This window comes from Protomyctophum parallelum (genome assembly GCF_964188405.1).
Source record: "Protomyctophum parallelum genome assembly, chromosome: 4".
In the NCBI taxonomy this organism is placed as follows: domain Eukaryota; kingdom Metazoa; phylum Chordata; class Actinopteri; order Myctophiformes; family Myctophidae; genus Protomyctophum; species Protomyctophum parallelum.
Window position 1 is genome coordinate 55,081,743 of NC_139700.1, and position 72,089 is coordinate 55,153,831.

The 72,089-nt window shown below is 38.9% G+C and overlaps 1 protein-coding gene and 1 long non-coding RNA gene across 3 annotated transcripts; both read left to right on the forward strand.

Annotated features, from left to right (window-relative positions):
- Positions 1 to 5,580: 5,580 nt before the first annotated feature.
- Positions 5,581 to 12,551, forward strand: LOC310857283 (uncharacterized protein; the record flags this gene model as incomplete). Its single annotated transcript, XM_083762895.1, has 2 exons — positions 5,581 to 6,420; positions 12,013 to 12,551. Exons 1-2 carry the CDS (start codon positions 6,114 to 6,116, stop codon positions 12,549 to 12,551), a joined length of 846 nt encoding a protein of 281 aa, XP_083619021.1. The 5' UTR covers positions 5,581 to 6,113.
- Positions 12,552 to 23,438: 10,887 nt separating this feature from the next.
- LOC310857569 lies at positions 23,439 to 28,290 on the forward strand. Of its 2 annotated transcripts, none has more exons than XR_014569150.1 (3): positions 23,439 to 23,558; positions 24,337 to 24,459; positions 28,153 to 28,290. It is a non-coding gene; the product is annotated as an uncharacterized lncRNA (long non-coding RNA). The 2 variants fall into 2 exon arrangements; XR_014569151.1 differs by lacking the exon at positions 28,153 to 28,290 and adding an exon at positions 27,547 to 27,594.
- The last annotated feature ends 43,799 nt before the right edge of the window (positions 28,291 to 72,089 follow it).

The following is a 72,089-nucleotide window of genomic DNA, read 5'->3' on the forward strand; positions in this document are numbered from 1 at the left end:
CTAGTAGGGATCCAGTCACTGAAGACTCTATAGTCACTCCAATATGCTTAAAAGACTATAACAAGTTACTATAACAAATCTACAGTAGGGTATTGAGATCCCTTTCCAAAAGCTATCCACATGTAGATAGACATCTAAAACCTTTAAAGCAGTGGTTCTCAAAGTGGGGTCCACACCAAACAAATCACATCACAATCACTTTATCCATATTTTATAGTTTAATCATCTCTTCTGGTGGTCCCTGGCACCAAATATTTTCAGATGGGGGGTCCAAATCAATTTGTGGGTCCGTGACATGATAATGTTGGAGAGCCACTGCTTTAAAAGACACACAGACACAAGGCAACGGTGTCCTACGTGGTCTTTCATTCAGATGGCTCAGAAAGAGGGAGAAACTTTCCAGAACCTGTGAAGTTCTGCAATTATTATTATTATTTTCATTGTAACCAGAACCATTCCTAAAAGGAGAGAGACATCATAAAAAAAACATTTTTTTAAAGGTGAAAGCAGCCCAAATGATTGGACGTTTTCGCTATTTTAGAAGTTTGAAGCGATAAGTTCTGAGCTCTGGGTCTCCAGTTCCCAGGACTCAGGAGTATAGATGGTCTCCTGAGTAAGGTCCAACCGAGGTCCTGATAACCTTATCTGAAACCGAGCCTTGGCGTATATGGAAACGCATTTGGAACCTGTGAAATACTGTGCATTACAGTACACGGCAAGTACAAAACACGCATAACTGCAGGAAAACTGCAGTCTGTTTGCTGGATTATTTGGAAACACCTTGGTAATCAGTTCTAATCAGTTCTCTGGTGTTTGGAGGATGGCTGCTCTGGAAATCACTTACACCAGTGGTACTCAACCAGTGGTCCTTGAGGGGGTTCCAGGTGGTCCCCAGCTAAATGATAGAGAGTTGGTACTTAACCAAATGGACCCTTATAGATCTTTAACTCTTGAGAGTGTAACATTTTACTCAAGAGTTAAATTATTGTTAAACATCCACAATACTTAAGTTAATTTACAAGAAGTCTACACAATTAGAGAATGTAGAATAATTGTTATTTTGATAAAGGTTTACCTGTTTGTCTCTCCTATGGTACGGTACCATTCATCAATACAGCATGGACATGTGGACATAATCTTTTCGGTGTGCAAGGCTAAATCTCACCAAATGGTGGTTCGTGGCTCAAATGCAGAATAAAGAATGGGCCTTGTTGTGAATAGGATGGAAAAACCACTGGCTTACACGAAAGAAACCAAGGAGTATATTTTTTAAAAGAGGTCACAGTAAATGTTCTAATCCTTCCTGCACACTGGGAGGGCAAACTGCAGCTGTAAGTTGTTATCACACTGCAGCTGTAAGTTATCAAAGTTATCAAACTGCGGCCGAAAGTTATCAATCTTTCATCTGCAGTTTGCCTCCCAGTGTGCAGGAAGAGAAGGGTTCTATCAAGAACGCAGTGAGAATGTCAGTGATACGACTTCTGTTCCATTGTGTGTTGCGAGCTGTCGGGTTATTGTGCAGCCTGCCTGCCTGATGTCAGAGTAACCATAGATATTTAAAAAATAGATGCCTCATTGGCCGCTGCATTTCGTTGAACGCTACGTCACGCTGCCACTCAAGTGATTACTGGCCAATCACAGCGCATCTTTTCCGGGACTTATCAGACCCGAACATGCGCTCTGTGACGCACGCTCATGCTTCCGCGGGGCTTCGCAAGGAATCTCTAGAATAGTTTTGCCCTCCCTTGAGCACATACGCTCCAGAGGCCAAAGGGCCGTCTACCTTTATATGTCTGAGTGTAACGTACACTGATAACTACTACTTTGGCTCATGACATCACACGGTTGTTTTAAGGAAACATGTTTTTCTTTGTTTTAATGATTTAATGGACATGTTTGAAGCATCTTTACAGGTTTTCTCTTTTTTTTTTATGGGATTATGTTTTTGTGTTGGTGCTGAATATTGTTCTTTTTTGTTTTTTATTGCAATACTTAAAATCATTGCAATAAAACATAAAGTTTGCCCATGGAAGAATTTGTGACACAGCTTCTGTTATTTATTTTTCTTTTGCTCCATCTTTCAAGTCTTTCAAGTACAATGCGTTTGATATAAGTAACCAAAATATACTGTGCACTCATCACCTAGGTTATGGATGACTTCATGTTGTGAATGTAATGTACTGACAGGTAAAGGTTGAGGCTTCTGCACAGCACATTGTGTAGCATGTCACTGTGCTATTACATTTAGATACTAAGCACAGACATGTTAGTTTAAGGTTTGTTGGAATTAATTAGGACAAGAAAATCTAAAATAATCTGCCATAATTGTTATCTTCTCTCTCTCTCTCTCTCTCTCTCTCTCTCTCCACAAAAAAGGGACTCCTGCACATCCAAAAAAAAACTGGGAGGTATATTAAAATACCATACAGGAGAGTAAATGTGCACGGCAGACAGACGACGAGATGATGTTCCTTGATGTTTATTTCAGAGTACACAGCACAGCATATAGGCCTTACGCCGTCGGGGAGAATGACCCAGTTACATTGAATGTAACTGGGTTCTGGCTCCAAAACTGTGGAATGCACTTCCCATTGCAGTCAGAACTGCAGCATCACTCCCAATCTTCCGCCGTAGCCTGAAAACCCACCTTTTCAGACTCCATCATGGCCCATAGCACTTACCCTAACCCCTTAGATAGCATTTCTGTTGACTTAGATAGCATTTGACACAGACTTATAGCATGTTATGTAGACAGCACTATAATTGTATTGTATATAGTCATAGCACGCCATAGTACATATGTATAGCATAGTAGTAAATATGTATAGTTTATATGTATAGTGTATGTATAGTTTCATTATATAGATATTCCACTGTTACTTTCTTAGCTTACGCATGTTTCATGATAAATGCTTTTATGTGATGTATTCCCATGCTTTTGTTCTTGCTTAAATGTAAGTCGCTCTGGATTAAGAGCGTCTGTTAAATGCCTACATTGTAAATTGTAATTCTATTTTTACATAAATTGCAGCAGGAACAGACAGCAAACCGTAAACAAACCATCGACACCCCAACTTTGAATAACAAAGACAGCTGGCCTTGGAGATGAACTGACTTAGCACAGAAATGTAGTCTTTCTTGACATAGAATATTGCAAATATGGACTAAAATGGATACCACAATATCAACCCCTTCCACAGGCAACTCATGACGCACTCCTACCACCACCCCCCCCCCCAGTCCACTTTATAAAGTCCATGCACTCCAGTGTATAGCATTTATCCATTTAGATAACTTTTTAATTACTTATCTTTACACAGAAACATTACTTATTTTTACATTTTTACATAATGTGTCTTATAGCATCGTTTAAATGCTTAGTTTATAGTTTAATGTGCAAATTAATATTTTTTTCAATATTCTAGACTAGGGTAGGCCTACTCTTATTTTGAAGAGATCTAAATTTAATAGCTTAGATTTGCCAGAAAAACAGTGCCTGTTTTCAGCGTAATCGGAGACAGCTGTTGATCCTCATCTAGAGACAAGACATTTTCCACATCCTATAAGTTCTAAGTATATTTAACAGCGTAACGTTTATCACCCTGTAGTATCTGTTATGGTCAGAATGCCATCCGTCGAGGGAATATAGGACAATTCAGACAGCCCAGCAAGGTTTAACATGAGTACTTTATTGTAAGATATATTTGAACATCGTTACATGGCAGAAGGGGAGAGGAAGGGGACTTGTACCCAATCCCAATTCCTTTTTTAACCCTACCCCTCAGCCCTTGCCCCTTCCCCTTGTCCCTACATAAGGAGTGTCAAGGGGTAGGGAGATAAATCATCCCCCTAGGAATTGGAACGTCCCTAAATATTGAACGTCCCTTGTAGATATTGATATACAACCTGTTCTCAGAAAATAGCTGATCTGCAAGCTCACTACAGGCCAGTGGTCCCCAAACTTTGATGGCATTTCTGTCTAGGACCCCCAATTTATATTGTAAAATCAATGTTAATTAACTCTGAGAGTGTACAAACTATCATTTAGCCCATAACCCACTTTGGAAACTACTTTCCATTTGATTTAAGCTGTAGAGATGGAACGTAAATATAACATTGCTGTGGTTATGATGAAATAAATATATTGTAATTTTGTCTCATGTTGGTAGCCCACCATGCAGAATGTAATTCAGCTAGATATAGCTCATTCTGACACCTGCTCAGTTGTACCTGATTCATTGATTATTATTGTATTAACAGTTTGTATAGCATGGGTACAGATATATATACAGGGTTAGAAAAAGGAAAAACTATTTACAGTATAGAAAGAAGGGGCTGTGGCCACTGTTCATTGTTTTTAATATCATTAAGAACAGAGTCATTTTCTATCAATGAAAATGCCATCGTGATTCATCTCCATCCAATGTACAGTCTGCACAGCAGCTTGCAGTCTGTTCCGTAGCTGGTTTGCCTGGGGGGAAAACAACACCATTGCTAATTAGTTATGTAAGTTTTGCAACTTGTGGGGATTAGCTTAACATTGGTCATGATAAAACCATAGCTATCACTGCAGCGAGTAGCCAGCGTTATGCAGCGACATTGTTATGTAGGCACAGTAGGCTATTTCACGGCTTCTAAGAGCTCCAAAACAGCAGCATGTTGACATATCGTGGTCTGGGGGGTCGGTCTGCTAGTAGCCCTAGAACGGCTCTTGTTGTTGAAAAAGTGGAGATAATTCACTAAATACGCGTTTTGTGCCAGAACTTTCACATGGATATAAAACTAGAGGACCATTTTTCACTCCACGTCTTTGGAATAATTTAATGGGTGAGTACAAACGGAGCATTTATCACATTTATGCCGCACATGTTAAAGTTCTACCACAAATCAAGGAGCGTGTTCTATGGCTCTGTATGTGAAATACTGTACATACTGTAGGCCTATGTAACAACAAGAGCCGTTCTAGGGCTAGTCTGCTAGTTAAACTGCAGAATGTTGACATATCGTGGTCTGGGGGGTCGGACTGCTAGTTAAACTGCAGAATGTTGACATATCGTGGTCTGGGGGGTCGGACTGCTAGTTAATCTGCAGAATGTTGACATATCGTGGTCTGGGGGGTCGGACTGCTAGTTAAACTGCAGAATGTTGACATATCGTGGTCTGGGGGGTCGTCGGACTGATGCCTGCTAATAAGCTAGCTTGCATCCGAGTTGTATCACCGGCGCACCGGCGATAAATAAAAAGGAATAAAGCGCCGATGCGGCGCCAAATGAATGGGTAACGTTGTATGAATGCAACGCCGTATCATATCGTTAGTTCACGTGAGGTAACGTTAACCTCTGCTAGAGGTTGCGATATTTTTGGCGATGCAGATTGTTAATACATTAAAATAATATTGGTTATTATAATATTTTTCCATAATAAAGGACATAAAAGGCTTCTTACATCGTCCGCCTTTCAGCACTCAGTGATGTTGCTCCGTTTGAAGTCCCGTCGAGATATCCCTTCAAACGAAGGGGATTCTACCCCTCGATCCAAAGACAATTGAGATAACCCTTCCCCCTCACGTGAACGCGCATAAGCAAGGGCTAAGGGCCAGGACGAAGGGGGAAATTGGGATTCAGCCTTGGAGAGATCATGGAGGAGGAGGGAGGAATGGGGTAAGCGAGGGGAGAAGAGGAGTGCAGTTCTTTCCTTTGTCTGTGAATTACATTTACATGATACGGCCGGGTCTTAACAACTGAAGCCATCTCGGTCTCGGGACTCCAGCGGTGTTTTCTCCTTCATTCAGCCCAGCTTCGAGTTCCATTTGTCGGCGTTGAAGCCAAGGAAACAGCGGCAGTTTGGAAGAGAGTCTCTTTGGTGTAAATGTCTCCGAAAGGGGGTAAAACGAGTCAAATGGAGGACATTTTACACACTAGCCTATACGTTATAAGTATATATTTAATACACATTCGGTTATTCGGTGCCACTGAAACGTGACGACCCGAAATCAACTCTTGGCACTCCAGCGGTATTTCCTCCTTCATTCAGCCCAGCATCGAGTTCAATTTGTCGGCGTTGAACCCAAGGAAACAGCGGTAGTTTGGAAGAGAGTCTCTTTGGTTTTGTAAATGTCTCCTAAAGGAGGTAAAACGAGTCAAATGGAGTCTGTACGGCTGAAGATACATGAACATATGACGTCAGTGGTGGGAGAGGACATATTGTGTGTTTTGGACAAACAGCAGCGTGGTGCTGATGTTTGTTGTGTGAAGCTTGATGATCATTTCAGAGTGTTTGTGTTGGAGCGCCTCCGTGTGGCCGCGGGGTGGATGTGCAGCCTCTTCCAGAGAGAGATGGAGACACTAGAAACTCAGCTGGAGAAACAAAACAAACTGCTGGACATTGATTTTGATATGGACATCGATCAATACACTGCAGGTATGTGTTAGACACAACAGGTACACACACACACACACACACACACACACGCGACTTACAGTAAGCAAGCACAAAACATGGTAGGCGTGTTTCCCGGTGGAAACAAAATCCCCTTTCGGCCAATTATGCAACGCATTAGAGCTATGGATAATGGTGTGTGTGTGTGTGTGTGTGTGTGTGTGTGTGTGTGTGTGTGTGTGTGTGTGTGTGTGTGTGTGTGTGTGTGTGTGTGTGTGTGTGTGTGTGCACACACAATGCAGGTTAGTAAACTCTGAACAACACTAGCTCTGCTACAGGTAGCGTTAAGCTGGCTGAACTACATTTCCCAGTGGCTTAAGTTGTTTGTTGCCCAGCCTGAAGGCTCATACATAGTCTGGATTTACGGTGGTGGGGTGACCACCGAACTACAACATGACGTCACACAGGTGGTCACCTCACCACCGAAAATCCAGACTATGAATAGGCCTTTCCGGTGGTCACCTCACCACCGAAAATCCAGACTATAAATAGGCCTTGATGGAGGGGAAAGGAACTGGTTGGAATAACGTGTTCCTTCCACGTGCTACGTCCCACCGGGGAAACCCCCTCTCATGTGAAAAGAAGCAGCTTGGACTGTAGCACCCAGGATTACATTAGGGACTGATCGTTATTTATCCACCAGGGGGGGGGGGGTGCAGATGTGATTTAATTTTTTTATTTTTCCTCACCCCCCCCCCAGCCTCCAAATATTTTTTCGGGACCCCCCCTCAGGGACTGGAAGAATATATATGACCCCCCCCCCCCCCAACACCATAGACTATATTAATTTTATATTCACACCAACAGTATAGCAGCATAAAGTAAACGCTGATCGTTTATTAGGCGGCAGCCGTCTGGGGTTCATTTGGTTCCATATCTGTCATTACATTATGGTCAACACTCAACACTGATATGCCATTGCATTCTTCCAACTAAATATTTAAATATGCTCCAAAATAGCATTATGCAGACCTACAAGCTCACAACAACACGCTGATGACGCGACGCAAATTTGTGATCTTAGATTGGCTATTTTTGAGGTGAGCCTCGTGCGTAAAGTAATTCTAGCTAAGCTGCCAAGGCAGTGGGCACCCCTCGCCTCTGTGCCCAAGCCCAGGATGATGAAAATGAATGAATGCTAAATAAATACATGTATGTCACGCAGTCGCATACCATAATACTACAGCGTCATACTCCACAGAGAAAAGTACAATTTGCGCAACACCATGCGTGGCATCAACTGCCTGCTCGGCTCATTTAGCCAGCCAGGCACCACCGAATAGTTTAACTCTTTATAGTCTATTACAGGGGTCCTCAACTAGAAATGACGAAGGTCCACAATTTGTTTTTAATAAGACCGAGGTCCGGTCCCATGCGCGGCGTCCTTCGGAGAGCGGGTCTCTATGCCCGTTTAGTATGGTCAAGCCAAGCTTATACAAATCAGATCCCCTTCCACCCAAACAATAATGGGGTGCAGAGTGCAGGCCCGGAGTGGAACTCCAAATCAGGCCGGGAGTTATACGCCCTGGTAGGCCACACTGCGCGCGCGCATAGCGCGCGCCAGAATTTTGGAGGCCCTTGGGGGACATTTTGGGGCAATTTCACATGAGAAATGTACCATCTGATGTTTTGGGTGGTCCGCAAAGAGGTGGTCCGCGGTCCGGTCGCGGACCGCGGTCCACCAGTTGAGTACCCCTGGTCTATTACAACCAGTACGCAGACAAGAGTAGGCTACATCATTGGCACCGGCCAAGTACTATTCTCTGACTCACACCAACATTGCAAGGGGCACAGTGCGCAAAGATGCACATCACGACCAGCCAGCCCTACCTTTTAAATCAATGAGCGTCTGTCTCGTCTGTGCTTTTCTCCGCCACCATGTCGACGATGCGTTGTCCAAAGACGGTAGCGTCTCTTCCATCAAAATATTCCATATACCATCAACATAAAGGCAAGGTGTTTCTGTGATGTTTTTCTACTTTCTATTTGGATGAACTTGACGTTCACAAGCAACTTGAGTCACCAACAGTAACTTGTAAGAAGCCTTCTAAGGTTATATCGTTACGTCATCCACGACATTATTATTATTATCATCTCAGTCTGACATTTTCCTGACTCGGTGAAGCGGCGCTGGGTGAAACCGAAACGTCCAGCAGCAGCGCTGGTGCTGCCAGTCTGCTTTCCACATCTTCCTCATCTCTGACACAGACAACACTCGCTCTTTTCAGTGCAAACACTGTGGTTCATAACTTCAATTTTTTTCCGCTTGCATTATTCTACTGGAAATGTCATGAGACATGAAGGCCGCAGAATCAATCTATCTCGCGCCACCTTGTTTTGACTTTGTTTTCACTGAGTCAGACCTTTGCTGGTAGAACAGATCTACAAGCTAACAACGCGCCACCAAGCAACGCGTTAGCTTAGCTTGTAGATCTGTTCTATTTGCATGCGCAGTTACGCACACATGGAAGATACCAAGTACACTCGCCACACAGGGTAAACTTTATATAGATAGGAGTAAAACACTATGAAAAACAAAATAATCTAAACATTTTTTTAAAATACAAAATTCAGCAAAATAAAGTTGTACAACCTCCCCCAAGCCAAAAGAAAAGAAAACATATCCCCCCCTCAGGCTCAAAAAATAGTTTAATGACCCCCCCCTTTTTTGCACCATACCAACCTTTGATAAATAACGATCAGTCCCTTAGATCAGTGGTTCCCAAACTGTTGTGCTAGGGTGCGCAACATGAAAAGGCTAATGGTGGTGCTATGGTTTTATTTTAAATATATAAAAATATTATGCCAATATATGGCAATTATGCAGAATATAGCTGCATATATAAGCCATATATTCAGGTTAATATATGTGGATACATGGGAAATGTATGTCCCTATATAACTTGTGCAATTTATATTTCCATGTGGGGGGTGCGTCAGCTAGGTCAGGAGGTAACAGGGGGTGCATGGCCAAAAAGGTTTGGGAACCGCTGCATTAGATAATTGACACTGGGTGAAAAAATGATTGAAAAATCATGGGATAAAAATAAAGTTGTTTTTTATATCTTACATAAGAGTAAAACTAGCAGATCTGCAAGCTGCGCTACGAGCTTGTAGATCTGCTATATTCGCCACAAAAACTGTCTGTGTGTGTTTTCTTTTTTGGTATCATTTTTATTTAAAGGGACACTTCACCCTTTTTGCAAAAAAATATATGTTAATGACATTTAGAAGCTTTAGATCACTTTCCTGGGGGTATTTATGTGTGTAATATGTGGTTTTAGTTATTTTAGATTGTAGCAGTGAGCCTGTTGTCTCTGATGTCATGGACACTGGTCTCACTACCTTCCTGGACTACAATTCCCATAATTCTTTGGTGCACTGCTCCTCCTTGTGGATAGGGGGAGAGCTGTCTTACTGAGACAACATGTAGTCCAGGAAGGAAGTGAGCCCAGTGTCCATGACATCAGAGACAACAGGCTCACTGCTACAATCTAAAATATCTAAAACCACATATTACACACATAAAGATCTCCAGGAAAGTGTTCTAAAGCTTCTAAACGTCATTAACATATTTGTTTTGCAAAAAGGGTGAAGTGTCCCTTTAACCTTTATTTAACCAGTAAATAATAATAATAATAATAAAACTTTATTTGTATAGCACCTTTCATGACATCAAATGCAGCTCAAAGTGCTTTACAGAACAATGGAAAATAAAAGCAAAGCATAAAAGAAAAGCAAGGCAACGACATTAAAAAACAAGCAGTAATGCAATACAGTGAGGACATGAATAACACAAAATATAAGATCACTTAAAGGCAATGTTGTAGAAGTGGGTCTTGAGCTGAGCTTTAAAAATGTCTACAGAGGCTGCCTGACGAAGGTACAGAGGGAGCTTGTTCCATGCCGATGGCCCGTAGAAGCAAAAAGCTGCTTCCCCGTATTTTTTAGTTGCCATTTTTTTAGGCAAAGCGAGCAGGCCAGCAGTGGAAGACCTTAGCGAGCGGTTTGGGACATATTTAGGCAAGCAGTCATGTAGGTAGGAAGGTGCGAGACCATTGAGGGCTTTATAGACAAGTAAAATAATTTTAAAATCAATCCTAAAAACAACCGGAAGCCAGTGCAGTGATGCCAAAACTGGAGTAATATGTTCTCTCATCTTAGTTCTAGTTAAAACTCTGGCTGCTGCATTTTGGACAAGTTGTAATCTGTCAGTTGTTTTCTTAGGCAGTCCTGAAAAAAGTGCATTGCAGTAATCAAGCCGAGAGAAAACAAAGGCGTGGATTAGCGTTTTTGCATCGTCCAAGGACACATAGGCTCTGATTCGTGCAATATTTCTAAGGTGAAAAAAGGCAATCTTGGTAACATGATTAATGTGTGAATTAAAATTCAATTCGGAATCAATAATAACCCCCAGGTTCTTTACTGTACTGTTACTGTCTACAGTCAGGTTGCCAAGTCTGCTTAATATTGATTCTTTCTGCTCACTAGAGCCGATCATGAGAACTTCTGTCTTGTCCTCATTTAGCTTGAGAAAGTTCTCACTCATCCAGCATTTGATGCTAGACAGACACATTAAAGACACATTGAGACTGCTTCTCTTTTACAAGTGGGAACTGGCCAAGAGGCCACATCATAATTATGCCACATTTTGGAACAGCAAATAAAACATCCATAATACACCTCAAAGTACCTTTGAAATAAATACAACAAATCACCAAAGTCCTAATCTTATAGTAGCAGGGAAAAATATACAAAATCTAAACCGAAATAATACATATATAGGCTCGAACATAGGCTAGTACATATCCAAACTTGTGCAGATGTTGGACTGTACATCTAAGATGATCCTTTTGAAACTTCTCAAGGCAACTTTCAAAGCCAATTTTATTCTGAAATGTCTGGCCAAAGAAGGCCAGACATTTTTTCACCCGCTCGGATTTGAATGCTGGTACTACACACCGTAGCCAAGCATTTCACCTGAGGTTGATACCGATTTGGACCAAGCTGTGTGTGTGCGTGTGTATGGGGTACCGTCCTAAAGTCGGCTCTTTGGTGCTACTGAAAATCTCTGACGAGCCAAAATCATTTCGGCACTACAGCGCCGAAACAGCGGTAAAATAGGAGTATGAATCGGCCCTTAGAGCTCCGAACATGTACGAATGTAATATATAAGGTTCCCCTGATGCCCCAAATGTTAGTCTGTAGTTTTCAATAAAGAGGTATTTTAATCCCGTTCGTGGCTGATTCTGTCTGAAGTTCCCAATGGTGGTAGTGAATTACGCACAATGTTAACAGGAAGTAAACGAGGGGGAAATGGCGCTTGTTCACAAACGGGATTAAAATACCTGTTCATGTTCAGATGAAGAAAAAAACAAAACAAGCGCGGACACACAGACAGACCCTCTTCTAGGCGATGGCTTGCCTATTCCAGGAGCCTCTACTTGTGTTTTTTAAACAATAGTCATCCTGACAAAATAAATGAGAATAAATGCCATGGCATCTAATGATAAAAAAGCATTTGAGTTGTTGAGCTGATGCTAACACCTTCTCTCCTCCTGTCTGTGTGTAAAGAGGTTTCATCTGAATATGAGAAGTGGAGATCCAGTCTGGTCCAGGAGGAACCACAACCTCCACAACATCAGAGGAGATCCAGTCTGGTCCAGGAGGAACCACAACCTCCACAACATCAGAGGAGATCCAGTCTGGTCCAGGAGGAACCACAACCTCCACAACATCAGAGGAGATCCAGTCTGGTCCAGGAGGAACCACAACCTCCACAACATCAGAGGAGATCCAGTCTGGTCCAGGAGGAACCACAACCTCCACAACATCAGAGGAGATCCAGTCTGGTCCAGGAGGAACCACAACCTCCACAACATCAGAAGAGATCCAGTCTGGTCCAGGAGGAACCACAACCTCCACAACATCAGAGGAGATCCAGTCTGGTCCAGGAGGAACTACAACCTCCACAACATCAGAGGAGATCCAGTCTGGTCCAGGAGGAACCACAACCTCCACACATTAACGAGAGACAGGAGGAGGAGGCCGATGTGTCATCATTGACCTTACTAGACTGGGAGATGAGCTGTGACACTCTCGCAGGTATATAACATCAACTACTGTATCACTTTATCTAACAAGCGACATGTTATGACCTGCTGCTTTCTGGCGAGTTCCTACGGCGCCGCACCGCAGGCGTGCATAAAGAACACCCTCTCGTGTAATATTGCTTTATTCAGCCATTGCTCAAGCCTGCTGTCGGCTGGTAATGTGTCAAAATCAAATGACTGACAGCTGTCACACACTTTGGTACAGACTCAGAGCACCCTGCCACCGCCATGTTCAAAATGCACACGTGTGTATGTGATAGCTCCGCCCCCAGAGGTTGTTGTATAATAAATATAGGGGGAGGTGCGTGGTGCGTGCGCTAATTATACGTCACACTTACGACACACATCAGTGTTTATTTCATTGACTGTCAAGGGTTCCAGCCTCCAGGAAGAAATCCTAAATTCAAAGGGAATACACCATTGCACATAGAAAACACACCAGGGGGTCTAATAAAGTACTGTCACCTCATAGACACATGAAAAACTGGAAAAATACAAATATTGTGGCATTCCATCTTTAAAGTATTTATTGTATTCCTTCATTCTAGAGCAGTGTGTGGAGTCCAGTCTGCAGGTGAAGATCAGTTCTCCAGCCACGACTGGTTCTATTAAACCTGAAGACCACCTTAAACAGGAACCTGAAGACCACCTTAAAAATGAACCTGAAGACCACCTTAAACATGAACCTGAAGACCACCTTAAACAGGAACCTAAACAGGAACCTGAAGACCGCCTTGAACAGGAACCTGAAGACCACCTTAAACAGGAACCTGACGACCACCTTAAACAGGAACCTGAAGACCACCTTAAACATGAACCTGAAGACCACCTTGAACAGGAACCTGAAGACCACCTTAAACAGGAACCTGAAGACCGCATGGATCCCAGTAAGTTTAAAGCACTCTATCTTTATTTATGTTATTGGTGAAAGTGGGTCGGTACTGAGGGTGTAAAGATGTCTTTATTGATGTTATTGGTGAAAGTGGGTCGGTACTGAGGGTGTAAAGATGTCTTTATTGATGTTATTGGTGAAAGTGGGTCGGTACTGAGGGTGTAAAGATGTCTTTATTTATGTTATTGGTGAAAGTGGGTCGGTACTGAGGGTGTAAAGATGTCCATTTATGTTATTGGTGAAAGTGGGTCGGTACTGAAGGTGTAAATATATGAACCAATATGAATCGATTATCGACTTAAGCATTAACAATGTGACTACATCGATGCATTGATCTAAATGTATTTTGAATGGGACGATGGTTTGGTTGTAAATGTATTAATGCGTTCACTGAAGCTTTGCCGTTAATTCTACTTCAGTATAGGGGTGCAACGGTTTTCGGTTTAAAACCGAACCGTTCGGTACGGCATGCACGGTTCAATGCGCTCTAATGAACCGCGCTATTTCGGTTTGCATTAATTAATTTCTTACAGCTGCGAATAATGTATTTCTCGGTCACACACCGGCCTACTTAGAAGTCTAGCACTCTATCGGTCACACACCGTCCTAAGAAGTCTAGCACTCTTTCGGTCACAGAAGTGTAGCCCACCCCCTATCCCCCCCACACACAGAGAGAGAGACGGCATGATGAGGAGAATCCAGCCCTCGTCTTTAAACATCTTCTTGAAAAGACCTCTCTGTGGAATAATTATTGATCGTCATACACAGAGACACACACACAGCGGAGTAACCTCGAATCAACAGGCTTCTAAGCACGCATCTTTTTAAGTTTGTTCAGATCTGCTTCTGCATCTGCACTCGCTGTTTGAGTGCTAAAAGGGAGAGAGAGAGCAAAAACAACTCGTTGTTTTTTCGGAGCAGGAGAAGAATATTCCGTCTGAAAAGTCCCAACAAAATACTCCTGTCCAATCCATGACTGTAGATAGAAACCCTTCTTCTAATAATATAAGCATAATATCGCATGCAGAGATCTTTATTGTAAACCTTTGTAAATGTTTCTGTGCGACACGGCACTCTGCTGTGAATTCCTCCCCTCTCTCCCCCACTCTCCTCTCCTCCCTGCATGTGCTGCGAGTCTGCACCACGTGTGAGCGCATAGGTGCATTATTTTTCCCTTGAACATAATATTGATGAGGCACATTAAAATAGCAATATAAGGTTTTTTTCCCCCCTTTAAAATAATGAAAAGGCAAAAATGCCTAATAAAATAGTATATGCTAAAAAAAGAAAATGCTATAAATAAACCTTTTTGGTGCAAGCCAGTCCCTGGACTTATGTGTGTGGGTATGAGCATGAAAGCAGCATGGTTGTTTTTCACCACCTGTACCTGTACCTGCAACCTAACACACGCACATATTAACTGTATATATGATGATTTTGTGTGTGCCAGGAGGCTACAGTACAGTACAGTAGAGGGTAAAGTAGAGGGACCGGCACACAGAACTCTGTCATTTCTCAGCCGTTTCGGACACGGGGCGGCCCGGCACCCTGGGCCCCACACAGGGTTGCACCACTCACTTCACAAATGTGTGATTTTTTTTATTTTACTGTACCGAAACCGAACCGAAACCGTGGCCCCCATACCGAGGTTCGAACCGAACCGTGGGCTAACTGAACCGTTGCACCCCTACTTCAGTATACTATTAACTATCCCCGGCCGGGTCATACCAAAGACTATAAAAATGGGACCCAGTGCCGCCCTGCTTGGCACTCGGCATCAAGGGTTGGATTGGGGGTGAGTCCCTGCGATATACTAGCGTCATGTCCAGGGGGTGTACTTGTACATCACGCTACAGAAACAGGAGATAGGCTCCTGCCCATAGGCCTCATGGCTCGGCAAGGCTTACTTAGTATTAACTTTTACTTTCTAAATAATAATGACCATAGACATAAAGGCTAGATGGAATAAATAATAATGACCATAGACATATAATAATAATAATAATATCTCAAACTTATATAGCGCTTTTCTGAGTACCCAAATATGCTTTACATGGGGGGCAGGGGTAACAACAAAAATGAAAACAACTTTATTAGGAAAAAGAAATGAACACTAAGAGCTAAAAACATTAAAACAGTGAAAAGGGTTAGCTGGGGAAAGCAATTTGTTGAAGAGGTGTGTTTTGAGGCCGGTTTTGAAGGTTTGGACGGTGGGGGCATCTCTGAGTGTTTTGTTTTAGGGAGGGCATTCCACAGGGTTGGGGCATCAAAGGCGACGGAGTTTGGTCTTGGGGACGTCAAGGATGTTTGCATCACCAGACCTGAGGGAGTGGGAGGGGACATGACATTTGAGGAGGTCACAGAGGTATGGGGGAGCCAGGTTGTCAAGTGCTTTGTTGTTGGTCAGGAGTGTTTTGAAATGGATTATTTGTTTGACCGGGAGCCAGTGAAGGTCACGGAGGACTGGTGTAATATGGTCTCTGGAACGGGTACCGGTGAGAAAAAAGGCATCGTTCACCAGTCGGCCATCTTGATACAGTGAACTTTTCTGGTATGTTCTATCATAGCTGGTAATCAGCCCAAACAAAAATAATCTTAACTCACTGAAATCTTGACAGATTTACAAACGGGTTGGTTTATTACAAACGTCATCAACATGGCTATGATTCAGGATGCTTATCTGCTTAAATCCTTTTCATATGAAAGTCCATTATAAGTATGCATCATCATCTGACGTTTATAACAAACCAAACTGTTTAAAAATAAGTTGAAAATTGAGCAAGTTATGGTTATTAAAAATGTACATGCTACACAGACACAATGCTGTGAGTGGGCGAGTTACCTTTAGGACGATGGCCGCCATGCGGCGACGTCACTTTCCATTGGCCAGCAGTGGGGGTGAGTCATCTAGCCTTTCTATAACGTCACTCTCCATTGGCCAGCAGCGGGGGGCGAGGCATCTAGCCTTTCTATAACGTCACGCTCCATTGGCCAGCAGTGGGGGCGATCTACCCTCCACATCTAGCCTTTCTCTGACTACCTCTCATTCAGCTCGTCTCACATCTTCTATGAGAGCGCTGCAATGTAAACAAACAACGGCCACACTATTTACAGCACAGAGCGCAGTCAGTTCACCGTCATATGTCAATGTTCTATGTTTCAATCTGTTGATACTTCTTACAGCCACTACTCTGTGGTACAAGATTCAAACCTTTTATAGAGTCTCTTTGTATTCTTTTCTTCCTAGACTTTCTGCACGTCCCTGTGTGTAAAGAGGAGGCTCCACCTAAAGAGGAGAGGAGCTGCAGTCTGGTCCAGGAGGAACCACAACCTCCACACATTAAAGAGGAACAGGAGGAGCTACTTCAAAGACCAGAAGAAGCTGGTGGGTCAACGTTGACATTACTAGCAGTGAATAGTGAAGATGATGATGAAAACAGAGAGACAGAGCCTGTAGCCGGCACCTCAACTGAACACATTACTAAGAAGGGTAGTCTAAAAGCACACATGAGGACTCATACAGGCGAAAAGCCATTTCCTTGTAAGGTATGTGGTACAGGCTTTATTCGGACGAGTCATCTAAAAAAACACATGATGACGACTCATACAGGTGAAAAGCCCTTCTCTTGTACAGTATGTGGTAAAGGCTTTACTCGGACAGAAAAACTAAAAGTACACAAGAGGACTCATACAGGCGAAAAACCCTATACTTGTACAGTTTGTGGTAAAGGCTTTACCTCGTCGACTAATATAAAAGAACACATGAGGACTCATACAGGCGAAAAACCCTATACTTGTACACTTTGTGGTAAAGGCTTTACTCAGCCAGGTAGTCTAAAAGGACACATGAGGACTCATACGGGTGAAAAGCCCTATACTTGTACAGTTTGTGGTAAAGGCTTTACCTTGACGGGTCATCTAAAAGGACACATGAGGACTCATACAGGTGAAAAGCCCTTCTCTTGTACAGTATGTGGTAAAGGCTTTACTACGACGCGTGATCTAAAAGTACACATGAGGACTCATACAGGTGAAAAGCCCTTCTCTTGTACAGTATGTGGTAAAGGCTTTACTAATACGGGTCATCTAAAAGTACACATGAGGACTCATACGGGCGAAAAACCCTATACTTGTACAGTTTGTGGTAAAGGCTTTACTCTGGCGACTAAACTAAAAGTACACATGATGACTCATACAGGCGAAAAACCCTATACTTGTACAGTTTGTGGCTTTACCTCGGCGACTAATCTAAAAGAACACATGAGGACTCATACAGGCGAAAAACCCTATACTTGTACAGTTTGTGGTAAAGGCTTTTCTAAGACGGGTAATCTAAAAGGACACATGAGGACTCATACAGGCGAAAAACCCTATATTTGTATAGTTTGTGGTAAAGGCTTTACTACGACGCGTCCTCTAAAACGACACATGAGGACTCATACAGGCGAAAAGCCATTTCCTCATACAGGTGAAAAGCCCTTCTCTTGTACAGTATGTGGTAAAGGCTTTACTAATACGGGTGATCTAAAAGTACACATGAGGACTCATACAGGCGAAAAACCCTATACTTGTACAGTATGTGGTAAAGGCTTTTCTAAGACGGGTAATCTAAAAGTACACATGAGGAGTCATACAGGTGAAAAGCCCTTCTCTTGTACAGTATGTGGTAAAGGCTTTACTCAGACTGGTCATCTAAAAAAACACATGATGACTCATACAGGTGAAAAGCCCTAATCTTGTACAGTATGTGGTAAAGGCTTTACTGAGAAGGGTAGTCTAAAAGTACACATGAGGACTCATACAGGGGAAAGCCTTTAGTTTAAGACATGATCAGTCAGTCTATTCCAGGATGACAATGATTCAAAAGCAGAGGAATTACATTATCTGACAAACATGACTGAATAAAACACACGTTAATAGTTTCTTGTGATGTATTTTTGTTTTATCTTGTGTATGGATCTTATTTTCTATTCAACATTGTGGAATTTCATGTTCATTTCATCTTGCATTATTCCCTCCAGCTCATAGGTTACTGGTAGTACAATATGAGCATCAGTGTGTGTGTCCACATTGGTCAGGATTTTAACAAGTCATGTTCATGCAATAAATATTATGTTCATTGATATGCAGTAAATTATGGTGCATTAAAGTGCTGACAAGCTGCTGGGTTTGTGTAGCTGTTCACTGTGTTGTTTACATTGTTACATTATCATAGTACATAATATGGTAGATTTCATTGTTACATTATCATAGTACATAATATGGTCGATTCCAGAGACGGTTGAGTTCGTTTTCTATTACTTTGATTGTTTATAGTCTACAGAGATTAGTGTCTTTATTGAGATTTTTTCTGAATTTAACGGGTTAAATAACTAAATGACGTTTAGAAGATTTAGAACACTTTCCTGGGGGTCTTTATGTGTGCATATTACACACAAGTGTCCCTTTAAAGAAATCCTTTTATACCTGGGTTAGGGTGATGGAAATATTGATGTTTTAGCTTTCTTGGTTTAATAAAGGTTTCAACACTACACTGTGTTTTTTATCATTACAGAAATGGTATCAAAGATGTGTTGTTTTTACCCCATAACTACTGTGAACAATACAGTCAATTTACAGCCTGTATACCATGTGCTTAAGCTGTTACTACAGGTTACATGAGTAAGTATTCATTTTACACTCTTTTTACACATTTTATGAATATTCATATTATTAGAGTGGTGGTGGTTGTTGTTTTTGTTACCGCTTGGAGCCATGACTAGCGGTGACTGTTGGTCCAGTCAGCATCGGGGGAAATCTGAACAAGCGCATGCACGCGTGCACACACACAGTGTGAGCTTGTAGATCTATTATTTTTGAAAACTGCTGAAGGTTCTAATAAGTTGATTAATTATTATATCTACACCTGAATGAAGATAACAATGTGAACCACTTCCTTTTTTAGATGATGCAAAAACTCACTTAAGCTCACTTAATTGAATTAACTATTTTATTTTAAAATACATATCCTCTCTCACACTTATGCCAGTGATCACCCACCCCTGTGCCAGTGACCACCCTCCCCTGTGCCAGTGATCACCCTAGGTCTCATTAAGTTTAGACTAGTGGTTTTCAACCCTGTTCATTATCAAGGTATTCAGCATTTGAGCCACAGACCACCATTTGACGACATTAAGCCTCTCAGACACAAAACTAAAGAATACTTTGCTTGTTGTTGGATATGATTCTGTCCACAATCCCATGCTGTATTGATGTGTACCAAAGGAGCGATAACAGGAACATGATCAAAATAACAATTACCGGTATATTAAAATATTGTAACTCTTCAGAGCATAAACTGAACCAGGGACCACCTGGAACCCCCTCACGGACCACTGGTGGTCCCTGGACCACCTGGAACCCCCTCAAGGACCACTGGTGGTCTCTGGACCAGAGGAAGAAGCCCTGGTCAGTGATAATAGTCTGGCCAGGCTAATTCTATTGCACAATATCTAATTGATTTAATTTCATCCATAATTTAACGGTTAACCTTTTTAATCACTAATATAAATATACTGCATATCCTGACATCTATGACATTCATTTCCAATGCCCCCAATCCAGGTTCAGACAGACAGTCAGTGGGGAAGATGGCTGAGGAGATGTTGGTGACAATAGGAGGCTCCAGGTGTTGTGGGTTGTAGGCTACTAACTAGTGGAATAGTGTTTATTTTATTGTATTATTATTTTTGTAGGCCTACAAGATATCAAACTAATCTCAACTAGATTATAGTCACGACTGTACCGTTTTATTTTTTACCCCATTTTGGGCGGAAACCCCTTTTGGTGTTCGCATCATTTTATGCTTTAGCTATTGAAAAATAACAGATCTACAAGCTCATAGCGCGGCGCCGAGTGGCGCGCTACGAGCTTGTAGGTCTGGTATTTTTGAAAAATCGAAGAATGACTGACATGGAAACATAGCTTTTTCAGAAAACTGTCAGGATTTAGAAGACATTTATAGAATCGTTCCCAGGTCAAAAGGGGTTCAATTACGGATATTATAAATGGAACAATATTGCCCACTCCGCCCCGGCACTCCCTACCTATCATCTGTCAGTAAACAATAATATGGCAGCGAACAACACGGCAGCATGTGATCCGATAGGACGACCCTGCAGCTTAACGGGAAAGCATGAAGCAAAAGAGTCAGAACGGTTCCTACGGTGTCTAAGGGGTCGATTCCCAGCAAGAAGGTTAGTCAAGAGAACCTCTTGTCTCTGCTGGCTAGCAGTAAGTTGTACCAGTAGTGCAGTACGAGAGTGGAGGCAGTGTCCCCCTGTTTGGAGGAGGGGGGAGGCGGGCTGGCCTTCATATCAGAAGTGGGTCCCTCGTTGGAAGAAGATGGGGTAGGTACTAGGTGCTTGATTTTAAGGTCCTTGGGTTAACTTTCCTAGATGGTCTGTTGTGTTGTTAACAATTAAACAGATTAAAAGGATATCAAACATATCAAGATGCGCGCGGCAAAGAAGCCTAAAACATATCACTTCCATGCAGAGTGGGAAGATTATATTTTCACAATGTCGCATTCCAACTTCGTTTGCCTTATATGCAAAGTCAGCGTCTTTGCAAAGAAAGGAAACGTGGAGAGGCAGTTCACATCTCGTCATAAAAACATTTCATGGCTTATTGATGAGAAAGTAAGAGACTCTGTGTTACCTGTTGTTTCATGGCTTATTGGTGGTGTGCTCTTTAAACGAGATAAGGGTTTATTATTCCTATAAATTTAAAATAAAGAATGTCAATCATCAATCACTATCAGTGTATTCAGTAACATTGTTTAACATTCATGTTATTCCTGAAGCTAGTCGAAGGCAGGGGAGGCATACTTTGGTTAGACATGGGTTACGGTTAGGTTTAGGTGTGCTGCCTCGTGGGAGGGGGTGAGCCATTCATTCATCCTTACATCATGTATTCAATAACAGTTACAAACCTCCTCCACCAGGTGGCAGCAGAGAGACAGCGGCGCATGCTCGGTGTGACATTGTCACACATCGACTTCCGGTTCGTGACACGTCGGTTGAACCGGAAGTCGATGCGTGTTGTGTGTTTTCAGATTTGCAAGAAGAAAATGCCTCCGTTAGTCCGTTGGCAAGTAGGCTAAGGCAGGGCTGCCATATTTCAGAAAATGTCAAGAGTGAGACTCTAGTGTCTTAATGTGTTCGACGCCGTCCAAAGGGCGGCGGCGAAAGAAATTGGCTTTTTTTAATGTCGATTTGGGCCGTTTTAACGTTGATATTTAACCTTAACACTGATGTCTTCACCTCCATGCCAGCTGCTCTCCCTGCACTGACAGCCTCCTCATGCTTAAAGTAGAAATGAAAAAGATATCCATCTATCTATCTATCTATGCTCCTCAGACCCAGCCAGCAAGCCACACACATAGTACTCAGACCCAGCCAGCCAGCCAGCCACACACATAGTGCTCAGACCCAGCCAGCCAGCACGCCACACACATAGTGCTCAGACCCAGCCAGCCAGCAAGCCACACACATAGTGCTCAGACCCAGCCAGCCAGCAAGCCACACACATAGTGCTCAGACCCAGCCAGCCAGCAAGCCACACACATAGTGCTCAGACCCAGCCAGCCAGCAAGCCACACACATAGTGCTCAGACCCAGCCAGCCAGCAAGCCACACACATAGTGCTCAGACCCAGCCAGCCACACACATAGCTCCGTAAGGGAGTGGTTGCACCACTCAAAAAATCTTCAAAAAACTGAAGAGGCTACTGGAGATTGGAGAACCTGATTTGGACATGATCTGATGCAGGACAATGTCACTATGACAGAAAGAGAAGATGGGTCTGGCCACATTCATTCACCCGGCCATAATCTCAGTGGAAATTGGGGAATATGTCAGAAAACTGGAATGTGGGAAAATTCCTTATTTTTACATTTTCTTAGTTCAAACACATCTGTGGGCTCTCTCTCTCTATGAACAGAAACAAGTTGCGATGCGGCCCCTCCCCCTTCACTTCACTTCACACACACACACATTTTTGGTCCACTGTTTACCCTCCTGCATATATCAGCGCTGCATGCAGATCGGCTATTTTACCGTTCGTGCGTTATTACGCGGCGGAGCCGCAGAGAAAATTGTTATTTATCATTATAATGCGTGTGAAATGGCATGTGTGGCGTGGTGCGTGGTAAAGGGTTAAATTGCGTGACTGTCACACTCAAAGGGTGAGACATGGCAGCTCTGGCGGCTAAGGCTTTAGGAGGAGCTCGGCTAGAAAGAAATGAATTATGAATAGTTATTAGTTTCTTACTTTGTTAGAGAGACAGTTCTAACCATATAGCGAATAGCGATGTCTTTAATCATGTATTTTGATGAAGTTCAGGTCAGCCTCTAATCGTATTGTGTATATATATATTTTTTTACCGGTTATTTTGAGCAGCTGCCTTCCTGACTGCAATATATGAACATGGTTTCAATGGTGCGAAATACGGATGTAGACCAGGTAAGATTGAGCCAAATTCAACTGCCCTGCTTAGGACGATAATATGCTTGGTCAACACAACACACACGATCACCTGTCTAACAAACCCTTCTCTTCTACAGAGAGATGCGGATAATGCTGTGGTTATTGCAGTGACTTACACACGCAGTCTGGTCAAACCAAAATATTCAGAGCAGCAGTGAACCTTTTGGAAGGGGTGCTGCCTTCCCTCTCATTCAAGTGAGCCTGTTTTTCTGTTTCAGAACCTGTTTTGCCACCTTTACAGACAGTGAATGCATCATCTTAAACCAAAGTAACCCATGCATTGCTGTGTGACTGATGAATGTTGACGATAGCTCATGCATTTTTCAGTTTAATCTGAGAGTTTGCATTTGATAAGCATGCGTTTATTATAATTACGCTACGTGATTTCGACACCACTATATGTACACTAGACTGAGAAAGGCTGAATTCATATTTCTTTCCAACTTTCTTTCCGAAGGCAATACAGAATGTAAATAAGAAACTGCTGGACAAGAATCCTCAGGAAACACAGCTGTTTGATGTCATCATGCTTTCCAGTGACGGTGAGGAGAATCAATCACGGATCATTGCCAGCACCAAGCATTATGGTAGGCCAGAGTTCAGACCAGCCAGTTGTATAAAGAACTTTTAGCACGTCCATATCATGGGTGCGTACTGTACATTTACTCGTCAAAGAAAGAATGGCTGAATGCTGGATTATAAAGTTACCATAGGATTAGCCCTGAATCATGACGCAACTGCAGCCTGTTTTACGCAATCGCTACATTTACAGTCCAAACGTGTATATAAACATTCCGATTTAAAATATAAAGTCCTCGCCACATGTGCCACGGGTGTTAGACATTTGCTGGTACGGAGATTAGCATTGCTGCATCCCACGTTGTTTAATAAAAAGCATTTTTGTCCGAGCTCCCCGGCTACTTTTCTCAACCGGGGTTCGTTTGGGAAATCCACAGTTGCACACCGGGAGCGCACTCGCCTATTAGTCTGTATTGGCAGGGCGGTCAGCGTGCCTATATCGAACACACCGAGTGCCACCCTCCTCCCGACCGATAGGGGCGCGTAGTTGAAAGCCAATGGCAAAATAACAGCTCGGATAAAAATGCTTTTTATTAAACAACGCGGGATGCAGCAATGCTAATCGCTTTACCAGCAAATTTCTAACACCCGTGGCACATGTGGTGAGTACTTTATATTTGAAATCGGAATGTTTATATACACATTTGGACTGTAAATGTAGCGATCGCACAAAACAGGAGGCAGTTGCGCCATGACGCTCGTGAAGTACGAGCATCATGTGAACCATGGCTACCATAGGATGCGCTCAATGCGTTGCATAGTGTCCAACACATCTCTCACTCACAGGTCTTGAGATTGGCAGATTTTGTTTCTGCAGCAGAGAGGACACCATGGACACTCTGCTATCAAATGGGGTCGACCTGTTCCTGTCGACAGACACGGCGGATGTGTCGACGGCATTACAAAGAGGTGTGTATGGATGTGGTATTTATCCATAATGAAATGAAATTCATCAGTGGAGGACAGTACCAAAGTATGTTTACCCAAGTACTGTACATGTTTTGAGGGTCTGTATTTCACTTGAGTATTTGTATTTTTTTGGATACTACATTTCAAAGACATATTGTACTTTTGACATTTCTAGGAAGTGAATAAGTGGCAAAAGTGCATTATGAATTCATGGATTAAAGTTCTCAGTCGACATGCTGTCTTCTTTTGCCATGCAATGGAAATGGCAGATCTACAAGCTCACAATGTTGCTGCGTGTGTTGTGAGGCTATTTTTGCTTATTTGTTAGTATAGCGAGTATTTTAATTGGTCAACTAGCAATAGAATAGATGTTTAAAAGCATCTTCCATAAACGTTAATGGTCTCAGAAATGTCAAAAGCAATGGTTAAATCCTCGCTCTGTGATTTCTGTGTGTGGAACAGCAGCAATATGATAATGATAACATAATAACAATATGATGATGATATTGCATTACATTTTCAGTCATTAGATTAAATTTTTGCTTTATTCCATGTGAATGAACTGCTTTCAAATGTAGTGAAAATGGCAGAACTACAAGCTCACTTGAGTACTTTGTTATTAGTAGTGAATAGTGATTGATCTCTGAGCCGTGGGATTTAACCTCTTTTGGTGTTAGCATTATGTTATACTTTAGCTATTTAAAAATAGCAGATCTACAAGCTCATAGCGCGCCACTCGGTGACAAATAAACATAGCTTTTTCAGAAAACTGTCATTTTCAACCAGACATTTATAGAATCTGATCTCAGGTCAAAATGGGTTAAGCTCTCAAAGCTCTTTTCTACAATTGGTCTGATAATATGAGCCCAAAGCAGCCCCTGCCGCTCCAGTAGTGTGAAAGGTTATCATTTGTGTTTCCACTGCAGTGGAATGGATGCATAGGAACTTTATTGATCCCGAGGGAAACGGGAATAAAGACGTCCCTTTTGAAAACGACTGTGACTTCAAGCATACTAATTGTTGTAAACTCTTAAGTACTGGACCCTCGTCTGGTTTGACAGACAGGTAGTGTGTGCCGGCTGGGTGGTGTGTGGTTCTGACAGACAGGTGGTGTGTGGTTCTGACAGACAGGTAGTGTGTGGTTCTGACAGACAGGTAGTGTGTGGTTCTTCCGCCGTAGCCTGAAAACCCACCTTTTCGGACTCCATCATGGCCCATAGCACTTACCCTAACCCCTTAGATAGCATTTCTGTTGGCTTAGATAGCATTTGACACAGACTTATAGCATGTTATGTAGACAGCACTATAATTGTATTGTATATAGTTATAGCACGCCATAGTACATATGTATAGCATAGTAGTATAGATGTATAGTTTATATGTATAGTTTCATTATATAGATATCCCACTGTTACTTTCTTAGCTTACGCATGTTTCATGATATTGATAAATGCTTTTATGTGATGTATTCCCATGCTTTTGTTCTTGCTTAAATGTAAGTCGCTCTGGATTAAGAGCGTCTGCTAAATGCCTAAATTGTAAATTGTAAATTGACAGACAGGTAGTGTGTGGTTCTGACAGACAGGTAGTGTGTGGTTCTGACAGACAGGTAGTGTGTGGTTCTGACAGACAGGTAGTGTGTGGTTCTGGGTGGTGTGTGATGATCCGGTTGAAGTATTCCTTCGGTACGGCGACAGCGGCGGCGGGCCCAGGAGAGCAATAACACGACACACGAGACAGTATCACGCTAAAGGTTCACACAGTTTATTACACACAACAGGAACATGTAGAGAGCTGGATCAGCTGACGTGACCACAAGACATCAGACATAATAACGTGCCTATACTGCAGCAAAGCTGACCTTGCTGTCTGAGATGTCTCTCGTAGCCTAACTATAAACTATGCTACAGTTCAGGCAGTACACAATACATATCAAGTACACTGTGATCTCACGTACAAGTACACAGCCATGGGCGATCAGATTATAACACTAATGATGTTAGGGCTACCTCTACAGAAGTTAAAGGTATATTCAGTGATTTCACTCAAAAAACCTTAGGTTTCGTTTTTGGCTGTGGGACCCAGCCTTTCGTCCAATCAGGATAGAGAGTCAAAAACGAAACCTAAGGTTTTTTGACCCCCAGGGGTTAACTGGAGGACAGGGAGGAACTCCTTATATGGCCAGCACACTCTATAGTAGGGAGGATTATCACAACAAAACAAAAAAATAAGTGATATTTGAATTAAGTGAAATCACTGAATATACCTTTAACAGGCAGGCAATCTATAACTAATCATTTTAGAAGTGTCCTCAAAAGTTGCATGCTGTTGTCTGGAAGGTGTGTCATTCTGCACTGCAATTGACTGGACATCGCATAACGGGTGTGCCACAGGGGACACCCGTCATTATTTATTATAGGTCATTATTCGGCAACTTTGCAATTGCAAGGCTGTATTAGTCGGCACTCTAAACTGCCACATCTGATTAGATGTCAGGGCCAACACCCGTGGCACATGTGGCGAGTACTTTATATTTGAAATCGGAATGTTTATATACACGTTTGGACTGTAAATGTAGCGATCGCACAAAACAGGAGGCAGTTGTGCCATGACACTCGTGAGAACTCATGTTCTCCCGGGCCCGCCGCCACTGTCGCCGTACCAAAGGTATACTTCAACCGGATCATCACACACCACCCAGCCTGCACACACTACCTGTCTGTCAGAACCACACACTACCTGTCTGTCAGAACCACACACTACCTGTCTGTCAGAACCACACACTAGTGTGTGTGTGTGTGTGTGTGTGTGTGTGTGTGTGTGTGTGTGTGTGTGTGAATGTTGTGAATTTAATGCACAATCTATGTCAAGCGCCTTGGATAAAGACGCTATATAAATGCACCATTTACCATTTAATGCATTTATGCTCAATAATGCTCAATAAAATATATATTCTAAATTCATTCTAGGAGTTGTCTTAACCAAATTAAACAATCTCCAGGCAGCTAACGCACGCATTGTTAGCTTGAAGATCACTGCTTGAGTGTATATATTAAACCCAAGGCTCCATGTTGTCTGGTTGGATAGGCATGGTTTCTGCGTTGGTGTACCAGCACACAGCGGACCACTCCTCGGACCAACTCAGTGTATATATTAAACCCAAGGCTCCATGTTGTCTGGTTGGATAGGCATGGTTTCTGCGTTGGTGTACCAGCACACAGCGGACCACTCCTCGGACCAACTCAGTGTATATATTAAACCTAAGGCTCCATCTTGTCTGGTTGGATAGGCATGGTTTCTGCGTTGGTGTACCAGCACACAGCGGACCACTCCTCGGACCAACTCAGTGTATATATTAAACCTAAGGCTCCATCTTGTCTGGTTGGATAGGCATGGTTTCTGCGTTGGTGTACCAGCACACAGCGGACCACTCCTCGGACCAACTCAGTGTATATATTAAACCTAAGGCTCCATGTTGTCTGGTTGGATAGGCATGGTTTCTGCGTTGGTGTACCAGCACACAGCGGACCACTCCTCTGACCAACTCAGTGTATATATTAAACCTAAGGCTCCATGTTGTCTGGTTGGATAGGCATGGTTTCTGCGTTGGTGTACCAGCACACAGCGGACCACTCCTCGGACCAACTCAGTGTATATATTAAACCCAAGGCTCCATGTTGTCTGGTTGGATAGGCATGGTTTCTGCGTTGGTGTACCAGCACACAGCGGACCACTCCTCGGACCAACTCAGAGTGCTGCTCTCGGGGGATGCTGTTGGTTTCTCAGATGGAGACTCGCCCCCTCAACAAGGCTTTAGTGAGGCAACGCTCCATGACGTCAAAGCCCCCTCAACAAGGCTTTAGTGAGGCAACGCTCCATGACGTCAAAGCCCCCTCAACAAGGCTTTAGTGAGGCAACGCTCCATGACGTCAAAGCCCCCTCAACAAGGCTTTAGTGAGGCAACGCTCCATGACGTCAAAGCCCCCTCAACAAGGCTTTAGTGAGGCAACGCTCCATGACGTCAAAGCCCCCTCAACAAGGCTTTAGTGAGGCAACGCTCCATGACGTCAAAGCCCCCTCAACAAGGCTTTAGTGAGGCAACGCTCCATGACGTCAAAGCCCCCTCAACAAGGCTTTAGTGAGGCAACGCTCCATGACGTCAAAGCCCCCTCAACAAGGCTTTAGTGAGGCAACGCTCCATGACGTCAAAGCCCCCTCAACAAGGCTTTAGTGAGGCAACGCTCCATGACGTCAAAGCTGCCAGGGTGGGTACAGTATAGTTGTCCTAAAAAAGTACTCAAATGTTTTACTTACGTAAAAGTAGCAATACTGCAATGTAGAACTACTCTGTTACAAGTAAAAGTTCGGAATTCTAAATGTACTTTTTTTTAAATATATATACATATTTTTATCCCACGATTTTGTAACCCATTTTTCACCCCTGTGTCAATCATCTGATGTGATCCTGGGCTCTACACACCCTCCACCAACCTAGTCCCCATATATGGGGGACAAGGGGAGACCAACCTAGTCCCCATATATGGGGGACAAGGGGAGACCAACCTAGTCCCCATATATGGGGGACAAGGGGAGACCAACCTAGTCCCCATATATGGGGGACAAGGGGAGAGCAACCTAGTCCCCATATATGGGGGACAAGGGGAGACCAACCTAGTCCCCATATATGGGGGACAAGGGGAGACCAACCTAGTCCCCATATATGGGGGACAAGGGGAGACCAACCTAGTCCCCATATATGGGGGACAAGGGGAGACCAACCTAGTCCCCATATATGGGGGACAAGGGGAGACCAACCTAGTCCCCATATATGGGGGACAAGGGGAGACCAACCTAGTCCCCATACATGGGGGACAAGGGGAGACCAACCTAGTCCCCATATATGGGGGACAAGGGGAGAGCAACGGACTTGAACTCATGCTTCCTTCATGCCTGAGTGTCCAAGTTGCTCCTTTACACCTGACAGGGGGGACTTTCCCTGGTTGGACGTAGCGCGTGGAAGGAACACGTTATTCCAACCAGTTCCTTTCCCCTCCATTAGGCGCCCCGGCTGGCCAGGGAGAGGCAGTTTCTAAATGTACTTTTATACAAAATAATTTGTATAAAAATGTACTTGAAGTACTCATTATGCAGAATGTTCCATTTAAAGTTTTCAAATGTATGAAAATCTTTAAAAAATAGCTGATCCACAGACTTGTTTTGGACCTGAAATGTAGTGGAGTAGAAGTAAAAGTAATGGAAATTAAAAATACTCAAGTAAAGTACAAACACCTCAAAATTGTACTTATGTACAGTACTTAAGTAAATGTACTTGCACCACTTCCTATGTATTATATCAAAATGATTTATACTATTAAATCTGTGTTCTCAGGACAAAGTGACTGATGAATCAAAGTTCATGCCTTACTTCTATTGTCTTTCTGTATTGACACACTTAACAGGCAGAGTTCAGATTGATCAATATTTGGCTGGTTGAATGTGATCATTACAGTGGATCCGGAAAGTATTCACACTCCTTCACTTTTACCACATTTTGTTTTGTTACAGCCTCATTTCAAAATGGATTAAATTCGGCTTTTTCCTCATCAATCTACACACAATACCCCATAATGATAAAGTGAACCATTTTCAAATATTTTGTTAATTTAAAAATAAGAAACTGGAAAAACACATGTACATAAGTATTCACACTCTTGACTTAGTACCAAGTTGAGGCACCTTTGGCAGCAATTACAGCCTTAAGCCTATTTGGGAATGATGCTACAAGCTTGGCACACTTGAATTTGGGGTATTTTCCCCCTTCTTCTCTGCAGATCCTCTCAAGGTTAGACGGGGAGCGTCGCTGAACAGCTATTTTCAGGTCCTTCCAGAGATGCTCAATGGGGCTCAAAGTCTGGGCTCTGGCTGGGCCACTCAAGGACTTTCACAGAGTTGTCCTAAAACCAATCCTTCGTTATCTTAGCTGTGTGCTTGGAGTCGTTGTCCTGTTGGAAGGTGAATCGTTGGCGTTGGAGGTCCTGAGTGCTCTGGAGCAGGTTTTCATCCAGGATGTCTCTGTACACTGCTCCATTTATCTTTTCCTTTATCCTGACAAGTCTCCCAGTTCCTACCGTTGAAAAACATCCCCACAGCATGACGCTGCCACCACCATGCTTCACCGTAGGGATGGTATTTGCCAGGTGATGAGCGGTGCCTGGTTTCCTCCAGACCGAAGCCTCTCCTCAATAAAAGGCACATGACAGCAGGGTGTCACAGCACGCTTGGAGTTTGCCAGAAGGCACCTAAACGACTCTCAGACCATTATTAACGAGATTCCCTGGTCTGATGAAACCAAAATAGAGCTTTTTGGCCTGAATGCCAAACCTCTCGTCTCGAGGAAACCAGGCACCGCTCATCACAGTATCCTCAAGGACCCATCCCACCCAGGTAATCACCTGCTGCAACTCATGCCCTCAGGGAAGGTCATCAAGGCAAGGACGAACGGACTGAAAAACAGTTTCTACCCCAGAGCAGTCGTAGCTCTAAACACTGCCACTTGCCACTTTATGGACTAAAAGGACTTACTGTGCAATATGCCTTAAATGTTTATTTTTTATATAGAGTATTATGTATTTTGTTTTAAATGCACTGAGCTGGATTGCAAATCAATGTTGTTGTCTTGTACAATGACAATAAAGATATTCTGATACTGACCTGGCAAATACCATCCCTACGGTGAAGCATGGTGGTGGCAGCATCATGCTGTGGGGATGTTTTTCCAACGGCAGTAACTGGGAGGCTTGTCAGGATAGAGGGAAAGATGAATGGAGCCGTGTACAGAGACATCCTGGATGAAAACCTGCTCCAGAGCGCTCAGGACCTCCGACTTGGTCAACGATTCACCTTCCAACAGGACAACGACCCCAAGCACACAGCTAAGATAGTGAAGGATTTAGGACAACTCTGTGAAAGTCCTTGAGTGACCAGCCAGAGCCCAGACTTAAACCCCATGAGCATCTCTGGAAGGACCTGAAAATAGCTGTTCAGCGACGCTCCCCGTCTAACCCGACAGAGCTTGAGAGGATCTGCAGAGAATAAGGGGGAAAATACCCCAAATTCAAGTGTGCATCATTCCCAAAAAGGCTTAAGGCTGTAATTGCTGCCAAAGGTGCCTCAACTTAGTACTAAGTCAAGAGTGTGAATACTTATGTACATGTGTTTTTCCAGTTTCTTATTTTTAATAAATTAACAAAATATTCGAAAAAGCTTTTTTCACTTCATAATGGGGTATTGTGTGTAGATTGATGAGAAAAAAAAACTAATTTAATCCCTTTTGACATGAGGCTGTAACAAAGCAAAATGTGGTAAAAGTGAAGGAGTGTGAATACTTTCCGGATGCACTGTATGTGTGCCCAGTGTTTCCCCTAAAGCCAGAAGTGGATTGTGTGGGTGGGAGCTTTCAGATCCGTTTTATTTTTCTCGGACGCCTAGAAAAACATCATACTGTGGTGGCTGGTCATGATTTTGTGGTGACCCGCCTCCACACAATAATGCATATAGGGGAAGCACTGGTGCCATAAGATAATTAATGACTTCAAACCCATTCTGACCGGGCACTCATTTTGGTGTCGGCATCATGTTATGCTTTAGCTATTTAAAAATAGCAGATCTACAAGCTCATATCGCGCCACCGAGTGGCGCGATACGAGCTTGTAGGTCTGCTATTTTTGAAAAATCGAAGAGCGACTGACATTTTTAGAATCTGATCTCAGGTCAGAATGGGTTCATTAGACCAGTGTGTGTCCGGCGGAAACCTCGTATGAATCTGATCTCAGGTCAGAATGGGTTAATACAGTACAGTAGTTTCATATCGAGCTGTCATGGCATTTGTGGCATATTCCTCATGCCTCTGCCGCCAGTTAAACAAACCCTCTATCCCCTCTTCCTCACCAGGACTCCATTGTGAGGTTTGCCGCACTAATTGGCGAGATGAGGAAGAAGTTTGCTTTGCAAGACAGCCCTATAATCAGCACCAGTGTGCTCACCGAGTGGGGCTCCAGAGGCGTGTGTGCCAGGGCCCTGAGGACCCTGCGAGCCGGGGGTCTTATGGTGGAAGAAGCTTACTGTCTTGCCGGAGCCCCCACGGACCCCATCCTCTCCTTGCTCAAACCACAGTTTAACCACAGTTAAGTACCAGGTCTTATTCCCTAACTTGAGTAAACTAAAGACCTGGAGGCGTGATCAATGCCATTTGGCTATTCTGAGTGGCCAAAGAGCATTGATCACGCCTCCAGGTCTTTAGTTTACTCAAGTTAGGGAATAAGACCTGGTACTTAAGACACGCAAAATACAGCCCATAGTCTTCACCGACGGCCTGTAAAACAGCAGCCAGTACATCTACAGTAGCTGTTCTTGTTTTTTAATGCTCTTTTGCGTTGTCCTGAGACTATCCTATTGGCGTCATACTTGACACTCTGGGGTGTCAGTATACTGATGTAGTGGGTTTGTGATGGGGAAGAGCCTGTGTCTTTATTGTTTTGTTGTATGTTGTGCCCTGAGGAGCCCTTTGAAAACGAGTTGCTGCAACTCAAGGGAGTATCCTCTAGTGAAATGTCAAATAATACATATAGCCTTATCATCGCATAGCCTGCCTTAATCTGCCTTTGCAATGCAAATTGCCCCAGCCTCGCATCGATATTAGCATGGCTACGCCAGGCTAACGGCCTGCCTCAGCCCGTGTGATTTCTGGTATAGAGGGGCGAAAAGAGACTGTGGATCCTGTAGAGATATTTATGCTCATGCATAAATTGAGTGGCACAGTTCGTTTAACGTTGTTTAATCCAATCAGATTTTCTGTGTGGATGTATGGGCCTTTTTTTTTTGCCACTCAGGTTTTCCTGCATAACTTCCCGGTATGATGATGATGTCACACCGATCTGAACCCCCCCCCCCCCCCCCCCCCTGAATTCAACTAGTATGCTTTTATTTTTCGCAGAACAAAATAGGCTTTTTACTATAATGAGGTTAAAGAATATTCACCATTACGCTTATCACCTGTTAGTGTTCGAGTTTAAAAAGTGGAGTTCAGATACCCTGATCTATTTTTGTACAGTTTTGTACAAACTTGGTTTGTGTATTTTACTTTGTTAGACATGGTTGTGCATGGCTGCCAGTGCCACAATACTACTGAAATCCTCTCAAGAAAAGGCTATTAATGTGACCACCAAGAGCAGTTTGCACTCTGTCCACTAGGGAGCAGCATGTAGTCACTATTAGGCCATTCTATATCAAAACAACCTTCAGCCGGTTTAAATTTGCACAGTATGACATCCACACCTTCCCTTCATTTATAACTGGATTATTCAAAGTGAAGTTATATCAATATGGCTTGATAGCTTTCAGGTTATCTAGAGCGTAAATGTTTTATACTCTCTTTCAATTTGAAACAAACATTTAGGTGTTTTTGTCTCCACCAGGCCGAAGGCATGGGGAGAGAGTATGTTTTGCACTCCGTCCGTCCGTCCGTGTGTCCGTCCGTCCGTCCGTTAGAAGCTAATCTCGGCCACCGTTAACCCGGTCGATGCCACATTTTGCACACACACTCCCTGGATGCCAACGATGAACCTCTGCCCCAAAATTTCCAGAACGGCCTGTTATAGCGCCACCAGGAGGCCGCTTTGTGCAAAACAAGTTTTTGCACAGTACACCTACAGATTTTGTCCAAAAATCCCGCAAATCGTTACACAGTATCTCCATAGTCATGTGCTCAAGACGGATGTGTCTGATATTTCATATTCCATCCTAATTGGCTAACATTGGCTTTCAAATTTTGCAGGATTGGCCTGTTTTGAACAAAAAACCTCAAATCATGAACGCAGCGTGCAATTTCACGTGAAATCTTTCACGCACTTTCCTACTAGGCTGAGGAATATAGCCCACCCATTTCACATTGCCCTGTTATAGCGCCACCAACAGGTGGATTGTGCATGCGTGCCATCAACACGGATCTGCACCATTTCCCATATTCCATCCTGATTGGCAAAGATTGGAACAAACAAACAAAAAACATGTTTATATTACTCCTAAATATTCCTATCCTCCTGGTGGAGACCTGTGCCCAGAAGGGCACTTTTTCTAGTTTTAAATGAGATAAGTAGCAATACTGGAAATAAGTAAATGCAGTTACCCGATTGGTCATGCAGTAGTGTGCTGTGTGCCGGCAATCCGACCAGCTTTTTAAAATGAAATGCAATGACATTTTTGATGATTTTTTAATTAATTGTTAATAGGGTCTGATGAAGACCTACTATTAGGTCAACACATGTTGGTCATACTGTTTGTTGCCTTGCTCAAAATAAAATGGAGAATTATTTTCATTAAATATGGAGTGCATTGGAATTCTTTTCTACTGTCCACACACCACTTGGGAGTCAAGCACAGGCAGTTTTAATATATTATACACTTATACCTGATTCTCTGCTGGGATTTTCTAGCAGTTTGCATGAAGCGTTGTACACAGTATGGACCATTATTTGAAATCCCAGTTGAAGAGAAGTTTGTACGTAGACAAAATGAAGCCTCCATGACGAGCCAGTTAATATTGTAGAAGGCATGGCTTCATAAGAAAAGTAAAAAAAACTCTTCCTGTGCATCTTCCTCATGCACTTAATAGTGTGGATACTAATTGCCTCAAACATTATGGAACAACCGTCTTTTCTTTAAGAAGGGAGATGTAACACACTGCATGTATTTAAACCACCACAAGAAAATAATGCATGTGCGTGCGTGCGTGTGCACACAGCTGTGATGATCAACAGTGGATGATCCAATCACTTATCACTCTGACCAACGGACCAATGACGGACGGACTAGTTGAACAGGTGACTGGATCCAGTGGGCGGGGCTTTGGATTTAAATAGGAGCGGCCATGTTGTTTCCCAGCATGCAGTTTGATTTGCTGTTTCACTGCATGCTGTCTGTGAGCAGAGCTGTTTGTTCCAAGGTAAGAAGCGTTTGTTTGAGAAACACGGTTTTATCCTTTAACACTGTTATTGTTTAGACATTAGAGGATTTATAGGACTGTTTATTGTTTAAACATTAGAGGATTTATAGGACTGTTTATTGTGACACTAAATGGACAACAATGTCAGGAATGTTTGTCCTTTTAGGCCTCATTCACACATAAAGAACACATGTTCTGTTGCCCCTCCTGTGTTTGATGGCCGCCTAATGCTTTTCCAATGGGAGGCACATGGTTTGACCAAACACTTGTGTTTGATTGCCCCCCTCCATCAAACACAAATGTTTGGTCAAACCATGTGCCTCGATCACACCAAAAAAGCATTGTCTTGTCTGTGTTTAATCGCCGCCTCAATGCATTTCTAATGGGAGGCACATTTGTGTTTGATAGCTGTGTTCTGTCCCCCTCCCCTACATCAAACAAATGTTTGGTCAAACCATGTGACTCATTGGAAAAGCATTGAGATAGCCATCAAACAAAGGCAGAACGTATGTTTATGTGAAACATTTGTCTTGTCTGTTTTTAATCATGGCCACCCCAATGTATTTACACTGGGAGTCACATGGTTTGACCAAGTGTTTGTTTGCTGGAGGGGAGAACACAGCCATCAAAATGTTTGCTCAAACCTCGTGACTTCCATTGGAAAAGCTTTGAGGCGGCCATCAAACACAGACAAGACAGGTGTTTTTTAGGTGTGATCGAGGCCTGAGAGAAGGAAGCTAACAAACGCAAACAAACCATGGTTCCCACCATTGGTGAAAAGTAAATTGTTAACTTTACTGAAGTATAGTGTAAATAATATACTTTGGAAACGTTTAACTAGTTTGTAGTTTTGTAATATACTTACTAAACATACTAGCCTACATTGTTCATTTACCACTACAGCCATATTTTGGCCATTTGAAAATGGCTGAACTACAAGCTCACAATGCATTGTGAGCTTGTAGATCTATTTTCAAAAGTTTTTTTTCTGTTCAAAATGACCAAGTATGCAGATTGTCCCATTTGATATGTTTAAGTACATTTTGATGCCAAAACCTTTTTACTTTGACTCAAGTTATATAATGTAGATTTTGAATTTTAGATCCCCCCCCCCCAATATCTTAAAGGGATAATTCACTTCAAACTTTTTGTCATTGTATGATCTACTCAGGCTTATGTGAACACTACAGACAGTTTTTGTTACTTTATTCAGTAATTAGATATTCAATATTTTACTGCCCTGACCCCTTCCTATGCGAACTTCAAAATCCATTTTAACCATGAGATTCATCAAACGCTCATGGTGTCCTTCAAATACGTGAGTGGGCCGTGCCTTTTCATTTTGCCTACCGTTCTTATTTATCTTTTAATAATTCTTTTGAAAAATGCCCTCCAGAAGGAGGCCGGAACAGACTAAAGCATCAAAAATAAATAAGAATGGTAGGCTAAATGAAAAGCCACGGCCCTCTCACGTATTTGAAAGACTCCAGAAAAAAGGTTGGGTGTTTTCGATCAATCTATCATGGTTAAAATGGAGTTTGACGTTCTAATGGGTTTGTATAGGAAAGGGGTAATGAAGTGAAATATCCTTTTAATATTATATGAATTTTACAGTGTATGAAATCTGGATAAAGAGTAATGTTGTTTTTATGTATGTCTTACAGGTTTATCATGTGACTGGTGTCATGTGTGACCTTGGATGGGGTCATCAGGAGATGGCTGGTATTGGTAATGGAGTGTCTACTCGGCTGAGCTGAAACGTATAACGGTGTCAACGAACGCTCCCTGAGATTACGAGGCGTACGGTGCTCGGGACGTATTGTGCCATACAACCTACGTGGCTCTATTAATACCGGCTATCTTCAACCGAGCGACGGAAGGCCCCCCACGGTATGTACCTGGATTACATGTGGCTGTAGTAGAAACTAGGGCTGTGTCACCATTACATGTTAAGTTGACCATTCATTGTCATACATATGAATACAAAGTTTAAATTTCTTTATGGCTTTTAGGCTTCATAAACAAGCTACACAAGGCCGATATGACTAATTATATGCATTAATTACTTCTATACTTTGAAATACTAAAAACACATAACCTCAGTAAAGTGTTTCTCCCTTTTTTGGCAAAGTGTCCATGATGTCATGGACACTTCCTACCCAGACTACAATTCCCATAATGGAATGCAGTGCTTTGGTGCACTGCTCCTTGTGGATAGGGGGAGGGCTGTCTTACTGAGACAACATGTAGTCCAGGAAGGAAGTGAGCCCAGTGTCCATGACATCATGGAGCCCATGGACACCTTTGAAATACTACATATCTAAAAACGACGATTACCCACATACAAAATCCAGGAAAGTGTTTATTGTCGCCCAAACATCATTAAAATAAGCTCTGGTTGCAAAAGGGGTGAAGTCGCCCTTTAATGGGTTGAATCGTTAAAGCTGCTATAAGCAATATGTCAAATGTAATTACTTTATTTTTTGGTATTCAGCCAGCAATGGGTAAAACAATATTTTGTCTCTGACACATCTAGGGGCTACAATCTGCATTCAAATATTTTCCTAGCTTTGTCATTGGTTGTTTTGGCTGTCTACTTCCTGATAATCTACTTCCAGTCATTTTGACCGGGTGTTTTCTCTGACCAATGACAAAGCTTCTAGGAACATCTTTGACTGCAGATTGTGGCCCCTATATCTAAAGAGACTATATCATTTTGGGGAGTGTTTTACTCATTGCTGGCTGTCTGAATAAAATAAAAATCATCAGACATTATTGCTTATAGCAGCTTTAATCACAATTTGTGACAATATTATAGTAAAATATTGGTGACAGAGCCCTGTCAGTGACTGTTGTTAATACAGTAAAATATTGGTGACACAGCCCTGTCAGTGACTGTTGTTAATACAGTAAAATATTGGTGACACAGCCCTGTCAATGACTGTTGTTAATACAGTAAAATATTGGTGACACAGCCCTGTCAATGACTGTTGTTAATACAGTAAAATATTGGTGACACAGACCTGTCAGTGACTGTTAATACAGTAAAATATTGGTGACACAGCCCTGTCAATGACTGTTGTTAATACAGTAAAATATTGGTGACACAGCCCTGTCAATGACTGTTGTTAATACAGTAAAATAATGGTGACGCAGCTTTCAGTGACTGTTATGACTTCCAAAATGTCATCCTGTAGGCCGACAACTAAATGTTTTTTTCCCCATGTCATTTCAGAACGTGAAGCTGCCAAGGCGACGTCTGTATTGAAGGTACAAACTCTGCTGTTGCCACTGCTGGGTGCTGTTAGTGAAGGTTAGTAATGAACCTTTTGATTCCTGCTGCTTGTGTAAGTGGGCTACATGCTACAACTACATGCTACCATACTGTAGGTTGTCATTCGCACAGTGTATCGTTTCACGACAATTGTGTGCAATGCCACTCTACATCACATGCCACTATGGGATATGTGATTTATGTATTTAACATAATTTACGGGTAAAGCTTTCACGTCACATCACATTATGTATGTTCTGTTCTAGTGTTTCTGTTCTGTTTTCTGTGTCGAGTTATTAGAGTTTCTATTGTTTCCTTTCTCTTTCTCTTTTAATAAAAAAAAGTATTTTTTTGATTTCTCCTTGCCTATCTATTGCCCTAGTTCTTCACTAGTGGACTGTGTGTACAAATGTGATGTGACTCATTTCCCGTATCATTATGGTAGCATGTAGCCTGCTTAACACTGTTTACAGCCTTCTATGCTGTAGATCTGTCCAAACTAAAAGGAAGAAAATTATGGCAGATTTTTTTCCTTGGTTTGTTTTGTTTAGTGCTGATATTGAAGGTAAGTGGGCGTAGTTTATTATCTTTGGATGTCGGGCAGAAACCTTGTATCTCCATAGTTCAACCTTCTTTTGTAAATTTAATTTCCTTACTTGGTCATGCTACAGTGTCACACACTAAAGTAGCAAATGGCTGATCTACAAGCTCACGATGCAAAGATCATCCGTTATTGAATATGACCTATTATATGTTTTAATGTATCAAACTGTTTAAGTATAAACAAGAGCTTGCGACTAAATAATAACATTGGAACACAGATTATTATATAAATATCATCGGAACACAGGTCCAGATAAGTAACCGTTTTGGACATGCACGGTTTCTACCCGACCTTTCATCTTCTCTTCTATTCTTTGCTTTAATAAAGTTATTGGTTTTGTGGTCTCAGAGTTTTTAATCGCATTTTGCTTTATTTTTTAGAAGTAATTTCTTTCTTGCCTTTCTATCACTAGTTCTTCACTAGTGTATGTGGTGCGTGTGTCGGGTCGTGTCTCTCATACAGTTTCTAATCATTTGATTGGAGCTGTATCGTTTCACGTCATTTGCGTTGCGTCATTTGCCGGTAAAGCGCCATCACGTCAGTTCACATCAGATATGAACACAGGCCGGTATGTGATGTGCATTTATGTGATATTTTTATGTGATATTTCACAAATTGCGGATAGCTCGTCGCACGCCATAAACTTTGTTCATTGCTCTTGTGTTCTAATGTCATCCTCAGTGTTGTATGTATGTTGTGTTCTCATGTTCATAGTGTATTGCTGACATACTGGGGTCCAAAGAATGCTTCTGCCATTGCATAATTTGCACCTCGTATAATTTGTCAATCGTCCTCAAATGGCATAAATTGTATGTATATTTAAATTTGTGTTCTTTTGAAAACACTTTAAGATTTTAAAATAAATGTGGGACAACTGGCTAGAACTGGCCACGAAAACCTACGGCCAACTGCTTGGGCGGAGACGAAGAATCTTTTTGTTTTTTCATGCTCATAATGTGCTCTAAGTGAAAGTCCAGCAGCAAACTTCTAGGTCATGAGACTATTGTTGGTGCTATTTTATCAGATCTAATTTGTGAGTAAAGCTTCATCAAGTAAGCCCACATCACATATGAACACAGGCCCTGTATGTGATGTGTGTTTATGTCTCGTATCATTTCACATTGGTGAGTAAGGCTTCATCACATCATCCCCACATCACATGATGAACTTAGGGTTAGGGTAGGGTTAGGTATGTGATGTGGATTGATGTGACGTATGTCTTTTATAATGTGCGAGTGAAGCTTCATTGCATCAGTTCACATCACATTATGTGGTGTGTATTGATGTGATTTATTTATGCTGCCATTTGCAGCTAAAACTTCATTCATGCCGGTCAGTAGGCGAGGCATTGATGATGGGCCTATGACCCAAAGGTTTTCTGCTGCACTTTTCACTTTTAGCACTTTGCAGCACTTTATGAGCACGAAAAAATTAAATATTTTCTTAGTTTATGTCTGAGGAGTTTTCCTTAAGGTATTTGTGGAGTAAGTCTTCTGGATTTCAATTGTATAAAGACATAATCATGGCTATCATTTATAGTCTGCTATGATTCAAATTGTTTTGAATGTGATTGCTTTTGGACCTGTAAATTACAACAAAACCAATTAAGGCACTGGTGTGGTACTACTGGTTTACCAGAATGGGGTTCAACTCCCTGCGGTGCTCTGCTCAATTTGTTGTATTTACATGGTTCAGTTTCTGCTCATTGCGTTTCCTTTTCATAGATGATACAGTTGGGTTACAAGTCTATTTAGGGACCAAGCCCAAAGGGACTCTTGGTCCCTTTGTCTCTTCTCCTTCCACCAAAAGAATGGCAGTTCTGGCTGAACTGTTCTATTGGGTTTTTCGTGAAACAATGTGACCAAATTTGACTTTCATGTCATATGAAATCAGGGAATCATGGCTTCAAATTGATGTATTGGTTGTTCAGTTTGGCCCACCAGTTTTGTAGATGTGTCTTACAGAAAACGGCCAGTTGAGAAAAGGGGCTTGAAAGGATCACTTCTGTGGTCTCTAGCATTACACCTAGCTGTTTAAGCATTTATTTCATATTTACATTTCGATTTCAGCTCTGACACTTATTTCAGACATGCTCTAGTATGTGAAGAGTCTGCCTGTGCTATTGACTCATTGAAGTTACTCTTCTGGTGAAAAGCTGGAATTTGCGCAATGGCAGTCTCTCAGTCTGGTCACGTGTGTGAATATATATATATTTTGCTCCCGATTCCAATCATTTGACGATTGGCCCTGATTTCTGATCGGGACAACCTCTAGAGGGCAATGCCTAACGCTGAGGACGCAAAGCCCACAACCATTGGCCAATGGGTGGCCCTATTAACCTGACGCTGCCAGATGAGGGCGGTTTTGGGTAACCATGATCCCCAACACAGCACTCATCTGGGATCTCTCAGGGAGTTGAGCTGACAAAAATCCGTACCGAACCAATCAGCGTGAGCTAAGGGCGGGATATGTGCGAAACCGGATGTGAAGCTATATAGACACGTCAATATGATTGGTTGTGTTTGCACGCCCACACGGTGATGGACAGACGGTCCCATCCAATCATCTACCAAGTATCTTGAAAAAAAGGAACAGCCCCGTCATCGAATTTGCTTCCGCGATCCCAGATCCCAATAAGCTGTGAAACAAATTTGTGTAGCAAGCTTCTTGGATCTGGCAGCGTCAGGTTATGGCCCTATAGCACTCAACTGAAAATGCTAAACTTTTGCCAAATTCCAATACCGCAACTTTCTCACTCTCTCACTCCCCTCGCGCCCTCCACTCGATCCTTGGCTCCGCCCCAGCGAGGAGGAGAGCATTCGATGCGAGGACAGAGTGGGTTTGCCTCTAGAATCTGAATGTCCTACGCTGTCATTTCAAAGGACAGAGTGGATTTGCCTCTAGAATCTGAATCAATTCAAAGGGCTTTATTGGCATGGGAAAACATACGTTTACATTGCCAAAGCAAAAGTGGTGGAACGGTGTCACACAGCTGGAACTCCAAACCCAGAGCCGTACAGTGACTACAGCCTACTCATTTTGTGTATGCCTGTATCTGTATGGTAACATGTGCAAGGCTATTTATTCCTGAAATAGTGAAGCTAGTATAGCTAGTATCGAATTTCAAGCAGTGTTTTCTGTGCCACACGTGCAGGAGGAGGACTTATGTCACTGGGAAGGAAAAGAACATGTACACGTGATGCGGAAATCCGCCGTGAGGAGACAAACACCATCGAGCCTGCACCTGATGTACACTCGCTCTATGCGCTCTAAAACACCACCGAGCCTTCACCTGATGTACACTCGCTCTATGCGCTCTAAAACACCACCGAGCCTTCACCTGATGTACACTCGCTCTATGCGCTCTAAAACACCACCGAGCCTTCACCTGATGTACACTCGCTCTATGCGCTCTAAAACACCACCGAGCCTTCACCTGATGTACACTCGCTCTATGCGCTCTAAAACACCACCGAGCCTTCACCTGATGTACACTCGCTCTATGCGCTCTAAAACACCTGCTATTTTGAATTGTATCTCTCCTCCCGGGATCTTTGATCAAAATGCTGAAACATTTCTACACATGAACTTTGGCCCTATGCCGATACACCAGAAAAAAGTGTCATGAAAAAAAGACTTACTGTAATATTTGTGGGTTTACTATACAGGTCCATCCCATGTAATGAATATTTTGTAGAGGCTTTTTCTTCCGTAATATAATTAATAGGGCTGTCAAAGTTAACGCACTATTAACTAGTTAACTCACAATCCTTTTAACGGCACTATTTTTTTTTAACGCACGATTAACGCACTGAAGTTTGACAGAATGGTTGAGAGACGCATGGCAATTTTACACTGAAGAGTTGAATAATTGTTAAACAGCTGTATTACTTAAGTTAATTTAAGTCTACACAATTAGAAAACTTATGAAGGTCTTATGAAGGTCATTTATACTGGTCAAGGTCATTTGTACTTGTCAAGGTCATGTATACTGGTCAAGGTCATTTACTAGTCTTATTGAAGGTCATTTATACTGCTCAAGGTCATTGATATTGGTCAAGGTCATTAAGTGGCACGCTATAGTGCGCGATTCTTCATCATTGTTTAGGATTTGAAAAAAGGTTACATCGCAGAAAAGCGAAAGGCTAAAGTCCATGGTCACGGAGGGCATACTATAGTATGTTTTTCACGATTTCGGAGGATTTGAATGCCCTCTCGGAGGGCATAAAAAAATGTGTGGTGCTATAGGCCTACAGGCCGTTCTGGAAAATTTGGGGCAGAGGTTCATCGTTGGCATCCAGGGAGTGTGTGTGCAAAATTTGGCATCGACCGGGTTAATGGTGCTGGAGATTAGCTGTTAACACATTGAGTGCTAAGGCTTGAAATTCTTCTCAGGATTGGTTGTGCTAAGCGATTAACATTGGACCTTTGAACTTTTTAGGGGCCCACAGCGAGGGGCCTCTTATAGCACATCGCACATCGCATAAATCCGAAAGCCAAACTAGTCCACTTCAATTTAAAAAAAAATAAATGATTCTACCATCTTCCATTCTGGAGATATTGACCTTTTTCTAACACCTGCTTTTCGCTGCACGCTGCTCTTTTGAAAAAACAGCAGAGATATGGAAGGTTGAAGTTGACAGACATTGACAGACAGATATAAAAATGAACACAAATAATATCATATACATACTACACACTGAATGAAAGCCATGAATGTCTACTTTTAGGAGGAAAACAAATACACATGGTCCCATGTATAGTTTGTCAGTAATTGGCTATTGAATGCAGCTTGCGCCCACCAGAGAGGATTTCAGAAAATGCATGGACCTGAAGAACTATTATTCACAAAATAAGGCCTATAGCGACATGTACATACTATATACCGTATGAAACAGAAGACTCTCTGCTTTCATAAGAAAAATACTTCTACTGTAATAATAATAAAAATCACACCCCTGTGAAGTGAGCAGTGCAATGTTGCACTGCTCACTTCACAACATTGCACTGCTCACTTCACAGGGGTCTCTCTGAAAAAGAGAATAAGATCTGAACTGCATCCTTCATTCAGTGTGTAGTATGTATATGATAATTTATTTATGTTTATCTGCCTGTCAATCTCTGTGACTTTAAACCTTTATAACTCGCTATGATAACTTCATGAGGATGATGATTATGCCACATATCTGATCATTGTCTCAGTAGACAAAATCAACTTGATCAGTTATAGGCTACCAGTGTAGGCTACCGTAACCTTCCACAGATCGTTTCGTTTCAGAACGATAGCATAACGGTGACTTGAGAGGTTGACATGTCTGGACATGTTCGGGCAAATAACCACAGGAGCGATAAGCGAGACACAATAATCCCGGCTGGCTGTGATTTCGACAAAATGACAGACAACTCGATGGCTTCCGCAGTTTAGGATGAGCTATCTGTATTCGTTATCCATTACAAACGGGTCGATTACGTCCCAGATAGTCGCCTTCATTGCGGTCTTATCACTGCAATTGGCTGGCGAAGGCGCTATGGCGATTATGGTGATCAACTGCCGAGAATCTTTTTTCCGAGAATGAGAGAGATGCAAACTGCAAAGCGATCGCAACTCGCAGTGGGGGGGGGGGGGGGGGGGGGGTTCCACGGCTGTGATATCTGCTAGTATACTGCTTCTTTGTCCAAACATGGCTGGTGAAGACGCGACGGCGAAAAAAAGACAGTTGATCATATCTATACTGCTTCTCCTATGGCGGTCCTTCGAGAATACGTCATTCGTTTCGCGTATACCTGTCCTAGTGCGTGAAATGGCGATCGACCTTTGAAAATTATTCTTGGTTTATATACGGGTTTATTTTCCGAGAAAGAGAGGACGAGGCGGCGGACCGGCGAGTTGCCGTTGGAATGGAGGCACACACAGCTAGTGGATCTGTGTGGAATCTGTGGACGATGAGTGAGTGGGGGGGGGGATGATCGGAGAGAGGAAAAGCCCCTCCCTGCATTGCTACCTCGGGAGAAACCATGTAGAAACAGGAGGGGAGGGGGAATCGAGTGTATTCACACACACTAGAGTATGGGTAACTCCATTTTAGATCCCCTGACATCTGCGTTGGTCTATGCCGTTGCCGGGCAGGCCGCCTCCAGACTCCAGTACGTCGTAATGGAGGCATTGGAGGGAGCTTGCCGGCCATAGACCAGACCTCTTTTCAGGAGGGGGGGGGGGCTTTAACTCCCGGATCACATACCGGACCTTCCTGGAGACGATCGGTGTTACTTTCTTTGTTGTCCTGGCGCATAGGAAGTTGATGTACAGTAAGCAATGAAAAAAACAATAAAACGCTTTAGTACGTTATGCGCAGACGGCGTTCAAGATTAATAAAGCGCTTTAAAGCGTTTTGCGCAGTCGATGTGTTAACAAACTGACTCGCACACACTCTCCCCATGGCTTTGGCCTGGTGCACAACCGTTATTAATTATTGCCTACAATGTAAATTGTGAAATTACTTTACTGTTGAAATGCAAAATTTACATTTCAACGAATGGACCTCGTACAACAAAACAAAAACTAAGGCACTGGTTGTGGTACTTCTGGTTTACCGGAATGGGGTTCGACTCCCTGCAGTGCTCTGCTCAATTTATTGTATTTACATGTTTCATTTTTATTTTCTGCTCATTCTGTTGCCTTTTCATAGATGATATACTATAGCACGCCGTTTATCATCATTTTTGAGGATTTGAAAAAATTTCAAAATTTCAAAAACAGGGGTTATAGCCCATCGTTTTTTGAAATTTTGAAAAAAAGAATTAACCTCGTTTTTCATCATTTTTGAACATGGGCTATATCCCCTACCGTACGGCATACTATAGCACGCCGTTTTTCATCATTTTTGAGGATTTGAAAAAAAAATCAAAATTTCAAAAAACATGGGTTATAGCCCATCGTTTTTTGAAATTTTGAAAAAAAGAATTAACCTCGTTTTTCATCATTTTTGAACATGGGCTATATCCCCTACCGTTCGGCATACTATAGCACGCCGTTTTTCATAATTTTTGAGGATTTGAAAAAAATTCAAAATTTCAAAAAACATGGGTTATAGCCCATCGTTTTTTGAAATTTTGAAAAAAAAAATTAACCTCTTTTTTCATCATTTTTGAACATGGGCTATAGCCCCTACCGTACGGCATACTATAGCACGCCGCTTTTCATCATTTTTGAGGATTTGAAAAAACTTTCAAAATTTCAAAAAACATGGGTTATAGCCCATCGTTTTTTGAAATTTTGAAAAAAAATGTAACCTCGTTTTTCATAATTTTTGAACATGGGCTATAGCCCCTACCGTTCGGCATACTATAGCACGCCGTTTTTCATCATTTTTGAGGATTTGAAAAAAAATCTAAATTTCAAAAACATGGGTTATAGCCCATCGTTTTTTGAAATTTTGAAAAAAAAAGTTAACCTCATTTTTCATCATTTTTGAACATGGGCTATAGCCCCTACCGTTCGGCATACTATAGCACGCCGTTTTTCATCATTTTTGAGGATTTGAAAAAAAATCAAAATTTCAAAAACATGGGTTATAGCCCATCGTTTTTTGAAATTGTGAAAAATAAATTAACCTCGTTTTTCATCATTTTTGAACATGGGCTATATCCCCTACCGTTCGGCATACTATAGCACGCCATTTTTCATCATTTTTGAGGATTTGAAAAAAATTCAAAATTTCAAAAAAACATGGGTTATAGCCCATCGTTTTTTGAAATTTTGAAAAAAAAAATTAACCTCGTTTTTCATCATTTTTGAACATGGGCTATAGCCCCTACCGTTCGGCATACTATAGCACGCCGTTTTTCATCATTTTTGAGGATTTGAAAAAAATTCAAAATTTCAAAAACATGGGTTATAGCCCATCGTTTTTTGAAATTTTGAAAAAAAATGTAACCTCGTTTTTCATAATTTTTGAACATGGGCTATAGCCCCTACCGTTCGGCATACTATAGCACGCCGTTTTTCATCATTTTTGAGGATTTGAAAAAAAATCTAAATTTCAAAAACATGGGTTATAGCCCATCGTTTTTTGAAATTTTGAAAAAAAGAATTAACCTCGTTTTTCATCATTTTTGAACATGGGCTATATCCCCTACCGTTCGGCATACTATAGCACGCCGTTTTTCATAATTTTTGAGGATTTGAAAAAAATTCAAAATTTCAAAAAACATGGGTTATAGCCCATCGTTTTTTGAAATTTTGAAAAAAAAAATTAACCTCTTTTTTCATCATTTTTGAACATGGGCTATAGCCCCTACCGTACGGCATACTATAGCACGCCGCTTTTCATCATTTTTGAGGATTTGAAAAAACTTTCAAAATTTCAAAAAACATGGGTTATAGCCCATCGTTTTTTGAAATTTTGAAAAAAAATGTAACCTCGTTTTTCATAATTTTTGAACATGGGCTATAGCCCCTACCGTTCGGCATACTATAGCACGCCGTTTTTCATCATTTTTGAGGATTTGAAAAAAAATCTAAATTTCAAAAACATGGGTTATAGCCCATCGTTTTTTGAAATTTTGAAAAAAAAAGTTAACCTCATTTTTCATCATTTTTGAACATGGGCTATAGCCCCTACCGTTCGGCATACTATAGCACGCCGTTTTTCATCATTTTTGAGGATTTGAAAAAAAATCAAAATTTCAAAAACATGGGTTATAGCCCATCGTTTTTTGAAATTGTGAAAAATAAATTAACCTCGTTTTTCATCATTTTTGAACATGGGCTATATCCCCTACCGTTCGGCATACTATAGCACGCCATTTTTCATCATTTTTGAGGATTTGAAAAAAATTCAAAATTTCAAAAAAACATGGGTTATAGCCCATCGTTTTTTGAAATTTTGAAAAAAAAAATTAACCTCGTTTTTCATCATTTTTGAACATGGGCTATAGCCCCTACCGTTCGGCATACTATAGCACGCCGTTTTTCATCATTTTTGAGGATTTGAAAAAAATTCAAAATTTCAAAAACATGGGTTATAGCCCATCGTTTTTTGAAATTTTGAAAAAAAGAATTAACCTCGTTTTTCATCATTTTTGAACATGGGCTATATCCCCTACCGTTCGGCATACTATAGCACGCCGTTTTTCATCATTTTTGAGGATTTGAAAAAAATTCAAAATTTCAAAAAACATGGGTTATAGCCCATCGTTTTTTGAAATTTTGAAAAAAAAAGTTAACCTCATTTTTCATCATTTTTGAACATGGGCTATAGCCACTACCGTTCGGCATACTATAGCACGCCGTTTTTCATCATTTTTGAGGATTTGAAAAAAAATCAAATTTTCAAAAACATGGGTTATAGCCCATCGTTTTTTGAAATTGTGAAAAATAAATTAACCTCGTTTTTCATCATTTTTGAACATGGGCTATATCCCCTACCGTTCGGCATACTATAGCACGCCATTTTTCATCATTTTTGAGGATTTGAAAAAATTTCAAAATTTCAAAAAACATGGGTTATAGCCCATCGTTTTTTGAAATTTTGAAAAAAAAATTTAACCTCGTTTTTCATCATTTTTGAACATGGGCTATAGCCCCTACCGTTCGGCATACTATAGCACGCCGTTTTTCATCATTTTTGAGGATTTGAAAAAAAATCAAAATTTCAAAAACATGGGTTATAGCCCATCGTTTTTTGAAATTTTGAAAAAAAAAATTAACCTCGTTTTTCATCATTTTTGAACATGGGCTATAGCCCCTACCGTACGGCATACTATAGCACGCCATTTTTCATCATTTTTGAGGATTTGAAAAAAAATCAAAATTTCAAAAACATGGGTTATAGCCCATCGTTTTTTGAAATTTTGAAAATTAAATTAACCTCGTTTTTCATCATTTTTGAACATGGGCTATATCCCCTACCGTTTTTTTCAAATTTTCAAAAAACGATGGACTATAACCCATGTTTTTTTTTTTTTTTTCATTTTTTTCAAATCCTCAAAAATGATGAAAAACGGCGTGCTATAGTATGCCATACGGTAGGGGCTATAGCCCATGGTCGAAAATGATGAAAAACGAGGTTGACATTTTTTTCAAAATTTCAAAAAACGATGGGCTATAACCCATGTTTTTTTTTTTGTTTTTTTTTCAAATCCTAAAAAATGATGAAAAACGGCGTGCTATAGTATGCCATACGGTAGGGGCTATAGCCCATAGTCGAAAATGATGAAAAACGAGGTTGACATTTTTTTTTTAAATTTCAAAAAACGATGGGCTATAACCCATGTTTTTGTTTTTTTTTCCCATTTTTTTCAAATCCTCAAAAATGATGAAAAACGGCGTGCCATACGGTAGGGGCTATAGCCCATGGTCGAAAATGATGAAAAACGAGGTTAACATTTTTTTTCAAATTTTAAAAAAACGATGGACTATAACCCATGTTTTTTTTTTTTTTCATTTTTTTCAAATCCTCAAAAATGATGAAAAACGGCGTGCTATAGTATGCCATACGGTAGGGGCTATAGCCCATGGTCGAAAATGATGAAAAACGAGGTTGACATTTTTTTTCAAAATTTCAAAAAACGATGGGCTATAACCCATGTTTTTTTTTTTTTTTTTTTTTTTCAAATCCTCAAAAATGATGAAAAACGGCGTGCTATAGTATGCCATACGGTAGGGGCTATAGCCCATGGTCGAAAATGATGAAAAACGAGGTTAACATTTTTTTTCAAATTTTCAAAAAACGATGGACTATAACCCATGTTTTTTTTTTTTTTTTTAATCCTCAAAAATGATGAAAAACGGCGTGCTATAGTATGCCATACGGTAGGGGCTATAGCCCATGGTCGAAAATGATGAAAAACGAGGTTAACATTTTTTTCAAAATTTCAAAAAACGATGGGCTATAACCCATGTTTTTTTTTTTTCTTTTTTTTTCAAATCCTAAAAAATGATGAAAAACGGCGTGCTATAGTATGCCATACGGTAGGGGCTATAGCCCATAGTCGAAAATGATGAAAAACGAGGTTGACATTTTTTTTTTAAATTTCAAAAAACGATGGGCTATAACCCATGTTTTTGTTTTTTTTTTCCATTTTTTTCAAATCCTCAAAAATGATGAAAAACGGCGTGCCATACGGTAGGGGCTATAGCCCATGGTCGAAAATGATGAAAAACGAGGTTAACATTTTTTTTCAAATTTTAAAAAAACGATGGACTATAACCCATGTTTTTTTTTTTTTTCATTTTTTTCAAATCCTCAAAAATGATGAAAAACGGCGTGCTATAGTATGCCATACGGTAGGGGCTATAGCCCATGGTCGAAAATGATGAAAAACGAGGTTAACATTTTTTTTCAAAATTTCAAAAAACGATGGGCTATAACCCATGTTTTTTTTTTTTTTCATTTTTTTTAAATCCTCAAAAATGATGAAAAACGGCGTGCTATAGTATGCCATACGGTAGGGGCTATAGCCCATGGTCGAAAATGATGAAAAACGAGGTTGACATTTTTTTTCAAAATTTCAAAAAACGATGGACTATAACCCATGTTTTTTTTTTTTCATTTTTTTCAAATCCTCAAAAATGATGAAAAACGGCGTGCTATAGTATGCCATACGGTAGGGGCTATAGCCCATGGTCGAAAATGATGAAAAACGAGGTTAACATTTTTTTTCAAATTTTCAAAAAACGATGGACTATAACCCATGTTTTTTTTTTTTAATTTTTTTTCAAATCCTCAAAAATGATGAAAAACGGCGTGCTATAGTATGCCATACGGTAGGGGCTATAGCCCATGGTCGAAAATGATGAAAAACGAGGTTAACATTTTTTTTCTAAATTTCAAAAAACGATGGGCTATAACCCATGTTTTTTTTTTTTTTTCATTTTTTTCAAATCCTCAAAAATGATGAAAAACGGCGTGCTATAGTATGCCATACGGTAGGGGCTATAGCCCATGGTCGAAAATGATGAAAAACGAGGTTAACATTTTTTTTCAAATTTTCAAAAAACGATGGACTATAACCCATGTTTTATTTATTTTTTCATTTTTTTCAAATCCTCACAAATGATGAAAAACGGCGTGCTATAGTATGCCATACGGTAGGGGCTATAGCCCATGGTCGAAAATGATGAAAAACGAGGTTAACCTTTTTTTTCAAAATGTAAAAAAACGATGGGCTATAACCCATGTTTTTTTTTTTTTTCATTTTTTTCAAATCCTCAAAAATGATGAAAAACGGCGTGCTATAGTATGCCATACGGTAGGGGCTATAGCCCATGGTCGAAAATGATGAAAAACGAGGTTAACATTTTTTTTCAAATTTTCAAAAAACGATGGACTATAACCCATGTTTTTTTTTTTTTTCTTTTTTTTCAAATCCTCAAAAATGATGAAAAACGGCGTGCCATACGGTAGGGGCTATAGCCCATGGTCGAAAATGATGAAAAACGAGGTTGACATTTTTTTTCAAAATTTCAAAAAACGATGGGCTATAACCCATGTTTTTTTTTTTTTTTTCATTTTTTTCAAATCCTCAAAAATGATGAAAAACGGCGTGCTATAGTATGCCATACGGTAGGGGCTATAGCCCATGGTCGAATATGATGAAAAACGAGGTTAACCTTTTTTTTCAAAATTTCAAAAAACGATGGACTATAACCCATGTTTGTTTTTTTTGTTTTTTTTTCAAATCCTCAAAAATGATGAAAAACGGCGTGCTATAGTATGCCATACGGTAGGGGCTATAGCCCATGGTCGAAAATGATGAAAAACGAGGTTAACATTTTTTTTCAAATTTTCAAAAAACGATGGACTATAACCCATGTTTTTTTTTTTTTTTTTTTTTTTTAATCCTCAAAAATGATGAAAAACGGCGTGCTATAGTATGCCATACGGTAGGGGCTATAGCCCATGGTCGAAAATGATGAAAAACGAGGTTAACATTTTTTTTCAAAATTTCAAAAAACGATGGGCTATAACCCATGTTTTTTTTTTTTTTCATTTTTTTTCAAATCCTCAAAAATGATGAAAAACTGCGTGCTATAGTATGCCATACGGTAGGGGCTATAGCCCATGGTCGAAAATGATGAAAAACGAGGTTGACATTTTTTTTCAAAATTTCAAAAAACGATGGGCTATAACCCATGTTTTTATTTTTTTTTCATTTTTTTCAAATCCTCAAAAATGTTGAAAAACGGCGTGCTATAGTATGCCATACGGTAGGGGCTATAGCCCATGGTCGAAAATGATGAAAAACGAGGTTAACATTTTTTTTCAAATTTTCAAAAAACGATGGACTATAACCCATGTTTTTTTTTTTTTTTTTTTTTTCAAATCCTCAAAAATGATGAAAAACGGCGTGCTATAGTATGCCATACGGTAGGGGCTATAGCCCATGGTCGAAAATGATGAAAAACGAGGTTAACATTTTTTTTCAAATTTTCAAAAAACGATGGACTATAACCCATGTTTTTTTTTTTTTTTCATTTTTTTCAAATCCTCAAAAATGATAAAAAACGGCGTGCTATAGTATGCCATACGGTAGGGGCTATAGCCCATGGTCGAATATGATGAAAAACGAGGTTAACCTTTTTTTTCAAAATTTAAAAAAACGATGGGCTATAACCCATGTTTTTTTTTTTTTCATTTTTTTCAAATCCTCAAAAATGATAAAAAACGGCGTGCTATAGTATGCCATACGGTAGGGGCTATAGACCATGGTCGAATATGATGAAAAACGAGGTTAACCTTTTTTTTCAAAATTTAAAAAAACGATGGGCTATAACCCATGTTTTTTTTTTTTTCATTTTTTTCAAATCCTCAAAAATGATGAAAAACGGCGTGCTATAGTATGCCATACGGTAGGGGCTATAGCCCATGGTCGAAAATGATGAAAAACGAGGTTAACATTTTTTTTCAAATTTTCAAAAAACGATGGACTATAACCCATGTTTTTTTTTTTTTCTTTTTTTTTAAATCCTCAAAAATGATGAAAAACGGCGTGCTATAGTATGCCATACGGTAGGGGCTATAGCCCATGGTCGAAAATGATGAAAAACGAGGTTAACATTTTTTTTCAAATTTTCAAAAAACGATGGACTATAACCCATGTTTTTTTTTTTTTTTAATTTTTTTCAAATCCTCAAAAATGATGAAAAACGGCGTGCTATAGTATGCCATACGGTAGGGGCTATAGCCCATGGTCGAAAATGATGAAAAACGAGGTTGACATTCTTTTTCAAATTTTCAAAAAACGATGGGCTATAACCCATGTTTTATTTATTTTTTTCATTTTTTTCAAATCCTCAAAAATGATAAAAAACGGCGTGCTATAGTATGCCATACGGTAGGGGCTATAGCCCATGGTCGAATATGATGAAAAACGAGGTTAACCTTTTTTTTCAAAATTTTAAAAAACGATGGGCTATAACCCATGTTTTTTTTTTTTTTCATTTTTTTCAAATCCTCAAAAATGATGAAAAACGGCGTGCTATAGTATGCCATACGGTAGGGGCTATAGCCCATGGTCGAAAATGATGAAAAACGAGGTTAACATTTTTTTTCAAATTTTCAAAAAACGATGGACTATAACCCATGTTTTTTTTTTTTTCTTTTTTTTTAAATCCTCAAAAATGATGAAAAACGGCGTGCTATAGTATGCCATACGGTAGGGGCTATAGCCCATGGTCGAAAATGATGAAAAACGAGGTTAACATTTTTTTTCAAAATTTCAAAAAACGATGGGCTATAACCCATGTTTTTTTTTTTTTTTAATTCTTTTCAAATCCTCAAAAATGATGAAAAACGGCGTGCTATAGTATGCCATACGGTAGGGGCTATAGCCCATGGTCGAAAATGATGAAAAACGAGGTTAACATTTTTTTTCAAAATTTCTAAAAACGATGGGCTATAACCCATGTTTTGTTTTTTTTTCATTTTTTTCAAATCCTCAAAAATGATGAAAAACGGCGTGCTATAGTATGCCATACGGTAGGGGCTATAGCCCATGGTCGAAAATGATGAAAAACGAGGTTAACCTTTTTTTTTCAAAATTTAAAAAAACGATGGGCTATAACCCATGTTTTTTTTTTTTTTCATTTTTTTCAAATCCTCAAAAATGATGAAAAACGGCGTGCTATAGTATGCCATACGGTAGGGGCTATAGCCCATGGTCGAAAATGATGAAAAACGAGGTTAATTCTTTTTTTCAAATTTTCAAAAAACGATGGACTATAACCCATGTTTTTTTTTTTTTTCTTTTTTTTTTCCAAATCCTCAAAAATGATGAAAAACGGCGTGCCATACGGTAGGGGCTATAGCCCATGGTCGAAAATGATGAAAAAACGAGGTTAACATTTTTTTTCAAATTTTCAAAAAACGATGGACTATAACCCATGTTTTTTTTTGTTTTTTTTTTTTCAAATCCTCAAAAATGATGAAAAACGGCGTGCTATAGTATGCCATACGGTAGGGGCTATAGCCCATGGTCGAAAATGATGAAAAACGAGGTTAACATTTTTTTTCAAATTTTCAAAAAACGATGGACTATAACCCATGTTTTTTTTTTTTTTTTTTTTAAATCCTCAAAAATGATGAAAAACGGCGTGCTATAGTATGCCATACGGTAGGGGCTATAGCCCATGGTCGAAAATGATGAAAAACGAGGTTAACATTTTTTTTCAAAATTTCAAAAAACGATGGGCTATAACCCATGTTTTTTTTTTTTTTTTAATCCTCAAAAATGATGAAAAACGGCATGCTATAGTATGCCATACGGTAGGGGCTATAGCCCATGGTCAAAAATGATGAAAAACGAGGTTAACATTTTTTTTCAAATTTTCAAAAAACGATGGACTATAACCCATGTTTTTTTTTTTTTTCATTTTTTTCAAATCCTCAAAAATGATGAAAAACGGCGTGCTATAGTATGCCATACGGTAGGGGCTATAGCCCATGGTCGAAAATGATGAAAAACGAGGTTAACATTTTTTTTCAAATTTTCAAAAAACGATGGACTATAACCCATGTTTTTTTTTTTTTTCATTTTTTTCAAATCCTCAAAAATGATGAAAAACGGCGTGCTATAGTATGCCATACGGTAGGGGCTATAGCCCATGGTCGAAAATGATGAAAAACGAGGTTGACATTTTTTTTCAAAATTTCAAAAAACGATGGGCTATAACCCATGTTTTTTTTTTTTTTTCTTTTTTTTCAAATCCTCAAAAATGATGAAAAACGGCGTGCTATAGTATGCCATACGGTAGGGGCTATAGCCCATGGTCGAAAATGATGAAAAACGAGGTTAACATTTTTTTTCAAATTTTCAAAAAACGATGGACTATAACCCATGTTTTTTTTTTTTTTTTTTTTTTCAAATCCTCAAAAATGATGAAAAACGGCGTGCTATAGTATGCCATACGGTAGGGGCTATAGCCCATGGTCGAAAATGATGAAAAACGAGGTTGACATTTTTTTTCAAAATTTCAAAAAACGATGGGCTATAACCCATGTTTTTTTTTTTTTTTTTTTTTTTTTAAATCCTCAAAAATGATGAAAAACGGCATGCTATAGTATGCCATACGGTAGGGGCTATAGCCCATGGTCGAAAATGATGAAAAACGAGGTTAACATTTTTTTTCAAATTTTCAAAAAACGATGGACTATAACCCATGTTTTTTTTTTTTTTCATTTTTTTCAAATCCTCAAAAATGATGAAAAACGGCGTGCTATAGTATGCCATACGGTAGGGGCTATAGCCCATGGTCGAAAATGATGAAAAACGAGGTTAACATTTTTTTTCAAATTTTCAAAAAACGATGGACTATAACCCATGTTTTTTTTTTTTTTTTTTTTTTTCAAATCCTCAAAAATGATGAAAAACGGCGTGCTATAGTATGCCATACGGTAGGGGCTATAGCCCATGGTCGAAAATGATGAAAAACGAGGTTGACATTTTTTTTCAAAATTTCAAAAAACGATGGGCTATAACCCATGTTTTTTTTTTTTTTTAATTTTTTTCAAATCCTCAAAAATGATGAAAAACGGCGTGCTATAGTATGCCATACGGTAGGGGCTATAGCCCATGGTCGAAAATGATGAAAAACGAGGTTAACATTTTTTTTCAAATTTTCAAAAAACGATGGACTATAACCCATGTTTTTTTTTTTTTTTTTTTTTCAAATCCTCAAAAATGATGAAAAACGGCGTGCTATAGTATGCCATACGGTAGGGGCTATAGCCCATGGTCGAAAATGATGAAAAACGAGGTTAACATTTTTTTTCAAATTTTCAAAAAACGATGGACTATAACCCATGTTTTTTTTTTTTTTCATTTTTTTCTAATCCTCAAAAATGATGAAAAACGGCGTGCTATAGTATGCCATACGGTAGGGGCTATAGCCCATGGTCGAAAATGATGAAAAACGAGGTTAACATTTTTTTTCAAATTTTCAAAAAACGATGGACTATAACCCATGTTTTTTTTTTTTTTAATTTTTTTCAAATCCTCAAAAATGATGAAAAACGGCGTGCTATAGTATGCCATACGGTAGGGGCTATAGCCCATGGTCGAAAATGATGAAAAACGAGGTTGACATTTTTTTTCAAAATTTCAAAAAACGATGGGCTATAACCCATGTTTTTTTTTTTTTTTTCATTTTTTTCAAATCCTCAAAAATGATGAAAAACGGCGTGCTATAGTATGCCATACGGTAGGGGCTATAGCCCATGGTCGAAAATGATGAAAAACGAGGTTAACATTTTTTTTCAAATTTTCAAAAAACGATGGACTATAACCCATGTTTTTTTTTTTTTCTTTTTTTTCAAATCCTCAAAAATGATGAAAAACGGCGTGCTATAGTATGCCATACAGTAGGGGCTATAGCCCATGGTCGAAAATGATGAAAAACGAGGTTAACATTTTTTTTCAAATTTTCAAAAAACGATGGACTATAACCCATGTTTTTTTTTTTTCATTTTTTTCAAATCCTCAAAAATGATGAAAAACGGCGTGCTATAGTATGCCATACGGTAGGGGCTATAGCCCATGGTCGAAAATGATGAAAAACGAGGTTAACATTTTTTTTCAAATTTTCAAAAAACGATGGACTATAACCCATGTTTTTTTTTTTTTTTTTTTTTTCAAATCCTCAAAAATGATGAAAAACGGCGTGCTATAGTATGCCATACGGTAGGGGCTATAGCCCATGGTCGAAAATGATGAAAAACGAGGTTAACATTTTTTTTCAAATTTTCAAAAAACGATGGACTATAACCCATGTTTTTTTTTTTTTTCATTTTTTTCAAATCCTCAAAAATGATGAAAAACGGCGTGCTATAGTATGCCATACGGTAGGGGCTATAGCCCATGGTCGAAAATGATGAAAAACGAGGTTGACATTTTTTTTCAAAATTTCAAAAAACGATGGGCTATAACACATGTTTTATTTATTTTTTTCATTTTTTTCAAATCCTCAAAAATGATGAAAAACGGCGTGCTATAGTATGCCATACGGTAGGGGCTATAGCCCATGGTCGAATATGATGAAAAACGAGGTTAACCTTTTTTTTCAAAATTTCAAAAAACGATGGGCTATAACCCATGTTTTTTTTTTTTTTCATTTTTTTCAAATCCTCAAAAATGATGAAAAACGGCGTGCTATAGTATGCCATACGGTAGGGGCTATAGCCCATGGTCGAAAATGATGAAAAACGAGGTTGACATTTTTTTTTCAAAATTTCAAAAAACGATGGGCTATAACCCATGTTTTTTTTTTTTTTCATTTTTTTCAAATCCTCAAAAATGATGAAAAATGGCGTGCTATAGTATGCCATACGGTAGGGGCTATAGCCCATGGTCGAAAATGATGAAAAACGAGGTTAACATTTTTTTTCAAATTTTCAAAAAACGATGGACTATAACCCATGTTTTTTTTTTTTTTTTTTTTTTTTAATCCTCAAAAATGATGAAAAACGGCGTGCTATAGTATGCCATACGGTAGGGGCTATAGCCCATGGTCGAAAATGATGAAAAACGAGGTTAACATATTTTTTCAAAATTTCAAAAAACGATGGGCTATAACCCATGTTTTTTTTTTTTTTTCATTTTTTTCAAATCCTCAAAAATGATGAAAAACGGCGTGCTATAGTATGCCATACGGTAGGGGCTATAGCCCATGGTCGAAAATGATGAAAAACGAGGTTAACATTTTTTTTCAAAATTTCAAAAAACGATGGGCTATAACCCATGTTTTTTTTTTTTTTTTCATTTTTTTCAAATCCTCAAAAATGATGAAAAACGGCGTGCTATAGTATGCCATACGGTAGGGGCTATAGCCCATGGTCGAAAATGATGAAAAACGAGGTTGACATTTTTTTTCAAAATTTCAAAAAACGATGGGCTATAACCCATGTTTTTTTTTTTTTTTCATTTTTTTCAAATCCTCAAAAATGATGAAAAACGGCGTGCTATAGTATGCCATACGGTAGGGGCTATAGCCCATGGTCGAAAATGATGAAAAACGAGGTTAACATTTTTTTTCAAATTTTCAAAAAACGATGGACTATAACCCATGTTTTTTTTTTTTTCTTTTTTTTCAAATCCTCAAAAATGATGAAAAACGGCGTGCTATAGTATGCCATACGGTAGGGGCTATAGCCCATGGTCGAAAATGATGAAAAACGAGGTTAACATTTTTTTTCAAATTTTCAAAAAACGATGGACTATAACCCATGTTTTTTTTTTTTTTCATTTTTTTCAAATCCTCAAAAATGATGAAAAACGGCGTGCTATAGTATGCCATACGGTAGGGGCTATAGCCCATGGTCGAAAAAGATGAAAAACGAGGTTAACATTTTTTTTCAAAATTTCAAAAAACGATGGGCTATAACCCATGTTTTTTTTTTTTTTTTCATTTTTTTCAAATCCTCAAAAATGATGAAAAACGGCGTGCTATAGTATGCCATACGGTAGGGGCTATAGCCCATGGTCGAAAATGATGAAAAACGAGGTTGACATTTTTTTCAAAATTTCAAAAAACGATGGGCTATAACCCATGTTTTTTTTTTGTTTTTTTTTTTTTCAAATCCTCAAAAATGATGAAAAACGGCGTGCTATAGTATGCCATACGGTAGGGGCTATAGCCCATGGTCGAAAATGATGAAAAACGAGGTTAACATTTTTTTTCAAATTTTCAAAAAACGATGGACTATAACCCATGTTTTTTTTTTTTTTTTTTTTTCAAATCCTCAAAAATGATGAAAAACGGCGTGCTATAGTATGCCATACGGTAGGGGCTATAGCCCATGGTCGAAAAAGATGAAAAACGAGGTTAACATTTTTTTTCAAAATTTCAAAAAACGATGGGCTATAACCCATGTTTTTTTTTTTTTTTTCATTTTTTTCAAATCCTCAAAAATGATGAAAAACGGCGTGCTATAGTATGCCATACGGTAGGGGCTATAGCCCATGGTCGAAAATGATGAAAAACGAGGTTGACATTTTTTTCAAAATTTCAAAAAACGATGGGCTATAACCCATGTTTTTTTTTTTTTTTTTTTTTTTTCAAATCCTCAAAAATGATGAAAAACGGCGTGCTATAGTATGCCATACGGTAGGGGCTATAGCCCATGGTCGAAAATGATGAAAAACGAGGTTAACATTTTTTTTCAAATTTTCAAAAAACGATGGACTATAACCCATGTTTTTTTTTTTTTGTTTTTTTTCAAATCCTCAAAAATGATGAAAAACGGCGTGCTATAGTATGCCATACGGTAGGGGCTATAGCCCATGGTCGAAAATGATGAAAAACGAGGTTAACATTTTTTTTCAAATTTTCAAAAAACGATGGACTATAACCCATGTTTTTTTTTTTTTTCATTTTTTTCAAATCCTCAAAAATGATGAAAAACGGCGTGCTATAGTATGCCATACGGTAGGGGCTATAGCCCATGGTCGAAAATGATGAAAAACGAGGTTAACATTTTTTTTCAAAATTTCAAAAAACAATGGGCTATAACCCATGTTTTTTTTTTTTTTTTCATTTTTTTCAAATCCTCAAAAATGATGAAAAACGGCGTGCTATAGTATGCCATACGGTAGGGGCTATAGCCCATGGTCGAATATGATGAAAAACGAGGTTAACCTTTTTTTTCAAAATTTAAAAAAACGATGGGCTATAACCCATGTTTTTTTTTTTTTTCATTTTTTTCAAATCCTCAAAAATGATGAAAAACGGCGTGCTATAGTATGCCATACGGTAGGGGCTATAGCCCATGGTCGAAAATGATGAAAAACGAGGTTAACATTTTTTTTCAAATTTTCAAAAAACGATGGACTATAACCCATGTTTTTTTTTTTTTTTTTTTTTTTTAAATCCTCAAAAATGATGAAAAACGGCGTGCTATAGTATGCCATACGGTAGGGGCTATAGCCCATGGTCGAAAATGATGAAAAACGAGGTTAACATTTTTTTTCAAAATTTCAAAAAACGATGGGCTATAACCCATGTTTTTTTTTTTTTTTCATTTTTTTCAAATCCTCAAAAATGATGAAAAACGGCGTGCTATAGTATGCCATACGGTAGGGGCTATAGCCCATGGTCGAAAATGATGAAAAACGAGGTTAACATTTTTTTTCAAATTTTCAAAAAACGATGGACTATAACCCATGTTTTTTTTTCCATTTTTTTTTAATCCTCAAAAATGATGAAAAACGGCGTGCTATAGTATGCCATACGGTAGGGGCTATAGCCCATGGTCGAAAATGATGAAAAACGAGGTTAACATTTTTTTTCAAAATTTCAAAAAACGATGGGCTATAACCCATGTTTTGTTTTTTTTTCTTTTTCAAATCCTCAAAAATGATGAAAAACGGCGTGCTATAGTATGCCATACGGTAGGGGCTATAGCCCATGGTCGACAATGATGAAAAACGAGGTTAACATTTTTTTTCAAATTTTCAAAAAACGATGGACTATAACCCATGTTTTTTTTTTTTCTTTTTTTTCAAATCCTCAAAAATGATGAAAAACGGCGTGCTATAGTATGCCATACGGTAAGGGCTATAGCCCATGGTCGAAAATGATGAAAAACGAGGTTAACATTTTTTTTCAAATTTTCAAAAAACGATGGACTATAACCCATGTTTTTTTTTTTTCATTTTTTTTCAAATCCTCAAAAATGATGAAAAACGGCGTGCTATAGTATGCCATACGGTAGGGGCTATAGCCCATGGTCGAAAATGATGAAAAACTAGGTTAACATTTTTTTTCAAATTTTCAAAAAACGATGGACTATAACCCATGTTTTTTTTTTTTTTTTTTTTTTCAAATCCTCAAAAATGATGAAAAACGGCGTGCTATAGTATGCCATACGGTAGGGGCTATAGCCCATGGTCGAAAATGATGAAAAACGAGGTTAACATTTTTTTTCAAATTTTCAAAAAACGATGGACTATAACCCATGTTTTTTTTTCCATTTTTTTCGAATCCTCAAAAATGATGAAAAACGGCGTGCTATAGTATGCCATACGGTAGGGGCTATAGCCCATGGTCGAAAATGATGAAAAACGAGGTTAACATTTTTTTTCAAAATTTCAAAAAACGATGGGCTATAACCCATGTTTTGTTTTTTTTTCTTTTTCAAATCCTCAAAAATGATGAAAAACGGCGTGCTATAGTATGCCATACGGTAGGGGCTATAGCCCATGGTCGACAATGATGAAAAACGAGGTTAACATTTTTTTTCAAATTTTCAAAAAACGATGGACTATAACCCATGTTTTTTTTTTTTCATTTTTTTCAAATCCTCAAAAATGATGAAAAACGGCGTGCTATAGTATGCCATACGGTAGGGGCTATAGCCCATGGTCGAAAATGATGAAAAACGAGGTTAACATTTTTTTTCAAATTTTCAAAAAACGATGGACTATAACCCATGTTTTTTTTTTTTTTCATTTTTTTCAAATCCTCAAAAATGATGAAAAACGGCGTGCTATAGTATGCCATACGGTAGGGGCTATAGCCCATGGTCGAAAATGATGAAAAACGAGGTTAACATTTTTTTTCAAAATTTCAAAAAACGATGGGCTATAACCCATGTTTTTTTTTTTTTTCATTTTTTTTAAATCCTCAAAAATGATGAAAAACGGCGTGCTATAGTATGCCATACGGTAGGGGCTATAGCCCATGGTCGAAAATGATGAAAAACGAGGTTGACATTTTTTTTCAAAATTTCAAAAAACGATGGGCTATAACCCATGTTTTTTTTTTTTTTTTTTTTTTTTCAAATCCTCAAAAATTATGAAAAACGGCGTGCTATAGTATGCCATACGGTAGGGGCTATAGCCCATGGTCGAAAATGATGAAAAACGAGGTTAACATTTTTTTTCAAATTTTCAAAAAACGATGGACTATAACCCATGTTTTTTTTTTTTTCTTTTTTTTCAAATCCTCAAAAATGATGAAAAACGGCGTGCTATAGTATGCCATACGGTAGGGGCTATAGCCCATGGTCGAAAATGATGAAAAACGAGGTTAACATTTTTTTTCAAATTTTCAAAAAACGATGGACTATAACCCATGTTTTTTTTTTTTTTCATTTTTTTCAAATCCTCAAAAATGATGAAAAACGGCGTGCTATAGTATGCCATACGGTAGGGGCTATAGCCCATGGTCGAAAATGATGAAAAACGAGGTTAACATTTTTTTTCAAAATTTCAAAAAACGATGGGCTATAACCCATGTTTTTTTTTCTTTTTTCATTTTTTTCAAATCCTCAAAAATGATGAAAAACGGCGTGCTATAGTATGCCATACGGTAGGGGCTATAGCCCATGGTCGAATATGATGAAAAACGAGGTTAACCTTTTTTTTCAAAATTTAAAAAAACGATGGGCTATAACCCATGTTTTTTTTTTTTTTCATTTTTTTCAAATCCTCAAAAATGATGAAAAACGGCGTGCTATAGTATGCCATACGGTAGGGGCTATAGCCCATGGTCGAAAATGATGAAAAACGAGGTTAACCTTCTTTTTCAAATTTTCAAAAAACGATGGACTATAACCCATGATTTTTTTTTTTTCTTTTTTTTTAAATCCTCAAAAATGATGAAAAACGGCGTGCTATAGTATGCCATACGGTAGGGGCTATAGCCCATGGTCGAAAATGATGAAAAACGAGGTTAACATTTTTTTTCAAAATGTCAAAAAACGATGGGCTATAACCCATGTTTTTTTTTTTTTTTCATTTTTTTCAAATCCTCAAAAATGATGAAAAACGGCGTGCTATAGTATGCCATACGGTAGGGGCTATAGCCCATGGTCGAAAATGATGAAAAACGAGGTTAACATTTTTTTTCAAATTTTCAAAAAACGATGGACTATAACCCATGTTTTTTTTTTTTTTCATTTTTTTCAAATCCTCAAAAATGATGAAAAACGGCGTGCTATAGTATGCCATACGGTAGGGGCTATAGCCCATGGTCGAAAATGATGAAAAACGAGGTTAACATTTTTTTTCAAAATTTCAAAAAACGATGGGCTATAACCCATGTTTTTTTTTTTTTTTTTCATTTTTTTCAAATCCTCAAAAATGGAGCCCATGGTCGAAAATGATGAAAAACGAGGTTAACATTTTTTTTCAAATTTTCAAAAAACGATGGACTATAACCCATGTTTTTTTTTCCATTTTTTTCGAATCCTCAAAAATGATGAAAAACGGCGTGCTATAGTATGCCATACGGTAGGGGCTATAGCCCATGGTCGAAAATGATGAAAAACGAGGTTAACATTTTTTTTCAAAATTTCAAAAAACGATGGGCTATAACCCATGTTTTTTTTTTTTTTTTTTTTCAAATCCTCAAAAATGATGAAAAACGGCGTGCTATAGTATGCCATACGGTAGGGGCTATAGCCCATGGTCGACAATGATGAAAAACGAGGTTAACATTTTTTTTCAAATTTTCAAAAAACGATGGACTATAACCCATGTTTTTTTTTTTTTTCATTTTTTTCAAATCCTCAAAAATGATGAAAAACGGCGTGCTATAGTATGCCATACGGTAGGGGCTATAGCCCATGGTCGAAAATGATGAAAAACGAGGTTAACATTTTTTTTCAAAATTTCCAAAAACGATGGGCTATAACCCATGTTTTTTTTTTTTTTTTTTTTCAAATCCTCAAAAATGATGAAAAATGGCGTGCTATAGTATGCCATACGGTAGGGGCTATAGCCCATGGTCGAAAATGATGAAAAACGAGGTTAACATTTTTTTTCTAAATTTTAAAAAACGATGGGCTATAACCCATGTTTTTTTTTTTTCATTTTTTTCAAATCCTCAAAAATGATGAAAAACGGCGTGCTATAGTATGCCATACGGTAGGGGCTATAGCCCATGGTCGAAAATGATGAAAAACGAGGTTAACATTTTTTTTCAAATTTTCAAAAAACGATGGACTATAACCCATGTTTTTTTTTTTTCATTTTTTTTCAAATCCTCAAAAATGATGAAAAACGGCGTGCTATAGTATGCCATACGGTAGGGGCTATAGCCCATGGTCGAAAATGATGAAAAACGAGGTTAACATTTTTTTTCAAATTTTCAAAAAACGATGGACTATAACCCATGTTTTTTTTTTTTTTCATTTTTTTTCAAATCCTCAAAAATGATGAAAAATGGCGTGCTATAGTATGCCATACGGTAGGGGCTATAGCCCATGGTCGACAATGATGAAAAACGAGGTTAAATTTTTTTTTCAAAATTTTCAAAAAACGATGGACTATAACCCATGTTTTTTTTTTCCATTTTTTTTCAAATCCTCAAAAATGATGAAAAACGGCGTGCTATAGTATGCCATACGGTAGGGGCTATAGCCCATGGTCGAAAATGATGAAAAACGAGGTTAACATTCTTTTTCAAATTTTCAAAAAACTATGGACTATAACCCATGTTTTTTTTTTTTCATTTTTTTTCAAATCCTCAAAAATGATGAAAAACGGCGTGCTATAGTATGCCATACGGTAGGGGCTATAGCCCATGGTCGACAATGATGAAAAACGAGGTTAACATTTTTTTTCAAATTTTCAAAAAACGATGGGCTATAACCCATGTTTTTTTTTTTTTTTTTTTTCAAATCCTCAAAAATGATGAAAAATGGCGTGCTATAGTATGCCATACGGTAGGGGCTATAGCCCATGGTCGAAAATGATGAAAAACGAGGTTAACATTTTTTTTCTAAATTTTAAAAAACGATGGGCTATAACCCATGTTTTTTTTTTTTCATTTTTTTCAAATCCTCAAAAATGATGAAAAACGGCGTGCTATAGTATGCCATACGGTAGGGGCTATAGCCCATGGTCGAAAATGATGAAAAACGAGGTTAACATTTTTTTTCAAATTTTCAAAAAACGATGGACTATAACCCATGTTTTTTTTTTTTCATTTTTTTTCAAATCCTCAAAAATGATGAAAAATGGCGTGCTATAGTATGCCATACGGTAGGGGCTATAGCCCATGGTCGACAATGATGAAAAACGAGGTTAACATTTTTTTTCAAATTTTCAAAAAACGATGGACTATAACCCATGTTTTTTTTTTTTTCTTTTTTTTCAAATCCTCAAAAATGATGAAAAACGGCGTGCTATAGTATGCCATACGGTAGGGGCTATAGCCCATGGTCGAAAATGATGAAAAACTAGGTTAACATCTTTTTTCAAATTTTCAAAAAACTATGGACTATAACCCATGTTTTTTTTTTTTCATTTTTTTTCAAATCCTCAAAAATGATGAAAAACGGCGTGCTATAGTATGCCATACGGTAGGGGCTATAGCCCATGGTCGAAAATGATGAAAAACGAGGTTAACATTTTTTTTTCAAAATTTCCAAAAACGATGGGCTATAACCCATGTTTTTTTTTTTTTTCTTTTTCAAATCCTCAAAAATGATGAAAAATGGCGTGCTATAGTATGCCATACGGTAGGGGCTATAGCCCATGGTCGAAAATGATGAAAAACGAGGTTAACATTTTTTTTCTAAATTTTAAAAAACGATGGGCTATAACCCATGTTTTTTTTTTTTCATTTTTTTCAAATCCTCAAAAATGATGAAAAACGGCGTGCTATAGTATGCCATACGGTAGGGGCTATAGCCCATGGTCGAAAATGATGAAAAACGAGGTTAACATTTTTTTTCAAATTTTCAAAAAACGATGGACTATAACCCATGTTTTTTTTTTTTCATTTTTTTTCAAATCCTCAAAAATGATGAAAAACGGCGTGCTATAGTATGCCATACGGTAGGGGCTATAGCCCATGGTCGAAAATGATGAAAAACTAGGTTAACATCTTTTTTCAAATTTTCAAAAAACTATGGACTATAACCCATGTTTTTTTTTTTTCATTTTTTTTCAAATCCTCAAAAATGATGAAAAACGGCGTGCTATAGTATGCCATACGGTAGGGGCTATAGCCCATGGTCGAAAATGATGAAAAACGAGGTTAACATTTTTTTTCAAAATTTCCAAAAACGATGGGCTATAACCCATGTTTTTTTTTTTTTTCTTTTTCAAATCCTCAAAAATGATGAAAAATGGCGTGCTATAGTATGCCATACGGTAGGGGCTATAGCCCATGGTCGAAAATGATGAAAAACGAGGTTAACATTTTTTTTCTAAATTTTAAAAAACGATGGGCTATAACCCATGTTTTTTTTTTTTCATTTTTTTCAAATCCTCAAAAATGATGAAAAACGGCGTGCTATAGTATGCCATACGGTAGGGGCTATAGCCCATGGTCGAAAATGATGAAAAACGAGGTTAACATTTTTTTTCAAATTTTCAAAAAACGATGGACTATAACCCATGTTTTTTTTTTTTCATTTTTTTTCAAATCCTCAAAAATGATGAAAAATGGCGTGCTATAGTATGCCATACGGTAGGGGCTATAGCCCATGGTCGACAATGATGAAAAACGAGGTTAACATTTTTTTTCAAATTTTCAAAAAACGATGGACTATAACCCATGTTTTTTTTTTTTTCATTTTTTTCAAATCCTCAAAAATGATGAAAAACGGCGTGCTATAGTATGCCATACGGTAGGGGCTATAGCCCATGGTCGAAAATGATGAAAAACTAGGTTAACATTTTTTTTCAAATTTTCAAAAAACGATGGACTATAACCCATGTTTTTTTTTTTTTTAATTTTTTTCAAATCCTCAAAAATGATGAAAAACGGCGTGCTATAGTATGCCATACGGTAGGGGCTATAGCCCATGGTCGAAAATGATGAAAAACGAGGTTAAATTTTTTTTTCAAAATTTTCAAAAAACGATGGACTATAACCCATGTTTTTTTTTTTCATTTTTTTTCAAATCCTCAAAAATGATGAAAAACGGCGTGCTATAGTATGCCATACGGTAGGGGCTATAGCCCATGGTCGAAAATGATGAAAAACGAGGTTAACATTTTTTTTCAAATTTTCAAAAAACTATGGACTATAACCCATGTTTTTTTTTTTTCTTTTTTTTTCAAATCCTCAAAAATGATGAAAAACGGCGTGCTATAGTATGCCATACGGTAGGGGCTATAGCCCATGGTCGAAAATGATGAAAAACGAGGTTAACATTTTTTTTCTAAATTTAAAAAAACGATGGGCTATAACCCATGTTTTTTTTTTTTTTCATTTTTTTCAAATCCTCAAAAATGATGAAAAACGGCGTGCTATAGTATGCCATACGGTAGGGGCTATAGCCCATGGTCGAAAATGATGAAAAACGAGGTTAACATTTTTTTTCAAATTTTCAAAAAACGATGGACTATAACCCATGTGTTTTTTTTTTTTTTTTTTTTTTTAATCCTCAAAAATGATGAAAAACGGCGTGCTATAGTATGCCATACGGTAGGGGCTATAGCCCATGGTCGAAAATGATGAAAAACGAGGTTAACATTTTTTTTCAAAATTTCAAAAAACGATGGGCTATAACCCATGTTTTTTTTTTTTTTTCATTTTTTTCAAATCCTCAAAAATGATGAAAAACGGCGTGCTATAGTATGCCATACGGTAGGGGCTATAGCCCATGGTCGAAAATGATGAAAAACGAGGTTAACATTTTTTTTCAAATTTTCAAAAAACGATGGACTATAACCCATGTTTTTTTTTCCATTTTTTTTTAATCCTCAAAAATGATGAAAAACGGCGTGCTATAGTATGCCATACGGTAGGGGCTATAGCCCATGGTCGAAAATGATGAAAAACGAGGTTAACATTTTTTTTCAAAATTTCAAAAAACGATGGGCTATAACCCATGTTTTGTTTTTTTTTCTTTTTCAAATCCTCAAAAATGATGAAAAACGGCGTGCTATAGTATGCCATACGGTAGGGGCTATAGCCCATGGTCGACAATGATGAAAAACGAGGTTAACATTTTTTTTCAAATTTTCAAAAAACGATGGACTATAACCCATGTTTTTTTTTTTTCATTTTTTTCAAATCCTCAAAAATGATGAAAAACGGCGTGCTATAGTATGCCATACGGTAAGGGCTATAGCCCATGGTCGAAAATGATGAAAAACGAGGTTAACATCTTTTTTCAAATTTTCAAAAAACGATGGACTATAACCCATGTTTTTTTTTTTTCATTTTTTTTCAAATCCTCAAAAATGATGAAAAACGGCGTGCTATAGTATGCCATACGGTAGGGGCTATAGCCCATGGTCGAAAATGATGAAAAACGAGGTTAACATTTTTTTTCTAAATTTCAAAAAACGATGGGCTATAACCCATGTTTTTTTTTTTTTTTCATTTTTTTCAAATCCTCAAAAATGATGAAAAACGGCGTGCTATAGTATGCCATACGGTAGGGGCTATAGCCCATGGTCGAAAATGATGAAAAACTAGGTTAACATTTTTTTTCAAATTTTCAAAAAACGATGGACTATAACCCATGTTTTTTTTTTTTTTTTTTTTTTCAAATCCTCAAAAATGATGAAAAACGGCGTGCTATAGTATGCCATATGGTAGGGGCTATAGCCCATGGTCGAAAATGATGAAAAACGAGGTTAACATTTTTTTTCAAATTTTCAAAAAACGATGGACTATAACCCATGTTTTTTTTTCCATTTTTTTCGAATCCTCAAAAATGATGAAAAACGGCGTGCTATAGTATGCCATACGGTAGGGGCTATAGCCCATGGTCGAAAATGATGAAAAACTAGGTTAACATTTTTTTTCAAATTTTCAAAAAACGATGGACTATAACCCATGTTTTTTTTTTTTTTTTTTTTTTTCAAATCCTCAAAAAATGATGAAAAACGGCGTGCTATAGTATGCCATACGGTAGGGGCTATAGCCCATGGTCGAAAATGATGAAAAACGAGGTTAACATTTTTTTTCAAAATTTCAAAAAACGATGGGCTATAACCCATGTTTTTTTTTTTTTTTTCATTTTTTTCAAATCCTCAAAAATGATGAAAAACGGCGTGCTATAGTATGCCATACGGTAGGGGCTATAGCCCATGGTCGAAAATGATGAAAAACGAGGTTAACATTTTTTTTCAAATTTTCAAAAAACGATGGACTATAACCCATGTTTTTTTTTCCATTTTTTTCGAATCCTCAAAAATGATGAAAAACGGCGTGCTATAGTATGCCATACGGTAGGGGCTATAGCCCATGGTCGAAAATGATGAAAAACGAGGTTAACATTTTTTTTCAAAATTTCAAAAAACGATGGGCTATAACCCATGTTTTTTTTTTTTTTTTTTTTCAAATCCTCAAAAATGATGAAAAACGGCGTGCTATAGTATGCCATACGGTAGGGGCTATAGCCCATGGTCGACAATGATGAAAAACGAGGTTAACATTTTTTTTCAAATTTTCAAAAAACGATGGACTATAACCCATGTTTTTTTTTTTTTCCATTTTTTTCAAATCCTCAAAAATGATGAAAAACGGCGTGCTATAGTATGCCATACGGTAGGGGCTATAGCCCATGGTCGAAAATGATGAAAAACGAGGTTAACATTTTTTTTCAAAATTTCCAAAAACGATGGGCTATAACCCATGTTTTTTTTTTTTTTCTTTTTCAAATCCTCAAAAATGATGAAAAATGGCGTGCTATAGTATGCCATACGGTAGGGGCTATAGCCCATGGTCGAAAATGATGAAAAACGAGGTTAACATTTTTTTCCTAAATTTTAAAAAACGATGGGCTATAACCCATGTTTTTTTTTTTTCATTTTTTTCAAATCCTCAAAAATGATGAAAAACGGCGTGCTATAGTATGCCATACGGTAGGGGCTATAGCCCATGGTCGAAAATGATGAAAAACGAGGTTAACATTTTTTTTCAAATTTTCAAAAAACGATGGACTATAACCCATGTTTTTTTTTTTTCATTTTTTTTCAAATCCTCAAAAATGATGAAAAACGGCGTGCTATAGTATGCCATACGGTAGGGGCTATAGCCCATGGTCGAAAATGATGAAAAACGAGGTTAACATTTTTTTTCAAATTTTCAAAAAACGATGGACTATAACCCATGTTTTTTTTTTTTCATTTTTTTTCAAATCCTCAAAAATGATGAAAAATGGCGTGCTATAGTATGCCATACGGTAGGGGCTATAGCCCATGGTCGACAATGATGAAAAACGAGGTTAACATTTTTTTTCAAATTTTCAAAAAACGATGGACTATAACCCATGTTTTTTTTTTTTTCATTTTTTTCAAATCCTCAAAAATGATGAAAAACGGCGTGCTATAGTATGCCATACGGTAGGGGCTATAGCCCATGGTCGAAAATGATGAAAAACTAGGTTAACATTTTTTTTCAAATTTTCAAAAAACGATGGACTATAACCCATGTTTTTTTTTTTTTAAATTTTTTTCAAATCCTCAAAAATGATGAAAAACGGCGTGCTATAGTATGCCATACGGTAGGGGCTATAGCCCATGGTCGAAAATGATGAAAAACGAGGTTAAATTTTTTTTTCAAAATTTTCAAAAAACGATGGACTATAACCCATGTTTTTTTTTCCCATTTTTTTTCAAATCCTCAAAAATGATGAAAAACGGCGTGCTATAGTATGCCATACGGTAGGGGCTATAGCCCATGGTCGAAAATGATGAAAAACGAGGTTAACATTTTTTTTCAAAATTTCAAAAAACGATGGGCTATAACCCATGTTTTGTTTTTTTTTCTTTTTCAAATCCTCAAAAATGATGAAAAACGGCGTGCTATAGTATGCCATACGGTAGGGGCTATAGCCCATGGTCGACAATGATGAAAAACGAGGTTAACATTTTTTTTCAAATTTTCAAAAAACGATGGACTATAACCCATGTTTTTTTTTTTTCTTTTTTTTCAAATCCTCAAAAATGATGAAAAACGGCGTGCTATAGTATGCCATACGGTAAGGGCTATAGCCCATGGTCGAAAATGATGAAAAACGAGGTTAACATCTTTTTTCAAATTTTCAAAAAACGATGGACTATAACCCATGTTTTTTTTTTTTCATTTTTTTTCAAATCCTCAAAAATGATGAAAAACGGCGTGCTATAGTATGCCATACGGTAGGGGCTATAGCCCATGGTCGAAAATGATGAAAAACGAGGTTAACATTTTTTTTCTAAATTTCAAAAAACGATGGGCTATAACCCATGTTTTTTTTTTTTTTTCATTTTTTTCAAATCCTCAAAAATGATGAAAAACGGCGTGCTATAGTATGCCATACGGTAGGGGCTATAGCCCATGGTCGAAAATGATGAAAAAC